Genomic DNA, 72,089 nt, shown 5'->3' with positions numbered 1-72,089 from the left:
TCATCGGTGTCCAGATCGACAGAGCTGCTGTCATCGCTGACGGCCTCTTGGGTGGGGGGTGTGGATAATTCTGGCCCCTCCGCCGCGGTGTGTTGACGGTCGGGTCCTGCAGGGGTATAGAGGTATGGTTATAGTTTCAATGTGTGGCATATGGGTGTATCTGTGGGTTCCCGTGTCCCCAAGTGCTGGCATTCGTGTGTGGGGGCTTTGGTGAGGGTGGCTTGTGGGGGGGATGTGTATATGCATTGGGCATGCTTTGGTGATGGGTGTCCATGCTTAGTGGACGCATGCAGGCCTAGGTTTTGGGATGTGTGGGTTGTGATGGTGAGACATTGGCGGGGAATAGGTGTGCTGGGGGTGGGGGTGAGGATGGTGGTGGGGGTGAGGATGGTGGTGGGGTGAGGGTGGGGGTGAGGATGGGGGTGGGGGTGAGGGTGGGGTTCGAGGATGGGGGTGAGGGTTGGGGTCTGATTTGGCATGCAGGTGGGGGGGAAGCAGTATTGAAGCTTCAACTTACCAGTATCCATTCCTCCGCCGACTCCTGCGAGGCCGTCAGGATGCAGGATGTTCAAGACTTCCTCCTCCCATGATGTGAATTGTGGGGGTTGAGGTGGGGGTCCTCCGCCAGTCTTCTGCACGGCGATGTTGTGCCTGGATACCATGGAACGCACCTTCCCCCGTAGGTCGTTCCATCGCTTCCTGATGTCTTCCCGATTTCTGGGGTGCTGTCCCACTGCGTTCACCCTGTCGACAATCCTCTGCCATAGCTCCGTCCTCCGGGCAATGCTGGTGTATTGGACCTGTGTGCCGAACAGCTGGGGCTCTACACGAACGATTTCCTCCACCATAACCCTGAGTTCTTCGTCTGTGAAGCGGGGTTGTCTTTGGGGTGCCATGGGGTGGTGTGTATGATGTGTGGGGTGGAGTATGTGTATTTAAGTGAGTTGAGTGTGGTGGTGTGTGTTGTTTTGTGTGTGGATAGTGTGTGGGTGATGGTGTTGAGTGGCTGTGGCTGTTATGTTTTGGATGCTGGTGTCTCGCTCTTGCCTTCTTTACGATTTTGTAAGCGTAGGGGTTTGTGGGTGATGTGGGTGGGTGTTTTATATTGTATTGTGTGTGTGGGAGTGGTGTGTGTATGTGTATCAGGTGTGTGGGATTCAAATCGTCCAATGTGGGTGAGTTTTGTTCGTTGGTGGGTATTCTGACCGCGCCGGTGTGTCCCGCCAATGGAATACCGCGTTTGAATGACCGCCGCGTGGATTCGTGGGTCGTAATGGGATGGGCGTATTTCTGTTGGCGTGGCGGTGGAGGTTTGGTCACCTCCACCTTTCCGCCGACCGCTGGTCTGGCGGTCTGTTGTGGCGGTCGGATTTTCGGAGGTTTGCCTTCTGCGGGTCAGAATGACCGTGGCGGGTTTCCGCGACCGCGGCGGGATTATGGAGGATTTCTGACCGGCGGTAGGCGCCTTTTACCGCCGAGGTCAGAATGACCCCCATAGCCTTTGCCTTTAGAGAAAGACCTGCTTCCAATGCAATACTGAAAACCTAAATACCTGATTGATGGTACTAGTCTTGGGTCGAATATCTCTGCATTAGTTGTCCAATTCAGCAATTTTTCAACCACCTGCCTAGCAAATGTTTTTTGAAGATTGTCCAGCAGGCTAATCGGGAGATAGTTATCAGGAAAGCTCGCTTCGCCTTTTTTAAACACAGGAATGATTTCAGGCCCATTCCACGTATCCGGCATTCTGCCTCCACTTGCTATTACATTGGAGAAAAGCTCTATATACTCAGCCCACACACGAGGTTCAGACTTGTACAGGTCACCAGGAATTCCATCCAATCCCAGAGCCTTGTGAGGTTTCAGGCTATCTATAGCTGCCAGTGTGTCTTCCATTGAGAAAAGAAATGAAGGGCTAACTGCCTCATCTGCCTCACCTCCAGCTAAGTCTGAATTCTATGTCCTTGCACCTATATTAGGATCTTCTAGGATGCTCTCAGTATTAGAGAATGAGCGTCCACCAATAGCCTCCCCCTCCCCATTTTCACTTGCTGAATATAGAGTGCCAAAGTGTTCCTCCCACTTATCTGTTGCAATATTACATCTCCTCAAAGTACCCCTTTTAGCTTCAATGCCATGAGTAGCTTTTACCAATTAGCTTCATCTCTCTCTTTCCTTGCTGCCTCTCGGGACTTTTTCTACTTCGTTTGTGCACACTTGATGGCTGCTCAGAAACATTCCCTTATAGCGGTTAATAGCGCCCGCTTAGACATCCTAGAATTCTGATTAAACCAGTGTGGATGTTTTACTCCTGACCCTTGGCTACCTCGGTGTTCGCTACTGAAAATCAATTTACGTTTAGCAAACAGTGAACTATGAGTTTGCAAAAAAAGATTGGGAACAACATTCTGGTCTTCATATTCCTCTAAAAGCTGTACAAACCACTGATAGATCTCAACATATGCTTCCCAATCAGCCAAGACTCTTGACCATGTTACTCGTCGCTGGTTGTTAGAAATACTAGTTTCTGGCAAGGCTGAAAGTCCCCAATTGGAAGACCTACCAAGATTCCCTCCGTTAAGTGTTACCGCTAATGGGCAATGGTCACTCTCAGTGGTGTCACATGCCTCCATATCTACCAGATCTGGCCATAATCGCACATCCAACAGAATATAAGCAATAACACTCCTCTGGTGCTCCCTTCTGAATGTAGGCACTCGTGCTTGGTCCGAGTTTGTTCTACCATTACAGGCACGCAGACCATGCGCCGCCACCATGGACACAATCTTTAGGGCCGTTTGAGAAAGATCACATGTTGGCCTACCTACTAACTGTGGGACACCCCACTTCTCGTCCTCTTCTCTAATTGCCATATTAAGAGAAAGGCATGGTTTGAAGGAAGTATTAAAATCACCAGCCACTTTTAATCTAGACTTTCTTTGTGAGTTTCCACTAACGACTCAAGCATGACCAAAACCAAGGACTCTCTACTAGCTGGTAATGAGCGTGCGTACACATTTATTATCACCAAGGATAATCCATTTGGGAATCGTAAACTGATACCCATTAAATCTAAAGAGTCTATCCTCAATATTTCGTGCCTGCAGGCTATGTCGTTTTTGACCAAAATCATAAGTCCCCCCATTGCCTGACCCATTTTCCTTGGTGGCAGGGCCTCCAGGCTATAAGTGGTAAATCTTCTAACGAAGACCTTGCTAACAGCTCACGTTTCTTGGAACACACAAACATCGTATTTCCCTCCAAAGGAATTCCACTCTTTATCAGCCACCTGTTAGGGTTCACTCCCGCCACATTCTAGGAGTTTAATGATATATTTCTCCTGTGTTCAATCACCATTTCCAGAGGGACTCCCAATTGTTCATGTCCCACCAGTATACTAGGAGTTTCCCCCACCCCCGGGTGGAACCACCAAAGTTTATTCTTTATCGGCTGGTCCAAGGGGTACGGAATTTCCCCTATCCATCAGTGGCCTTGATGGACCTAGTCAGTCTCACTTATCCAACGTTGATAGAGGGTAGTAACAATTCCAAATGGGTATCTTAAAGGTAGTGTGTTGCATACCTCGTGTTAGTGGAGCTCTATGTAGGTCAGACCAGGTGTTCCCATTACCTCTTACTACTGGGGGATAGAAAAAACACAGGGGTAGCACTCTAATACCCCCATTCACTTGACTTTTTGCACTAATCAAAATAAGCAGGGATTGAACACAACTAGATGACCTAAAGTTAACTCTTATACAGTCACCATGTGAAGCTTTTTGCATGTGACCCACCCAAGCTACCCTACGGGCAGTGATAATTTCTTCACAAAGGACCTGTGGCCAGCCTGACTGTTTCCGTAGCCAGGGAGCAACTTTATTTATTAATTAGTTATGCAACTCACTTGTTCCTTTAGGTAACCGTGAGACATTCTCTAGGATGATAATATATGGGGTGCATTCTGTAGGAATATTAGGGCGTATATCAGAGGTGTCATAATACAAACACACAGTCTCAGTTTCCTCTAACTGATCTCCTGTCCCTTTCACTTCACCCACAAAATATCCGCTATGTGGGCGTTGGGGGAGTCCCTTGGAGGTTTTGTTAATTGCAGGCGGTCCTCTTTCTTTACTAGTTGTTTTTTGGATCACCAATTCCTCCCCATTCCCTCTCGGTTGGGGTCTCTGGGTATCAAGGATTCACCAAACTCTTGAGTCCAGTCACCACATCACTCCCTAGAGTTGGTGGAGGGATCTCTATTATCACAGATAAACTCAAAGCGTTTAATCATAGCCTCTATCGAGTTGAGACGTTTGATTAGGGGCTGCAGTTTCAAATCAAGAATGCTACATAGTTTTTCTTCCACCTGTTCTAATATCACCCCCGGGGCCTGCTCGAGTCCCTGACGCATCCCATTACCTGCCTCCCTTTTTTTTGAATGAGTAGAATGTTGGGCAGCTGACTGATCATGACCTCTTCACTCTAGTTACCCGCTCTTCACCTGTGCTATATGTGGAGACTAAATCTAAGGCTCCAGAATCTAGGGGATCGTGCTCCTGCCTCAGAGCCTGGTCTAGCTCGCCCACTGCCCCTGGGTCCCAATTGCCAAGAGGTCATCAGAGGGCACCACCTCGCTTCTACCTCCCCTCCCAGCCTGCTCTTCATCATTTATAGTGCCTAATAAGGAGGCCCCCAGCTCCCCCAGGGGAGGAGAAGGTAGGATGATACGGAGAGCCAGCGTTCTGCCAACTCTATTTCCTTATCAATTATCCCCACAGCCCTTACTATGAACTTATCCATACTGGATTTGCAGGAGCCTGCTGGGCCTTTAGAATTCAAGGCCCCTAGGGCAGCCTCACTAGTTGTCATGCGAAATGATGTCTTGGCGCTTGCATGTTTCAAGAGTAAAATAAACGCCCCAAACACACTAACCAAGGGTTCAAACTCTTATCTCCCAGCAGTTCCCACTACTAATGTGAAAAATAAAGAAAAATGAAAAGTCAAATAAGTGGGCCCAGTCCGGTCTCTTCCGGGTGATGACAGGCGAAGATGGGCCCTGTCTTTGCCCTTTCTTGGCATGGTCTTCACCTCGGCGCACGCCCGGACGCGTCCTGTGCTGCGTGATACAAAGTTTGTTATGTGCACCCCCGGGCACCAGGAGAGGAATGTGCGGACTTCTCCTGCCTCCTGGTCTGCTGGGGAATGTAGTGCAGGCCTCAGTGAATCTGTCTAGATCACAATGCTGCGGGATGCAAAGTTTGTTATGTGCGCCTCCCGGCAATGGGAGAGGCGTGTGCGGCTTTCAGTGCAGCCTGTTTGCTGGGGATTGTAGTGCGGGCCCCCGTCGATCCCATCGTATTAAAACAAAAAAACCACCATGCTTTCAGAAGTTACCTCGGCCCCTAAGCATTGTACACCTTATTCTTATTATGATAGAAGATACTATGGCCAGATTTATACTCTGTTTGTGCTGAATTAGCATCATTTGTTTACACTAATTCAGCTCAAACCCAGCACCATATTTATATTTGGACGCCAGACTTGTCTAGCATCAAAATATTAGAGTTAAAGGCATTTTTTGCTAGTGGGAAATTACCTTGCATCAATGAGATGCAAGGTAGGTGTTCCTGGGAAAAAAATGACTTTAAGGCCCTAGCGCCTTATTTATCGTCCCATGCAAAAATGGTGCACGGGGTGGAGGTTGGCCTAAATAATGGTGCTAAGCTTGCTTAGCGCCATTATTTAACGCCTGGGTCAGGGAAGGCGTTAGGGGACCCGTGGGCCTATTTCTGTGATGGAATACCATGGAATAAGCCCACAGGTGCCCTCCCCATTCCCCAGGAACACCCCCACCCACACCAGAGGGACACCAGGGGATGGACGACCTCACCCGAGGTAAGTATAGGTAAGTAGAGGTAAGTATTTAGTTACATTTTTTAAAGTGCCATAGGGGGCCCTGAAATGGGCCCCCCTACATGGCACTGGGTATAATGCCCATGCCCAGGAGATCCTTGTCCACTGTGCTGGCCATTGGGGTGGTGGGCATGACTCCTGTCTTTTCTAAGACAGGAGTCATGTGGTATGGTAGGTTTTGCATTGTGAAATGACGCTAGGCTGGTTAGAGTCATTGTTTTTTACTCTATCCAGCCTAACATAATTATTCAGTGCAAAACCCCCTTGCCCCATACCACTACCCCCACTCTGCTAACATAATTTTCCTTGAAGTTAGCCCACCCTTAGATCCAGCTTGCACCATTCCGTAAATAAGGTGCCCGGTTGGCGCTTAGGAATGCCGCTAGCCGGTGGCAAACTTTTTCACACAAAAGTGAAAATGCTAACCCAGTTGTTTTTGTGCTTCACTCTTCTCATCACAATTTTAATACTGTCATGATGTGTTTTCCTGGTTATTGCAGCTCACGCTTTGCTATCTAAGATGCAGTTGTTTCATTAAACTCAAATTGTAACATATACTGCTTCTGATTGTCATTTATATATGAGACTAAGTTGTAAATGAGAGAACCGGGTGCGACCTGAGTGACCACGACTTCCCTGAGAAGCCTAGTATGTCATGCGCTCGGATGCCCAATCATCCCTATCCTTTGGAAGTGATGAGGCACTGCTAGTTAGCCGGAGCAAAACCCGGATTGAAGCAACAGGTGTCTCCTGCAGTGAATTGGACGTAGTCTCCCACATCGGGGGCGATTCTGCCACTCAAAATCTAGTAGTCTCATTAGAATAATGAGAGCCTACGTGACATGACGCCGCCAATGTTTGGTCAGGCTCTAATTTTCGGGTCCTCAGGAGTATCTCTCTCTCATTAAATATAATGACGCCTCAATACCGTATACGGAGACGTCTGTGGTACTGAGGATTACCACCCCAGCTGCGTAAGCTATCCTATTTGCAGCTGGAGGTTGTTCAAGCTTGAACTTTAAAAGGAAAGCCCTATTTGGTGTGCCTTCTCTGAACTTATAGTGTCACTACCATGGCGAATCCACAGCAGGTACAAATAGCGATTAATTTGAGACAACCTCTAACTGCACATTTATTAGCGAATGGCCTAACGGCCCAGGGGGGTCCAGTCACATTTGTGGTGGATGCCCATGCAGCTTATTGAACGGAACTTTTTTACTCTTGGGTCACATTTCCAGCAGTTGATGGGAATACAAATATATTTCACCAATATACACCTGCAAATGCGCCTGGACAATACAGAGCAGACGCATATTTAGAAATACCTATATCTTATCAAGAACATAATAATTGGCTTGATGGCGCCCTACCCCACACAATTTTTCCAGTAAGGTTAGGTCCTCTAAGTAATGAGTGTCATACCTGGCCTTTATTGGCCACCTATACACCACATCCTGCGGTTGCAAATTTAGTGGTAAATGAGGTTCGTCGTTTGAATACTGAATTAACAGTAATATATAGAGGATTAGTACAATTTGTAATGTAAACACTAAATACAAACCCAGCACGTGCTGCTCCAGCACATCCACATGCAGTAACACCAGGTATAAATCCTGCGACTGTACATTCGATTATGGGTAAAGTACCCGCAAAACGAGAGGAAACTCAGTTTTGGTTAGCACGAAAGAGTAATGCTCTGGAGGCAGTATTTCCCCATACGGGACCTCAGGATAAACATAGAATATTAACAATGTGCTTGCCCTTTGGGATGGTCCCTCCAGTAGATAACAGTAATACCTAGGGCATGGTATTTGCAGCACTCTATACAACCGCACACGGTACACTGACACTTGCCAATTTGCCAGAGGTCTTGAAACAAATTCAAGATGAATACGGGGCTGCCCGGGCCCTAGATTTGGGCATGCAATTGTTGGGAAATTTTGCCACAGTATCCTCAATCATTTTAAGTAATCTTAAAGAGGAAGCAGTAGCGCTTGCAGTGCGCATGTGGCTCCGTAACGTTCCTCAACAGGATCAGGAATGAGAGCGGCCCAAAATAATCACTGAAACTTATTCTAGCATTGGTCGAGACAGTTTAGGGGCCAGGCCATCTAAACCACAATTTCAGGGTAAATCGAGTAAAGATTCCCCCAAGCAAGCACCTGAGGGCAATAAGAAATGCTGAGATAAAAAACACCAAACTCCTAAAAAAGAGAAGGGAGAACCTCCACGTATGGGGACCCCGCAGAATAAATATGATCTCAGAAATAGAGATAATATTAAAACGCCTGATAGATATCAATATACTGATACACGCCAATCTCGTTCCTTTCAGGACTCATCGGAAAAATGAAATGAGAGAGGTGGGCGATCAGAGCGAAGGACAGAGTACGTGAAACCGAGACAGGAATCACAACGCTCTTCAGAGGTTTCTGTTAAAAAGGAAGAGAAACCTGCCCAACAAAAACCACAATTCAAAAAGAAAAAGGTGGCAGAAGTCGCATTACGACATGCCACTCAGGAAGAGGGTCCTCTTGAAGAACAAGAAATGTGCTCCAGCACTGCTAGACAGCGCGGCAGAGGTCACAATAGTTCACCATAATCTTCTAGAACATCTGGAGGTGAAAGCAACTGATGACTTTATACAAGTAGAAACTGCGGACATGCGTGTCTCCACGCCTAATAGGTTGTATGAAATAATGCTACAGTTAGAAGGAGACGTTGAACACATAATAGACTCAATCTTTTGGGATCGCAGGGTGAACATATATGATGTTTTGTTGGCCAAACAAGATTGGCCACCTGAATTTGCCCGTACCTGCCAATATGGAGAAGATGTCATTAAACCTTCCTTCTCGCCCCTTCTTCCAGAGGAAGTCGCCAAATCATATTCGATTGAATGGGCCTTGGCACAAGCACCTGCATTATACCGAAATCATGTAGGATGGGATAAAGAATCCCCCTACCATGTAATTCCAATTAAAAGTGAACCTCAACCGCGTAGTAATGTACCATCTTGCCTGGCATGTTACCCCATTTTTACTTGTCTGTCAGTTAGTTTTTTCCTGTGTCACTGGGATCCTGCTAGCCAGGACCCCAGTGCTCAAAATCTGTAGCCTATATATGTTCCCAGTGTGGTGCCTAACTGTATCACTGAGGCTCTGCTAACCAGAACCTCAGTGTTTATGCTCTCTCTGCTTTTAAAATTGTCACTGCAGGCTAGTGACTATTTTCACCAATTCTAATTGGCACACTGGAACAGCCTTATAATTCCCTAGTATATGGTACCCAGGTACCCAGGGTATTGGGGTTCCAAGAGATCCCTATGGGCTGCCGCATTTCTTTTGCCACCCATCGGGAGTTCAGACAATTCTTACACATGACATCTACGTTATTTCACAGCCATTTTACACCGCACTTAAGTAACTTATAAGTTACCTATATGTCTAATCTTCACTTGGTGAAGGTTAGGTGCAAAGTTACTAAGTGTGAGGGCACCCTGGCACTAGCCAAGGTGACCCCACATTGTTCAGGACAATTTCCTCAGACTTTGTGAGTGCGGGGACTCCATTACACGCGTGAACTACATATAGGTCAATACCTATGTGTAGCTTCACAATGGTAACTCCGAACATGGCCATGTAACATGTCTAAGATCATGGAATTGTCCCCCCAAGCCAAATCTGGTATTGGGGTGCCAATCCATGCATCCCCGGGGCTCCAGCATGGACCCCGGGTACTGCCAAACTAGCTCTCTGGGGTTTTCTCTGCAGCTACCGCTGCTGCCAACCCTCATACAGGTTTCTGCCCTCCTGGGGTCTGAGCAACCCAGGAAGGCAGAACAAAGGATTTCCTCTGGGAGAGGGTGTTACACCATCTCCCTTTGGAAATAGTTGTTAAGGGCTGGGGAGGAGTAGCCCCCCCCCAGCCTCTGTAAATGCTTTGAAGGGCACAGATGGTGCCCTCCTTGCACAAACCAGTCTACACTGGTTCAGAGAGCCCCCAGCCCCTGCTTTGGCGCGAAACTGGACAAAGGAAAGGGGAGTGACCACTCCCTTGTCCATCACCACCCCAGGGGTGGTGCCCAGAGCTCCCCCAGTGTGTCCCAGACCTCTGCCATCTTGAACGCAGAGGTGTGAAGCCACAATGGATACCTCTGAGTGGCCAGTGCCAGCAGGTGACATCAGAGACCCCTCCTGATAGGCTCTTACCTGGTTAGGTAGCCAATCCTCCTCTGAGAGCTATTTAGGGTCTCTCCTGTGGACTTCCCTTCAGATAACGTATGCAAGAGCTCATCAGAGTTCCTCTGCATCTCTCTCTTTGACATCTGCCAAGGATCGACCACTGACTGCTCCAGGACGGCTGCAAAAGCGCAACAAAGTAGCAAGAAGACTACCAGCAACATTGTAGCACCTAATCCTTTTGGCTTTCTCAACTGTTTTATGGTGGTGCATGCTCTGAGGCCTGTGTGCCTTCACCCTGCACTGGAAGCCAAGAAGAAATCTCCCAAGGGTTGACGGAATCTTCCCCCTGATAACGCAGGCACCAAACTTCTGGATCACTGGTCCTCTGGGCCCCCTCTCATCTTGACGAGCGTGGTCCCTGGAACACAGGAGCTAGTTCCAAGTGACCCCGACAGTCTAGTGGTCCTTCTGTCCAAATTTGGTGGAGGTAAGTCCTTGCCTTACCACACCAGATAGTAATCCTGTGTACTGCGTGCTCTGCAGCTACTAGGGCTTCTGTGCACTTTTTCAAGGATTTCTTCATGAACAGCACAGCCCAGTCCGCCAACACCCCGTCCTGCATTGCTCAACTCGCTGAGTTGACCACCGGCTTCGTGGGATCCTCTTTTGTTGTGTTGAGATGACCGCCGTACTCATATTTCTTGAATGCCTGCTCAAGTGCTTCTGCATGTGCTGCCTGCTTCTGCTTGGGCTCTCTCTGTTGCTGAGCACCCACTCTGTCTCCTCCTCCAAGGGACGACCTCCTGGTCCATCCTGGGCCCAGGCAGCATCCATTATCTTCAACTGCAACTCTTGCAGGTAGCAAGGCTTGTTTGCGGTCTTTCTGCATGGAAATAACTCTGCAACCTCCAGCACGCCGTGGTACATCTTCTGACCAAAGGAGAAGTTCCTGGCACCTTCCGTCATTGCAGAATCTTTGGCTTCTTCCACCCGGAGGCAGCCCTATTGCACCTTCATCCAGGGTTTAGTGGGCTCCTGCCCTTCCGGGACACTTGCATGACTCTTGGACCTGGTCCCCTTCCTTTGCAGGTCCTCAGGTCCAGGACTCCATCTTCAGTGCTTTGCAGTCAGTTGTTGCCTTTGCAGAATCCCATATCTCGACTTTACTTTCTTTCTGGGGTAGTAGGGTAACTTTACTCCTACTTTTCAGGGTCTTGGGGTAGGGTATCTTGGACACCCTTAGTGTTTTCTTACACTTCCAGTGACCCTCTACACACTACACTACGTGTGGGGTCCATTCATGGTTTGCATTCCAGTTTTGGAGTATATGGTTTGTGTTGCCCCTAGGCCTAATGTCTCCTATTGCATTCTATTGTGTTCTACAGTGCTTGCACTACGTTTCTAAGGGTTTTACTTACCTGATTTTGGTTTGTGTGTATATTTTGTGTATTTTACTTACCTCCTAAGCGAGTATATCCTCTGAGATACTTTTGGCATATTGTCACTAAAATAAAGTACCTTTTTTTTAGTAACTCTGAGTATTGTGTTTTTTTATGACATAGTGCTATATGATATAAGTGGTAAAGTAGGAGCTTTGCATGTCTCCTAGTTCAGCCTAAGCTGCTGTGCTATAGCTACCTCTATCAGCCTGAGCTGCTAGAACACTACTAGTCTACTAATAGGGGATAAGTGGACCTGGCACAAAGTGTAAGTACCATCAGGTACCCACTATAAGCCAGGCCAGCCTCCTACAAACTGCAACCGCAGTATCCCATAAAACATGAAGCAAAAGCACTGGTGAGAGAAATACTCATGCAATTAGAGTTCAGGGTGTAATTGAACCCTTTGTCTCGCCAATGAATTATACATTATTCCCAGTAGCCAAGCCAGACCATTCATATAGAATAGTCTTAGACTACAGACATTTAAATAGTCATACACGCACTTATGCTATACCAAATTCACATAGCACAGCACTAATGAACAATATAGTGCGAAAAAAATACAAAACAACACTGGACACTTCCAGTGTTTTTTTCTGGCAGAATATAGCGCCTGAGAGTAGAGACTTAACAAGTTTCAGTGCACTAGGCTCCCAGAAAAAAATCTGTTGTTTACCTCAGGGGTATAAGGACAGCCCAGGACTGTTCCCAGCTTGTGTTATGGCAATTTTGCACAAGATTGACCCTGAAGCATTGTCCTATGTAGATGATATTTATGTTACGGATGATGACTTGCTACAACATTTAAGACGGGTAACCCGCATTGTTGTTGGATTTGCTGAATTTGGCTACAAATTCAACTTTAAAAAAAACAAAAATCGTCTTCTTCAGCATCCTGTTCCTGGAATATGAGCTGTCAAGTGAAGGAAAGAGCCTAGCGCCACAATTCTTAGAGAAATGCGCACAGTTACAACCACCAAATACGATTAGAAAACTCCAGTCTCTTTTGGGTTTCCTAAATTTTGACAGAATTTACATTCCAGATTATGCTACATGCATAAAACCTTTATATGATCTAATACGTCCCGATTTTTCAAGTAAATTCTGGACAATTGAACATACACGCATTCTTAAAGAGTTGCATACAGACATGCTTGCAGCACAACACTTACACATGAGGGACAGCAAAACACATTTGGTCATCAGAGTAATAGCTGGGGCCATCGGTTTCACCTATGTGACATTCAATGAAGGTGAGACAGTCCCGATTGCATACAAATCACACTTATATTCAGCGGCAGAACAACATTTTGCTCCCGCTGAGAAAATTTAAACTGCTGAATAGATGGTTGTCATTAAAGAAAGACCTCTTGCCCAAGGAAAATGCATTATTGTAATTTCACCGATCCCAGCCCTAGAGGTTGTTACAAAAGCCTGTGTTCCAACCGCAAAAGCATTACAGCCACGTTGGATACAATGGGCTACGTCTCTGACAGCCACTGATGTAGACTACATTTTTGACCCAAAGATACAAACTCAAGAATTTTTACAATACAAAATAGAATACCATATTCCAGCAAATACATTGCCCATTGAATAATATCATAGAGTCCTCTGCACAACCTGCAGTTGGTACTAGACACCATTAATTCTGCTGCTTGCGCAGTTGTAAGTAGCTACATGGAGGGCGATAAATTGTGTCCGCTACATACCTTTACGCAAACCCTAGGGGATTGCACAGCACAGTTGGCAGAACTAAAAGCTCTGCTGATGGCACTGGAACACACGGATCCTGCAAAGCCTACGCTGATTGTTTGTGATTCATATTATTGTGTCCAGTCCTTTAATGAATACCTGCATTATTGGCGCCAAAATGGGTTCAGAGATTCCAAAGGCAACACCATCAAACACAGACTTCTGTGGGGGAAAGTAGCAGATCTGAAGGAGACGCTACCAAATGTCCATGTTGTACATATATTTGGACACCAGCACATTGGGATACACGTTGCTGGAAATACATTGACTGATGAAGCCGCAAAGACAGCAGTGGCTGTGGCCGCTGTAGCTGCAGTGACTCGTTTGAGTTCCAAACCGGACACAGATATTTGGGCTGCCGTGACAACTACGGCTGATGGTACGCCCTATCCTAAAGGATTTCATAACAAGTATATCTATCGAATGGGAGGTATGCTGAACGCTGAGGTTAAGATACCAGGCGTAGGTGTACGAGACATTTCAAACAGAGACATAAGATCACAATTGATTAAAGCAGCGCATGAGGGGGTGGCATCTGCCCATGCTGGTGTGGCGGCTACAATTTCAATCTTGCAGGCCCATTATTGGTTGCCAGGTCTCTACAAAGAGACCAAGTAGTATGTCCTTTGTTCTGACATCTGTCAACAAATTAAAGTTTCCACTGCCAAGCGCCCGCCGCAGACACCCCTCCTAATTTCAAACAAACCGTTACAATGTGTGTACTTGGACGACTGTGGTCCCCTAAAGCCAGATAGTGCATACAAGTATATTTTAGTTGCTGTTGATTCATGCTCCAGTTTTTTATGGGTGTGGCCACAACGCTCAGCTGGTGCTCGGACTGTTATTAAAGATTTGCGAGTCTTTATCAGTACATATGCGGTTGTGGGTTTCCATTCGGACCAGGGCCCTGCTTTCGCCTCAAGGGCATTCAGGGATGCCATGGCTTCATTGGGGGTCCAACTGCAGTACTCGTCTCCATTTCATCCTGAGGGAAATAGTGTTGTGGAGAGATTAAACCGTAATTTAAAGCAATCCTTAACAGCCAGAGTCTTAGGTGCGGTTCGTAGTTGGCTTAACCACCTATATGGAGTCCAGAGAGCGCTAAATAATCTGCCTAGAAGGTCCCTGGGGAATCTTACTTCATATGAGTGCCTATTCGGAACTCAAATGTATGTTCCAGATCTTGATGGTCCTGGCAGCAGAAACACCGTTGACATAAATGAACGTGTCACTGTCTTACAGGAATTGCAACAGTTCAGTGATAACAATTCTTCCAACAGTGCCGCCTCCACATGAATCAAGGATGTGCCTGTAACATCTACCGGTTGGATTCCCAAAGTTGGGGATATTGTATGTGAAAAAGTTGCTGTCAAAAGGAAATTGGCCCTTCCTATCGAGCATCAGTCCCAGTACTAGGGATACAAGGTACCAGAACTGTAATTCTACCACCGTTAGCAGGTGCCAAAGAAAATCGTTTTGTCTCCATCAACAATGTCAAACTACACCATGTGGCTGATCCTACACAGCTGGCCAAGGGGAACATACAGTACCTCCCGAATCCCTCTCACTAGTGGCAAAAAAGTTCCTCTACAAGTTGGTCATACCAACACCGAAACCTCTCGAAGCTTGGGGAGGGTTGAAGATGATCTTGCATTGGTTCCACTAACATCTTAGAAATATTTGACAAAGTGGACTCAACTCCAACACAGACGGATGGTGCTGTCTATAGTGTGCCACCACAGGAAACACAAACTCCACTCCATTTGCGCGAACTGCCTCTGGATATTTTGCCGATTTCAACGATGACTTTTCAGACTCATTCGCCTCTTCGACAGCTGACCTGTCAAGTGCACGTAAGCTAAAGAATTGGCTTGAAGAAACTTTTTTTATTTTTCCATGGAACTATCTATGGCTCTCTTTGACTCTCCTAGCCCTTTTTCTTTGGATTGGTTTTGTCATTACCTTTTTCTTACTAATAAATGGTCACTTTCTTCCTGAAAAATCAACAGTTGAACTGGTAGAGGATGGTTTTGAAGCCACATTTCTCATCACATAAGGTCCGCAGAGACTTGTCATTTGTGAACATTTCCGCAGTGCCAATTCCTACAAGCTACTTATGAGTTGCCCTTCCTGGAGGACGTTGTTTACGACTCATCACCGGGCACACCACGGGATGCCGCCTTGGTTGAAACTGAGGCTATGGAACACATCTGCTCCTTGATCCTTCGTGGTGAGAGCTTTCCGATTTTAACTTCGGCCGAAGTGGAAGATCTCCTATTCTCCATGACTCAGAATTAGATTGGAACTTTTCTAAATTGACATGTCCTTCAAATGTGTTTTTATGCCACATGCTCATATTTTAAATTGTCATGTAAGTGTCCCTTCAACTTGTCCGAATTGACTTTTCTTTTATATATATCTTAGGTTGAGCTTTTTAGCAATAATATTTTAGCTTTGGCTTTGAACCACTTTCAACCGACAAGGGGCGGGTGTTGTGCAGCCATTTTAGTTATAGCTCCATGCATGTTGTTTTAACACACTAGGCCGCTGTGCACTTTAACCTAGATATATTTTATTCAGCTTCGCTTTATTATTATTAAAATAACCATTTATTCGGTCTTGTTTTATTTTTATCTATCTAACTGTTTTTGCCTAAGCCAGCACTCTGTTCTCAAACAAGATATTCTTGATCACTCTGTGCATCATTCAAGGCTGCAGTTCGGTACATTGCTGTTGAGCTTGGTAGAAGTTTAGTCTCCGACATTCATAGAAAATACACATCCTTACGTAGGGACATTTTCTCAGATCATCAGCTGTGTTATTATATAAACACTTCCTTGTCCTTTACACGTTAGAGGGAGATTCCAGCCATGGAACCACAACTGTATGCTGATTGCTGAATGCTTCGCTACAGATACTAACGCAGACCACAGGCCTTTGCTCAGGTATGGGGGTTTATGTCTTCCCGGGGGAACCTGAAAGGCAGAATTAGAGCTTAACATGCTTTGCTCAAATTACAACCTAGATAGCAAATATTCCATTGATCATAGTGACAATATGATAGCGTTGTTTTTGTGCTTCACTCTTCTCGTCACAATTTTAAATCTGTCATGAAGTGTTGTCCTGGTTATTGCAGCTCACGCTTTGCTATCTAAGATGCAGTCATTTTTATTAAAGTCATTATTGAAACATATACTGCTTCTGATTGTCATTTATATATGAGACTAAGTTGTAAATGAGAGAACCGGATGCGACCTGAGTGACCACGACTTCCCTGAGAAGCCTATTATGTCATGCGCTCTGCTGCCCAATCATCACTATCCTTTGGTAGGGATGAGGCACTGCTAGTTAGCCGGAGCAAAACCCGGATTGGAGCGACAGGTGGGTTGGACTTAGTCTCCTACACCTCAGGCGATTCTGCCACTCAAAATCCAGTAGTCTATTTAGAATAATGAGAACCTACACGACAATGTCACTTTTGTGGCTCAGCCCGACCCAAAATCATTTTTGGTATTTACTAAACCATGCGAAACTACTTGGCATGGTTTAGTGAAACAAAGTAATGCAGCGTAGTGTATAGTGCTGCCTTATGTTACCTTGCCTACGGAAGTCATTCCATGGGTTTAGCATGGGGCTTCCTATGAATTCACCTATGGACTTTTGCACATAACCATGTATGCTACAGCTTGTAATCCTGGGGATGTGGGAAAAGGGTATACCTCCCTGATGCAGGTGTGATGAGGAGACATATCTTTATTTCTTCAGCACACATATAAATGAGAATATGCCTTCCACCATTATTTTTGCGCACAAAAACAATTCTGCCTGTAACACAGATATCCTGCAAGTGTTCACATGGTGTGCCAGCACAAGGAGACAACAAAAATGCACCGTATCTGAATAGATACAGTAAGGCAACTCAGCAACCTTTCTGTTCCCTGTGCTGCGTAAAATATAAATAAATATTTCCTCAAATAATTACTGGGGAAGGATCTTAGCAAATTTTGTGCACTGAATGGCAAGTCAGAGCCTTGTGATTCTTGATCCATTTCAAGTGGAGCTGATGCAAAAGCAAGAATGTTCATGGTGATATCAGAAGGTGTTAAGGCGTTTGCCTGAGAAAGGAACCTAGGTCAACAAGAAAAGAGAATATGATTTGACTCTTGATGTAAAGTTTGTAGCTCTATTTTGTGAGTTTCACAAGTAAGGCTGAAAATTGTATTGAAGATTGTATTGTATTGTACAAATTAACCACAAGGAGAATGCATGAAAGAAGAGAAGTAAGAAAACCCATTCACACTGGATGCCTAAACTGATGTGCAGGAATGATATAAGTTTGTAAATTTAGGCCATTTAAAAAAAAAAATCCATCAAGTCAAAAAAATACACATCCACCTAAATGTTCTAAATAGCCATTATACAGGTGTTAGAAGGGAGTGCAGTAAAATGATATGTCTTGTAATTTTGCGCTATGTGTTAAAATCCTTTTTTGGCCTGTAATCATTACATTATCATTCGGAACACTTGCACATACAGGTTGACTGTTATCACCGTACATTACATTTTTCACAGTGCTGCTGACAGACTGGACTTTTTTTATAATTGCATAGACTTACTTGCATAATTCCATAGTAACTGTTCTGTAAGATTTGCACTTTCAATGTAAGATTCCCAATTCTGTATCCCTTTCATAGGATATGCTACAGGCCATGTAGTATTTTCGTTCATGAGTGCATATGGCCACCACTGGGAGTCGAAGAGAAATTCCTAATTCACAAATGGTTCAATGACCCAGGATAGTAAAGCTATACTGAAAAAGAATGATAATTATCCACCAAAGTAAATGCCTTCAGGCCAGTGGTTTCCTTTCCTTCTCTTTAAAAAAGTAACTCAGTTTGAAAGAAATGTCATTTCTCATGTTTTACTATTCACTTGAAATTAATTCCATGTGTGCTATTAATTAGTTATTTTATTCTTTTGTTTCCAATTTGGAAATTAGGTCCCCCTATGCACTCAACCGATAGTACATTATCTGAAAACGTTTTGCATATAGCAAAGACTAACACACGGCTTAATAGCATACTCTGTTCTGACTTTCAACTTTTTGTTGAAAATATTTTTGAAGAAAATAAGTAGTTCATTTTTTCTTAAGTGTCTGGTGTCAGTTAAATATATATCTTATACATTTCCATCACAGTTCTGACTGGATAATACTGAATATAAATAAAATTAAGAAAGTTGGAAACATGCAATACTTGTTCTCTACTTAATATAGTACAGTGTTTACATCTTACATTGGCTTTTGTACTATTTTGTAGAGAAAATGTATTTCCATCAAAATATTGCATGGCTTTTGATAAATGACATGTGAATTCATTTATAACTATCATAAGATAAATCATTTCATTTCCAGTAAATCACCTAACCATATATCAAGCAAGGAGAAGAAGCATGGAGAAATGTGGTTTAGAACGAGGTATATTTAACACAGAAATATACATTAGAGAAACAAGAGTTAACGCTTGACAGAGCCCTCTGTCTGTCAAACTCTCTTTCTGAACTGCCCCTTTAGAGTCAGGCAGACCATTAATATTCGATAGGTGAAGTGGCAACTTGCCCATTGGTCCTGGAGGGGGTTCCTTGTACAACATTCCTTGAAGGGTGGCCTGCATGCCCTCTGCTGGAGGTGAGGGCTGGTGTGTCTCAGCTGGAGGTGAGGGCTCCTTGCCCACTGCTGGTGGAGGTGTTACCCTGCCTGCCTCAGCTGGAGGTGAGGGGTCCTTGCCCACTGCTGGTGGAGGGGGCCTCTTGCCACTTTTTGCTTGTGAAGTGGGATCCTTCCCTTTTTTGGCAGGTGGTGTGGAATCCTTCCCTTTCTTGGCAGGTGGTGTGGGATCCTTCCCTTTTTTGCATTGTGGTGTGGGATCCTTCCCTCTCTTGGCCGGTGGAGTGGGAACCTTCCCATTCCTGCGTCCACGACTAGGAGATGCCTCCACTGTCCCCATCTTATTTCCCTTGGGTTTCACCTCCCTAGTCCTCCCTTTATGAGGCAGAGTTGTGCCCACAGAAGGAGTGGCAGCTGTCACACTCTGGGGCCCCTTTGTGCCAGCAGCTGTTGATATGATGTGAGCAGTGGCAGACTGTTTGGCTGAGGTGCTGGGCTGGGTTGTTGGGACCCTGCTCTTATGGGCAGGACAGGGGTGGAGAGGCAGGAAAGAGGTCGAGTTGGGCAAGGAAAAGCTTCTAAGGGACAGTGGGGCGGGATGAGGGAGATGGAATGGGAGTGGAGGTTGAAGGAGTGGTTGTTGGAGGTGTACATTTGCTGGGCTTGGCTGCAGGTGGATGGGCAGTGTTCTGATGTAAGGTAGATGGCTGTTGGTAGTCTAAGTGCATGCGTTTGTGTCTCTTAGGAGGGGCAGACAGGGTGGGAGAGGACACAGGGGACGTGTGGATGGATGTTGTGGAGCTGTCTACAAGTGAGGTGTGTGTGCTGCTTGGTGTGGTGATGGTGGTGGTTGCTGTTGATGCAGTGCATGCAGGTGTTAGTGCGGATGTGTTGGAAAAAGGGTTATTGGTAAGGGCAAGTAAGTACCTTCACTTAGCAATAGGCCACTAACCTCCATTTAGGTCCAGGTAGGTCCAGTTAGAGCTCAATAAATTAAACCCAGCTCAACCCTTGGTAGCTTGGCAATGAGTGACAAGACTTAACTTGGGAGACAACTGTGTAAAGCATTTAAAAATCACAAAACAGTAAATATGTAAAACACAAAACACAATAAAAATTTATAAAAATAGATTATATTTTTATCTTTCAAATGCCACCAAAACAATTAAAATCAGATAAGGAGAACCAGAGATATGAATTTTTAAAGAATTAATGCTTTTTAGCGCTTAGAAATGATTACCGCCAATCTAGTCATCTGATCGCACCTCGACTGGGGCAAAATCAAAGTTTGAGGCTGACCACGATGGAGACCCTGCTCGGCTACAGCTCGTGGGAGGCCTCAGTCAAAAGTTTACCTTCAGACTTCGTCATTTTCTTGAAGATTTTCATTAGCGGGACCAAGTCGCCAGTCCAATCTGACCTCCTGGAACTCTTCCTCGGATACGAGTGGCAGTAGCCCTCGGTGGAGATTTTTACCTTCAGACTTAGTCATTTTTTTAGATGAAAATCCTTTGACCGGGGAAAACCTGAATCTTGATCAGACATCCCTGGAGCCCTCTTCAGGTATGCTGCCTAGGAGGTCCCGGGCAACTTCCTACATTCGGGCTTAGTCACTTTTTCTGAGCTTTTCTTCACAGGCATGAACCTGCAAGTCAGGCCAGGTCGCGATGGAGGCAAGCCAGCTAGAGCTGCTGCAGTGAGTCGGTCCCCTTATGGAGCTTTTTCCAAAAGTTCTCCAAACTTCTCCAAACTTCTGGATCTTCTTCCAGATGTTCCTTTAAGGTTCTTTTGAGGCCCACATCTCACCCAAGGTTCCAGAAGCTCTGAGATGCTCCTTGAGGGTGCGAACTACAATTCCCAGAATGCAGCTGATGCAAACTCCTTTTTGGCCACTGGACAGTGGTTAGCTGGTCAGTTTCTCCAGGAGTTGGTGCAGGGGACTCTGGTTAGCAAGTTTTCACCTGTAGGAAACAGGGAGTCCCTCCTTGAACCAGATGAAGCCAGGCAAAGTCCTTCTGGTGGTGAAGCACAAGTGTGCAGCTGATGCAGTCCTCCAGAGTGCAGTGTCCAGGTGCAGGTCAGGGGTCCAGAAGGGCAGTCGTTCTTCTTATTTAGCTCTTCTTTGTTGGAATCTGGTAGGGATCTGAGGTGGGGGTGCAGGTCTGCCAGTTTTGTCCTTGCTTCTGGGTGAAAAACAGGGGGGTCCTGGTTCTCCAATCAGGTACAGGGTCCTTCTCCCTGTGATGACCACTTCCTGGGAAGTGTGGCAAAAATCGATCCCAGGGAGCAACATTCCTCTAAAATCCATCATGGCTGGAAATTATTTTGGAGGTTACATCTGGCTGAGCCCACCCACTGGTGTGGCTAAAAATCCTAAACACACCCCTCTCCTATTATCTACTAATCAGGGGGGCACCTAATTGTTTGGGTTTGCAGGATGTGAGGGAGGTGCTGGGTTACTCCAAATGTACTTCCCTGCCTTTCAAGACCCATTTGGCAGCCCTCCCCCCTTTCTGCTTCCCCATCTGCTGAGGGAATATCTCCTCCCCAGGCACATCGCTTTGTGTTGAGCCAGGCCACTTCACACCTCATCAAGGCAGCATGGCCAGGCTGCCAGAGGCTGGCCAATCAGAGCAAAACAGCAAAACACTGTAGGGCTCAAGTTGGCAACTTTCAGGTAAAGTTTAAAACTTTTTACCTGAACAAGTTATATTAAATCTACCAATTAAAAGTTGTGGGATTTATTATAACAATTATTTGAATCCAAACTTAAGGTATCTGATACTTAAGGGGACTTCAGAAATTAAAATAAAGTATCCCCATTCAAGCCTATGGAGGCCATTCACTACAATGAGGAAAAAACTAATTTGGCTGTTTTACCTCCCCAGGGCTTATAAAGCTATTTTTTATAAGGTCCCCGCTTATAGTTACATGGCACTCAGCCCTAGAGGCACATAGGGCACACCTTAGGGGTAACATATATGTAAAAATAAGTAGTTTAAGACTTTGGAACTACTTCTAATTCCAAAGTCGAATTTGCATGTAACTAATTTAAAAGCAGCCAGCAAGGCAGTCCTGCCTTTAAAATGACACTGGGCACCTCAGCAGTGCACCTATGGGGGCACCACCTATGCTGGGGTCCCTAAACCTACATGCCCTTCCATATATTAGGGACTTATAGGTAGGTTGACTTAGCCATTTGTAATTAGCCTAATTTGCATACTCATTTTATATACAGCACAGGCCCTGGGACTTGTGAGCAGTACCCAGGGCACCATCAGAGTCAGGAAAACACCAGCAGAAAGGGAAAAATGGGGGCAAAAAATCAGAGGGCCTCTGCCATCAGCCTGTTTTCTCAAAGGATGTGACTGTGAGGGAGGAGGAGGAGCAGGAGGGGGAGACAGTGGAGGCAGTGAATGTTGCTGTGTGTGCAACTGTCTGGTGTTTGTGTGAGTGCCTGTCGCCTGAAGTGTGCTGCCTGTGTTTGTCTGTGCCACTCTTGTGTGATGCCTTGTTTGTATGCTTGGCTGTATCTGTGCATCTGAAGGGTTGGGCTTGAGTTGACTTAAATGGGGAAATGGTACTTGGATGGGGGACGGTAGGAACAGGGACTCTGGCTGCCATCAGAGAGGAGGCCAGAGCCTGAAACAATCTCTGTTGTGCCACCAATACACCGTGGATACCCTCCAGAAATTAATTGCATTGCTGCATCTGGGATGCCAGCCCCTGGATGGCATTCACAATGGTTGGCTGCCCTACATAAATGGATCTCAGGAGGTCAATAGCCTCCTCACTGAAGGCAGTGGGGCTGAATGGGGCAGAGCCTGAGGTGCCTGGGGCGAAGGAGATTCCTACCCTCCTGAGTGAGAGGGCACAGGCAACTCAGTGGGGGGCTACTGGGAGGGCGGTGCTGGTACAGGGGTGGCACTGTACCTGTAGCTGGGGTGGTCCCAGAGGTGTCTGCCACCACCAGGGAGCTTCCATCGGAGGAGGAATCAGAGTCAGTGTTGTCACCTCCTGTCTCTGCCGAGGTGCTCCTCTCACCCTCCGTCCCACTGGTTCCCATGGCGTCAGTAGACTCTGCCTCCTGGGTCCTGGAGGATGCAGCTCCTTCTTTCGCTGCTGCCACTGATCCTCCACCAGATGATGCTAATGCACACATAGACAGGATGACAGAAGAAAAAAGGGGAGGAGAGAGAAAGGGAGCACTGGGTCTATTACAGCACCAACACCACAGTTGGCATACACATTACCATCACACACAGGGATCAGGATTGTGCACTATGCACCGCACTGGCATCCAATTGGCTAGGTGCCACAGCAAGATGCGAGCAAACCCCCGCCAACTGCACCCCTCCTGGGACCCATTAAGCCCTGACTGACATGGAATGCAACCTAGTAAGGTTACCTGATTTTGCAATATACCCTTTTCTCTTGAGCTGGATCACACTGCAATGTCTGAACTGGCATTAAGGGGCTCCCTCTAACTGAAACCCACCACCAGGATCCCATGCCACCTACCAATAATTGTTGTTACACCTTGTGGCTGAAGTGAAATGCCCATCCAGCTCTGAGTAGGTCAGTGCCAGTATGCTGGCCATCAGGGTGGTCAGGTTCTGACGGGCTCCCCACCATCGTTGGGAGGCCATCTCCAGCTGGGCCTCTGTGGTCTTACAGGCCCAGAGTCTCAGGTCCTCCCACCTTTTCCTACAATGGGAGCACTGCCTGCTGTAGACCCCCAGGGTCCGCATGTACTTGGTGATGGCATGCCAACATCCCTTTTCTGATTGGCGCTGACCTGCAGAGGAAATACAGAGAGGAGGACACCATTACACATACATTCCAGCTTGTCACACATACGCCCCATAAATCCCATTTCCATCTCCATTGGCACACACATCACCCGGCGCACACTCTACTATCAGACATACCACACCCACAGATGTCATGATGCTTGCACAAACATCTCCATGAAACTTTGTCACATGCATCATGCCCAGGGGGTGTACTCACCTGTTGGTCTGGAGGCCCATACAGCTGTCCATACTGGGGTAGGACCCCATCCACCAAGCGCTCCAACTCCTCCGAAGTGAAGGCAGGGGCCCTTTCCCTGGCAGGATCCAGACACGGGCCACAGCAGCACACGCAAAGTAGGTGTTGTCCTGTGGAAAGTCAGGAATCAAGTTAGGTTATAGACAGTCATGTCCGCGGCGGTGTACACTGTTACCGCCGCCGGCGATCCCCATTGGTCACTGTACTCCATAGAGCCCCATATTAGCTAATGAGGATTAGCACAGCGGTGCAAGCCATCCTTCTGCCATGATGCTCAACGCCGGCGAAGTTACCTCACTTCCACCTGTCCCTACATACAGGACAGGCGGTCACCATTTTAATGTGGTGGACAACATTCCTATAATACAAAGCTGTGTCATTGCTATAAATTGCACATACATTGCCATTCCCATTGTCCCTACACATTAATGCTCTATGTACACCGAGGTGGTGGTTCCATTGTACAAATTGTGACACCCTTCTCACTCTTGTGTCCCTTAGATACGTACCACTGTGGATGAATAGGAGGAGGAGACAAGACCCTGTGTACAGACCCCTTGTGGACTTGGCTACACTGGAGGAGAGTCACATAATACTCACCTATAGACTGGACAGAGCCACTGACATAGAGTTGTGTGCTCAATTGGAGCCTGAACTGATTTCAGCTAACCGTCATCCCACTGGGATTCCCCCCTCTTGTGCAAGTTCTATCAGTGATCCATTTCCTGCAAATGGTTCATTCAAAGTGACAGTGGGCTTGGCAGCAGGTAGGTCACAGCCAATGTTCTCAATAGTGCTGGCAAGGATTGTATCTGCCTTGCTCAAACACATGTGCAGCTACATTACTTCCCCAGGTTGAAGATTTGGCCACTGTGAAGGCAGGATTCTATGCAATGGGATACATATCCAACATTATTGGGGCGACTGACGGAACACATATTGCATTTGTACCCCCGTCACAATGAACAGGTGTTCAGTAATTAGAATAGTTTTCACTCACTCAATGTGTAAGTGGTGTGCCTGGCTGACCATTACATCTCCCATGTCACTACCAAATATCCTGGGTCAGTGCATGACGTGTTCGTCCTGAGGAATAGCAGCATCCCAAATTTGGTGGCACAACTACAGAGCCCCCACACAATGTATGTCAATGTATGCCTTCAGGGTTATCCACATACCATTGTGTAAGGCTAATGTTTGTCCCTCAATACTTGCAGGTGACTCTGGCTACTCAAACTTATTGTGGCTCATGACCCCTGTGAGAAATGCCATAACAGGGGCTGAGAATAGGTATAATGATGCACATGAGTGAACTAGTCAGGTCAACGAACGTACCTTCGGCCTCCTAAAGGCCAGGCTCAGGTGCCTCCATCTGACAGGTGTATCCATGTGCTACTCACAGGAGAAGGTCTGCCAGATGCTGCATGTTTCACAACCTGGCCCTTAGATGACATGCCTTATCTGCAGGAGGAGGAGAGTGGAAATGCCCCTGTGGCAGCAGTGAACTCTGAGGACAGTGAGGATGAGGATGTGGACAACAGAACATCAATATATGTCAATACTTCCAATGACACACAGATGAGACAATAGATGTTTTTAGTGTGGCTGTAGCAGGATGGCATTCACTTCCTTTGCATCTCAACTTACTATCATCTATGCCTTCTCATATTGCAGATGTTGGTGTTATGACAACTATGTACTGATGTGATGACTACAGACTGCTACAGGTCATTATGTGTACGCTATCACAGTGTTCAGATCATTTGCACAAGATGTGACTGTTTCCATAATTGCACATCTTCATCACATGAAACACTATCACTCAAGTTGTGTTCAAGGGTGTTTATTTTAGTGCAAATAATAGAACGAATAGTGCAATGGAATGGGGTGATGGTAGAGGTAAGTCCGGGGTATTGTTCCAGTCTGTATGTAGCACAGGTCCAGTGCCCAAGGGGCCATAGGAAGGGGAGCAAAGGCAGTTCAGAGTGGACAAGGCAACAGGGTGGGACACAAGGGGGACATTCAGGAGGGTCTCATTTCCTGGTGGTAGTTTTGGTCTTGGGAAGTCTCTCTGGCTTCTGTCTGTGTCGCAGGGACTGTTTGCGGGGTGGTTCACCTTCTGCAAGGATGGCCTGTGGGTCCTGTGACAAGGCCTCCTGCCCACTAGCTGCGGCAGATGCGGAGTGCTGGTCAGTACACTGGCTAGCGGTAGGAGCCCTGTGGTCTGGTGTCAATTCCCTCATTATGTTGGCCATATCAGCCAGCACCCTTGCTATAGAGACCATGGTGGTGTTGAGGAAGTGCAAATCATCCCGGATCTCCAGATGGTGTACCACCTGCAGCCTCTTGTTCTCCCGCATGTTGGTAAGGATCTGGCCCATCTTGTCCTGGGATTGTTGGTAAGCCCCCAGGACATTAGTGAGTGCCTCCTAGAGCGTCAGTTCCCTGGGCCTGTCCTCCCCCTGGCACACAGCTGTCCTCAGAGTGTACCTGACACCCTGTGCATCTGTCCCCTGAATAGTGTGTCCACTTACATTGACCCCAGGACCCTGATTGTCTTGGATGTGAGGTGTGGACTGGGGTCTCTGTACAGGTGGGCACACTGCTAATTGACGTGTCCTGGGGACAGAGTTGTGGGAATGTTGGGTCAGTACTGTAGTGTTGGATACTGAGGGGGGAGGCTCTGTGGTGGACTGGGAGTAGGCTCAGCATGCCGACAGACCAGTGGTCACTGATGGGACAGGAAGTTCATCCAGATCCTGAAGTCCAGAGTTAATGTCATCACTGGGGGCATTTATTGTTGGGGGACTCGAGAGTCGTGGCATCTCCTCACCACTGGCATTGGCTGGGGCACCTGTGGAGATGTAAGTGATGTATTATGCTTCATGTCAGTGTCATATTGTACGTCCCTAACTTCCCCTCTTTTGTTGCTGTTGTCCTTCCACCTTTGTTTGTGCATGGTGAGTTATTGTGTGATTGTTAGTACTCCATGCTGTGCATGCTTTGGTGATGTGTGCACATGCAGGACTGGGAGGGATGTCCATGCATTGGTATGGCATGCAGGGCTTGGCATTGGGGTTGGTCACATGTGTCAAGCACTGTGTGGGACGGAGTGGAGTGATGTGAGTCACGGTAAGGGGGTGAGATGGCTGCAGGTATGGGGGAGTGATTAGTAGTAAGTATTCACTCACCAGTGTCCATTCCTCACGCTACTCCAGTGGGTCCCTCAGGATGCAGTATTGCCAAGACTTGCTCCTCCCATGCTGTGAGCTGTTGGGGAGGAGGTGGGGTCCACCGCCAGTCCTCTGGATGGTGAGCTGGTGCCCTGCTGCCACGGAACGTACCTTCCCCCGTAGGTCGTTCCACCTCTTCCTGATGTTGTCCCTTGTTCCCTTGTTCTTGGATGCTGTCCCACAGCATTCACCCTGTCCACGATCCTCTGCCATAGCTCCATCTTCCTGGCAATTAGTGCCTGTGCTCCAAACAGATGTGGCTCTACCCTGACTATTTTCTCCACCATGACCCGCAACTCCTCATCAGTGAAACAGGGGTACCTTCATGGGGTCATGGGTGTTTTGTGGTGTGTGTGTTGTGCAGAGGGTGTAGAGTTATGTGGTGGGGTGGGGCATGTGGGGTGCTTGATAGATGAGTGGGTGTTTGTGGTATGTGTGTGCAGTGGTCTATGTGGCAATTTTGGTGTTTATAAAGGATTGTGGGTAATGTGGGTGTGTGTATTATAGTGTGTGGGTGGGTGGGTGTGGAGTGTGTATCAGTGTCAGGTGTGTGCTTTTGGTAGTAGCCAATGTTATGTTGGTTTGTATTTGGGTGGCCATTGAGACCTCACCAGTGTGTTCTGCAATTTGGTTTACTGCCGTTGAATGTCCACCGTGGTGATTCATAGGTTATAATGTGGTGGGCATTGTTTTGTTGGCGTAAAGGTATGGGTGGTAGTACTGACACTGACCTTTGGTCTTGCGGATATGTGTTTGTGGCAGTATTCTCTCAGTTTGGTGTGTGTGTCCTAATATGACGCACGGATGTTCTCCTCCGCGATGGTATGTTGGCGGACGTCAATGCGGCGGTAAGCGGGATTTACCACCAATGCCATAATGAGGGCCATAATTTCCTCCACCACCATGACTGAATGACTACCACCCACCAAACTCGAAATCAGACCCCACATAATTATGTCTAATAAAGTTGACAATGCTGAGGTAAAGGTATTTCATTTCCCATGTTGGGTCTATTACCTCAACAATATAAGACATGTTGATGACTTGAAACACACTCATGTGAAAGGAGTGTACGAATTTTCCTGAGGAGAGAATTTTAAACCTCTGAATCTTTTTTATGGCATGAACCAGCACCTCCACTACTTCCTTTACAGCAAGTGTCATTTACCAATTCATGACAAAAATGTACAGCAACTCCATGTCTCAATGCTATAAGACATTTAACATTCTGGAGAATTAGATTCAGATGATCAGCCAACGCCTTCCTGTTGTTTGTAAACCTAGTGGTCACCAACAGAATCATCACCACGGAAATGAAGTGCTCACAGTGGAAAAAAAAACGACATCTGCCTCTGATTGTTACTTTTAAAGTTGTTGCAGTGACCATTGTTGTATACAAAGTGTAGCTTTTTCTCATCCTAAATCCCTGTTTGTGGATAATGCAAGTCACTACTGCAGCTGCTAAAGGTGTTTGATCTCCATCTGATATACCAATGTTCTATATCTTTCATACAGTAGCTATCTTTTTGTCAGTCAAACCGTGAGAGCAAATGTAATTCAGAAACAAAATATAAGCTGTTTATTAAAAATATGCAATATCTTACATTTAAATAGCATGTATGCTAAATGCAAATTATGTTGTAGTTAATCAACTGAATGCAGATGTTGTACTTTTCCAAAAGTCTTCTGTTAATTAGTGAATAGGCATTTGTTTTGTATTGGTCAACTAATAGTGAGGTTCTCACCAGGAGGAGAAGAGACAACAAGAAGAATGTCTCATGAGAAGAACATTCTGGACCACAGGATGCGACAATTTATTTTTGCAGGATTAGCATCTATGGTCTATTGTACAGTTGTGAGAAGATAGGGAATTACCTATTCCCAGGAGTTTACTTCAGTCCTGTTGGATGATGTAGAAGATGAAAAGATATGTGTTTTCATTTAGAATATTGTGTTTTTATAATTTATATCGGTGTGTGTTTCTAGACCAAGGAAGGACTTTCCTCTGAGGAATTTCCTTGAGATTTGTTCCATTTGAACTTCTCTCACTCACACTGGCTGGGGACTCATCTCTGAATTTCTTATATCTCTCTTAATAGTTGATATGGCCTATTTCTTTAATGCCTCTTATAGTTGAGAATAATTTTTCAGCTTGACATCTTAAAGCTATGCTTTGATTCCATCGTCAGAACTCTTTATTGAGTATCTGAACGAGCACCTTATTCTAATTTATTTAGATAAGGGAACTTCCTTATGGTAAACACCTGCTGTATTATTACAATACGCATTCTCATCCTGATTACCTTTCTGTTTTACCTTATATTGAAAGACTTTATTCAGTATGAAATAATTCAACCCTTAAATTGAAATATCCCTAGTTGAATAATGTTCACTTTTAATGCTTATGCCTAAAGACTAGGCATTGGTTGTATTTTACTTTCTTGCAATCAGTACCGCTCAACTCCCGCCTACATGAACAGTAAGAACTGTTTGCTGTTTTGCCCAAGTTTTGAACAAATTATGCTTTGCTATCATTGTTTTCTGTTTTGTTTGGCCCTTACATTTCTCATGAATTAATTAGGTTTTATTAACTACACAATCTCTCTATAATAGTGGCAAATGTGCAAAATACCTTCTTTTCTAATGTACTTGTATTTTTTTAATTTCAACAGCCATCAACTATGTCCTTTTATTTGATATCTCCTGACATTTCATCAACATTTGTTGCATAGTGAGTCATTTCCTACTAACTAAATTTGGTCATTTCTGGTCTACTGATCATGGTCCTAAAACCCATGAGAAAATGCTTTGAAGAATTTGAAATGGATCAAAGTGAAATTGGTTGTGTAGCACTGAAAGTCATAAATACACTTCTGTTGTGCTATTTTGTTATATTTTGCATTCATATAGCCTTTCTGTATAAAAACATTTTTATCGAAGAGACAAGTCATGAATTAGTGAAGTTTCGAATTGGCACTTGTGTAATACTAAGTTATGCAAAGATATAGAAAGATAAACAAATAGCATCAATTAATTCTCAAAGACAAAAAATGGTCTGTTTTCAAATAACGTGCTCCCTTAATATAGAACTAAAGTCTGATCAGGGGATTTAAAAGATATTTTACGTGATGAGAGCTGTGGAACTATCCACAGGAGCCTACATAAATCCATACTTATACAACCCAGCATCGCATGGAATGCTAGTTGTGAGAAAGTATCTCTTTTTATATAGTCACATCCATTTTTGGGACTATGCCACTGTTTTTTTAAATATAAATCTTAATAATTTCACATTCTCTCATTGGATTTTAGCCATTTTTGTGTCATTTTTAATACAATTTTAGCTATTTTTAGACATTGATTGTGTCTGCAAGCTAGTTCTGCTTCCTCTATGCCACATACATAGACCAGGTATGTTTATAAATACTTGGGTTGGACTCACATCCAGGCCTCGATGAAATTTTAATTATGGCAATATATTTTGCATAAATTCAGAAATCTTGTCTTATGCTTGTAATGCAACATTTTTCATAATTCAGATATTACCTAACCATGTGCAATTCATAGTAAACACTGATCCAAAGGGCACAGTTTGAGCTAAAATATAGCACAAAAACACAAATTTGCATTTTGTGTTATTATGAGTAATTTTGTGCAATTGTGCAGTACTTTTGAGTAACTGAGCACAAGCAAACTCTGAAAATTTTGCACACCCCTCCCCAAATGTTCTTACACCAGGGACAAATAAAAAAGACTTACAAATGTTGGACAAACATTGAGATTGGGCAAAGTGAGGATTTTTAATGCATAAACAATGTAGCAATCATAAATAGCACACAGTTTATGCAACTTACACTTGGGCATGCTCTTCATACAGACAATTGTACTCACAGGTATGAATTGAGCCCAAATGTGATACACAATACTGACCAATAACTTTTCACCTTGATGCAACACTGAATTAAATATTAAGTTATTTGCACTGTCACACTTAGGTCCACAGTTTTAATGGGTGGAGATCCTTGAGCCTGATGTTTTTGGGGCATTGATTTTTCTGGAGAGAAAAGACAGGCACTGCCAGACCCACAAACAGACACACATTTGTACACAGTAGCAATCACCATTGTGTAGATAGTTAGAACCTAGTTATCATTGTAAATTGATTTGTTTAGTTTTTAATAACATTGGCGATGTTCGACAAACCTTCACCAAACTTTCCCAAAATGATCATCCACCTTAGCTCCCTGCTAGAACATTTTAAGTTGATCCATCAAGTGGAAGCCTAAAAAAGGAGAGGTCCCAAAATGCAAATTTCCCATGCAATTTCCAAAAGAAATTTTAGACACCACCACCGCCAAAATGGCTGAACGTAATTACACCAAATTGGCCAGTAAGCTAGATTTTTACCCAGAAAAAGTACTTATTTGTGATTTGATGTAAAACGGTTGAGTAATATTTTGAGAAATTAAGCTTCCAAATGCACAGAAATTGGTACAAATTGGTTTGCAGATATTCAGCGGAGTCCCACATGCAGACAACTTAAAAAAAAGTAGAGTGAAATGATTGGCGGATGGGGCTTTTTTCCCTTGTTCCGAGGAGAGCTCCCTCATTTCACACAGTCTCCCTCATTTCACATATTTCACACAGTCACACAGGAGCTCACACCTTAATTGAGTGTGTGTATCATAAAGAGAAATGTTGCAGCTGCCATTACCGGACATGGAGGCTTGGTGCTCGTATCCTGGAAGAAAAAAAAGGTATACGGAGGCAGTTTAGACATACCCTGTCCCCATAGACCTTGCAGGAGCATCTTTGAAGAACCCCCCATCCCAAGTTAAAAAAATGCTTGTTTTTGGTTTGCCATGATCCAGCAGGACTCTCGTGCTAGGCAGTCCTATGCCCTTCCTCCCATTTAAGTCCTCAGCATGAAAAAAAACATTAAAAAAAAACACAAACATGTGAGGTGTGTGTCCCTTGGACCAAGCCCTGTGGCCAGCATTATGCCTAGTATGGCTAAAAGCTGTGTGCGGAAGGCAGCTGGGTGGCAGCAGGGATTATGTGGCATGCATGGCTAATGGCCTCTTTTGACCCACATATTACACTAGTCACAACATGTTCTAGAACCTTATTGAGAACATCACTAATGACATCTGAAATACAATTTGAAATGACATCCCTGTGCTTGGTGATAGTGCAAGTTATAATTACTTCAGTTACATGTAACAGGTGAATTTCAGCATTTTTTATAGTTTAAAATGTCACATTTAACTGACATTTTCACCTAACTATAACATCAATGTAGCCTTTGTTTTCTTCAGTGAATTTCTGAGGCTTTTTTTTAAAGTAAAGTAAGCAATTGTTACAATACCTAACTATAACAGCACATTAACCTTTCTTTTTTCCAATAACTATATATTAATTATACATATGAAAAAGGAAGCAAAAAACATAATTATAATTTATAATATACAGCATAAAAAAACAACAAACAAATACAGTTTCAACCAATTAAATCTAAATAAAAAAAGGATCAAAGCTTTGCTGTACAACAAACATCACTGCTGGAAAACATAACTCAGTCCAACAGAAGCTAAATGGAACACACTGAAGAAAAAAAAGCTCCAACAATGACTAAGTAGGAATTTAAAAAATCGAAAATATAACCGAAAGTAAAAACAGAAAAAAACAGGGTCACATGTTTATTATGATGTATTTCCAAAATACAAATTCCCATAACACAAAAGACCACATCTAACATTGATAAAAACAGTCATAGCCAAAAATAAAAATTCCAAGTACAACAAAGTAATAACCAAAATATACATATAATTAAAAAGCAGTGGCAAAACCAATGGGTCTCGGAAATGGGCACCCTATTGAAAGGCACAAACAGTGGGCAAGAAATAAGCAGCGAGGCACAAACAGAGTGCAGGAAATGAGCAGGAAGACACAAACAGAGGGCAAGAAGCGGGCAGAAAGGCACAAACAGAGGGGAAGAAACTAACAGAAAGGCACAAACAGAGGGCAAAAAACAAGCAGAAAACATGCAAAGAGGCACAAACAGAGGGCAAGAAACGTGCGGAGGGGCACAAACAGAGGGAAGAAACAAGCAGAAAATGGGCAAAGGGGTGCAAACAGAGGACAAAAAAACAAGCAGAAATACACAACCAGAGGGAAAGAAGCAGGCAATGAGACACAAACAGAGGGCAAGAATTGAGCAGAAAATGGGCAGAGTGGTACAAACAGAGGGCAGAAAATGGGCAGAGAGGCATAAACAGACTGCAATAAAAGGAAAACAGGCAGAGAGGTACAACACAAAGGGCAAGAAACTAGCAGAAAGGAATGGACAGAGGGCAGGAAATGGGCATAGAGGAAGAAACAGAGGACAAGAAACGAACAGAAAATTATTGAAAGGCACAGAGGGCAAGATACAAGCAGAAACAGGGGGCAAGAAACTAGCAGAAAGTCACAAAGGGCAAGAAACATGCAGAAAATGGGTAGAGAGACCCAAACAGAGTGCAGACTCAGTGGCGCAGCTCATAATACATAAACTTCAATGTTAAACATCCAAACCTACAGGGAACAGAAAGCAGCCATATGAAGAAAAACGAGCGGCAGGAACAATAGCTCAGAACTTTCCTTTAGCAAACACTGTCGCTTTAAAATGTTTCCAATCTCACAGACTCAGTGGCACAGTTCATAAAACACTAACATCAATGTTAAACATCGAAACATACAGGGAAAAGAAATCAGACATGCGAAGCAAACCGAGCAACATGTACAACACTGCTCCTAGTGTATAATGGAATTGGTTGCCCATTGAAAACAAAATAAAAAAGTAGTCATAAACCAATGCCTAAAAAATGTCCACTGCCAGTGCTCTCGGGGGGGTTTAAACACTGGAAAAGGCATAATGTATGCATGCGCTTGATGAATGGGGATACTGCAAAATGAAGTGACAATGGTTCCAGAATATAGGAAGGCTAAGAGGGGGCTGAAGTCCACAATGTAGATACAGCATGTCTTGGTTAAAGACAGCAAGTTCCCCCTGTATGGAACTGTGACCTAATAAAAACTCATATATCAAATTACTTCAAAAAACACCAAGCATTTCTCTAAATTAACAACATAACCGTATATATCGAAATACAACATAGAAATAAATTAAACCACAATAATAGAAACAAATGTCCTTCTCAACAATAAAACTGTAAAAAGAATAATAAAAATGAGGAAGAGCAAACAGAAATGTCACTAATACAAAAAGAAAAACAAAACAATGCTAGCGATGTAATTTAGGATAAGTTTGAAAAATGTCTTAACATACATAATTAGTAAACAATCTAGACATATAGGCCCTCATTACAACCCTGGCATTCGGTGTTAAAGTGGCAGTAATACCGCCAACAGGCCGGCGGTAAAAAAAATGGGATCACGACCATGGCGGAAACCGCCAACAAAGACAGCCACTTTAACAATCCGACCGCCCCGGCGGTAGCAACAAACACCACAGGGGTCACCGCCAACAGACAGGCGGAAGACAATGTACCCACCCCATCACAACCCGCCTATCCGCCAGCCTTTCCGGGGCGGAACAAATGGTATCAAAATCATGACGGAAAAAGAACTTGGAAGGGAAAACACTCACCTCTCGACACTCAACGTAAAACCAGGACGCCATGGAGCCCGAGCTACAGGTCCTGCCCATGCTGGTCTACCTCCTCATCTACTAGGAATACGAAAGGCGGCGGCGACGACCACGGTAAGTACTGCACCTAGTACACAGGGGAGGGGGAGGAAAAAGAGTGTGAAGCACACACGTAACACGCAACACCCCCACCTCCACCTCACCCACAACACCATACACACAAACACATGCATCAACATTACATTTACACCTCGTAACCCCCTGGAAGAATGCAAGGACAAAGGGAATAGAGGTAAATCAGTGATATTTTAGACATAGGCAGATATACGTAATATATAGAAAAACAGTATTTACAGAAATATACAATATGTACAAATGGCGGTACATTGTCCATTCAAAATATCCGTGGGCCACTGGGCCAAAAATCATGGGCCAAGCCACAATCAATCAATCAATTAATCTAAAACTTTTTATAGAGCGCGCTACTCACCTGTGAGGGTCTCAAGGCACTGGGGGGGGGGGGGGAATCAAGGGGAGGAGGCATGGAGGGTCACTGATCGAACAACCAAGCCACATGCAACAACATTACAGATACACCCCATAACCCTCAGGAATAATGCAAGGACAAAAGAAATTGATTAAATTGAGTGTAATAGTACAATATTAGATAAATACATCCTGAAAGCAATAAACAGTATGTACAATATATACAAATGGAGGGACAATGCCCACTCCAAAATGTCTGTGGCCCCCAGGGCCATTACAAATAGGCCGAGTACACACTTGACTCCTGACTCAGTACAGAGAGAACACTGCAGGGGCATCAGGTCGAAAACACACTGGCACTTCAGGGGGACGGGGAAGGGGGGGCATCCCAGCCAGAAGATGGAATAACGCCACTGCTCCTGGAGGGGGCTCCATGCCCACGGACATGTCCTGGGGAATGCAAGGCCACAGTCTCTCAAGTGGGTGCTCTGCTCACTGCTTGGTCCTGGGGAGTGCAAAGCCACAGTCTCTCAAGTGGGTGTTCTGCCCACTGCTTGGCCCTGGAGAGTGCAAAGCCACAGTCTCTCAAGTGGGTGGTTTGCCCACTGCTTGTTCCTGGGAAGTGCAAGGCCACAGTCTCTCAAGTGGGTGGTTTGCCTACTACTTGGTCCTGGGGAGTGCAAAACCACAGTCTCTCAAGTCTCTCAAGTGGGCGCTCTTCCCACTGCTTGGTCCTGGGGAGTGCAAAGCCACAGTCTCTCAAGTGGGTGGTTGTGCCAACTGCTTGTTCCTGGAGAGTGTAAAACCACAGTCTCTCAAGTCTCTCACGTGGGTGGTCTGCCCACTGCTTGGTCCTGGGGAGTGCAAAACCAAGGCCATAGTCTCTCTATTGGATGGCTTCTTCACTGGTTCTGGAAGGGGCCTTGTGCCCAGTGTGCTTCATCCTGCCAAGGATAGGGTGAGTGGATGCATATCTTCACTTATTTTGGAGGGGGCCTTGAGCCCAGTGTGCTTCATCCTGCCAAGGATAGGGTGAGTGGATGCCTTCTTCCACTGGTTCTGGAGGGGGCTTTGTGCCCAGTGTGCTTCATCCTGCCAAGGATAGGGTGAGTGGATTCATATCTCCACTGGTTCTGGAGGTGGCCTTGTGCCTAGTGTGCTTCATCCTGCCAAGAATAGGGTGAGTGGATGCCTTCTTCCACTGGTTCTGAAGAGGGCTTTGTGCCCAGTGTGCTTCATCCTGCCAAGGATAGTGTGAGTGGATGCACATCTACACTGGTTCTACAATGTTACTAAGATAGTCACCAGCCCATGGGGTACAATGCCTTCCGCCATTAGCTGCACACCTGAAACCCACAGGACCCTGCCAAGTAGTAGATGCCCACTAACATTATTGGGGTAGGAGTGCTTCAGAGCCTGCCCAACATGGGACCTGCCCTGTCATCTTCGCCCTGGCCTAGGGGCACTCATAGCCTACATTCCCCACCCAGGTAACTCTTAACACGCGCAAAGTCAGGATTCAGAATCTGTACTCACCCCCCTGTGGCTGCTGTGATGCCTTCAAGTGCCAATCCAACTCTGGATAGGCCACAACCAGGATGCAGAACATCAGGGGGGTCAAGGTGCGGTGGGCACCCCTTCCTTGTTGGGAGGCCAGCCTCAGCTTGGCCTCCGCCGTCTTCTTTGCCCAGCGGTGCAGGTCCTCCCACCTTTTGCAGCAGTGGGTGCTCCGTCTGTCAAAGACCCCCAGGATCCACACCTCCTTGGCGATGGTACACCAAATACCCTTTTTCTGATGGGCGCTGACCTACATGGAAAAGACAGCAGGAAAGGGAATTAGTCAACCGTCCGGACCGTCACACTCATGGCCCACCAGATCCCTCCCGTCCCCTGATGCACATATATTGACCACCTTACATGCAGCACTCTGGCCAGGATGCCTCTGCCCCCCCTACATGTGGCTTACACACACAGCACTTTATACATTCATGGCCCACACATCATGCTCACAGTGTACTCACCCGTTTGTCTGGAGGACCGTAGAGTAACGTGTACTGGGGTAGGTCCCCATCCACCATTTTTTCCAACTCCTTCGCAGTGAAAGCAGTGGTCTTTTCCCAAGACACATGAGCCATTGTCGCCTCCAGACACAAGTCACAGTAGCACTTGCAGTGTAGGTCCTTTCCTGTTGAAGGTCAGGTAGCAAGCATAGAAAATAACAGTCACGTGTGTTCCATCACCGCCGGCGTACATCGCCATTGGCTCCTGGAACCCATACGGCCCAATGATAACCAATGCGAAGTTGCGCGGTGGTCTTCGACCACCTACCGCCACGGCACACAACGCCAGCAAAATTACCTCATTTCCACTTGTCCCTCCTCACAGGTCAGGCAGCCGCCATTTCAGGGGGGCACAGGCCATGGCACCTAACTGCATCACAGCAGACACTGGCACAGCAACTGATTGTCGGATTCACATGCTGTTTCTGTAAAGGAAAGAATCATCATTAGTGCAATAGATGTGTGAATATGACCCTCTGCTCACTGTTTTCTGCCATAGCCTTCAACGGCTGAGGTTGAATATGAGATGGCGGCATCCTCCGGTGTTCAAACCCCTGATGGACCTTGCGACAATGGAGGACAAACACATTATCATAAACTACAGACTTGATCGTGCCATAATCCATGAAGTGTGTACCCAATTGGAGCCAGACCTAATGTAAGCTATCCACCAGCCCACAGGAATCCCCCCTTTAGTGCAGGTCCTGTCAGTGTTCCATTTCCTGGCAATTGATTCCTTCCAAACAACAGTGGCCATGGCATCAGGGATGTCCCAGCCAATGTTCTCGAACGTGTTGACCAGAGTGTTGTCAGCCCTGCTGAAACACATGCTCAGCTACATCGTATTCCCCCAGGTGGAGGATTTGGCCACAGTGAAAGCTGACTTTTATGCCCTGGGACATATCCCCAAAATCACTGGTGCCATTGATGGTACACATGTGGCATTTGTCCACCCTGAAGTTTTCAGGAATAGAAAAAGCTATCACTCTATGAATGTGCAGATGGTGTGTCTGGCAGACAAGTACATCTCCCACGTGAATGCCAAATATCATGGCTCTGTGCATGATGCCTTTATCTTGAGGAATAACAGCATCCCACATGTGATGGGCCAACTCCAGAGGCACTGGGTGTGGCTAATAGGTGAGCCCAAGGTCCCCACACAGTATAAGTAGGTGTCTGAGTATGGGGTTGTCCCTAAGGGTTAGTGTGTGTCTAACAGTTTGTCCCTCGATATTTGCAGGTGACTCTGGTTACCCCAACCTCTCATGGCTACTAACCCCAGTGAAGAATCCCAGGACAAGGGCAGAGGAATGTTACAATAAGGCACATAAGGAGGATTATTGAAAGGACCTTTGGCCTCCTGAAGGCCAGATTCTGGTGCTGCCATCTGACAGGTGGATCCCTGTACTACTCACCCAAGAAGGAGTGCCAGATCATCGTTGCATGTTGCATGTCACACAACCTGGTCTTGAGACGACAGGTGCCTTTTCTGGAGGAGGATGCGCTGGAGATGCTCTTGTGGCAGCGGTGGAGCCTATGGTCAGTGAGGAAGAGGAGGTAGGGGAAGAAGATGTTGACAACAGAAGCAATATAATATAGCTGTACTTACCGAAGGGTGACAATCAGGAGAGTCTTATTTCCTGGTGGAGGTCTTGGCAATGTTCTCTGGTTTCTGCCTGGAATGCAGGGACCATTTGCGGGGTGGTTCTCCTTCTGCAGGGGGTGGGGTGCTGGTGGCCTGTTGTTCCTGTGGCGGGGCCTCCTGTCCACTAGCACCGGCAGAGGTAGAAGGCTGTTCATCGGTTTGGCTAGTGTCAGGGGCCCGGTGGTGTGCCACTGCCTCCCTCAATGTGTTGGCCATGTCAGCCAGCACCCCTGCAATGGTGACGAGGATAGTGTAGATGTGTTTGAGGTCCTCCCTGAACCCCAGGTACTGTCCATCCTGCAGCCGCTGGGTCTCCTGAAACTTGGCCAGTATTTGGCCCATGGTCTCCTGGGAATGGTGGTATGCTCCCAGGATGTTGGTGTGTGCGCATGGAGAATGGGTTCCCTGGGCCTGTCTTCCCCCTGTCGCACAGCAGTCCTTCCAGCTTCCCTGTTGTCCTGTGCCTCTGTCCCCTGAACCATGTGCCCATTGCCACTGACCCCAGGTCCCTGTACGTCCTGTGTTTGTGGGGTTTCCTGGGGTCCCTGTAGTGGTGGACACACTGCTGATTGGCGTGTCCTAGGGACAGTGGCATGGGCCCGCTGGGTGGTTGCTGTGGTGGTGTTTCCTGAGGGGGGATGATCTGTGGTGGTTTGGGACTGTGGGAGGGTAACTGACTCTCCAGAGGTCCCTGATGGACCAGGTTGGTCATCCTGATCCAGGTGTGCAGAGCTGCTGTCGTCACTGTGGGCCTCTTCTGGGGGGAACTGGATGTAGCTGGCATCCCCTCACTGGTGACATTGAGTATGGGTCCTGTTGGAATGCAAATGCAGTGTTAGTGTATCTGCGTGTGCCATCTTGTGCATGGGTGTGTTTCCCTGTATGATTGTGATTTCCCTGTCAGCTTTGCCTTATGAGCATTGTGATTTTGTGGTCTGGGAGAGTCTCTCTACTGGGCATGCTGTGGTGATGTGTCTCCATGCAGGTCTGTGATGGGGGTCCATGCGGTGGTGTTACATGCAGGGCTTGGTATTGGGATGGGTGGGTTGTGATAGTGGGGTATGTGTGAGGTGGTGGAGTGATGGGGTGAAAGTAGGTGTAGGAGTTTGTGATGGCATGGAGGTAGGGTGGGGGGATCAAGTAGTAAATATGTGATTTACCAGAGTCCAGTCCTCCTGCTACTCCTGTGAGGCCCTCAGGATGCATTATTGCCAAGACTTGCTCCTTCCATGTTGTTAGTTGTGGGGGAGGAAGCGGGGGTCCACCACCAGTACGGCTACCTGGTGTCTTGCAACCATGGAATGCATCTTCCCCCGTAGGTTGTTCCACCTCTTCCTGATGTCATCCCTAGTTCCTGGGTGCTGTCCCATGGCGTTGACCCTGTCCACGATCCTCTGCCGTAGCTCCATCTTCCTTTCAATGGACGTCTGCTGCACCTGTGATCCGAATAACTGTGGCTCTACCCGGATGATTTCCTCCACATGACCCTTAGCTCCTCCTCTGAAAACCTGGGGTGTCTTTGGGGTGCGATGGATGTGGTGTGAGTGGTATGTGTGAGGATGTGTGGGGTGATGTGTGGGGTGTTGTGTTGTGAGGTGCATGGATGGAGTATGGGTGATGATGTATTGTGCCTCTGATCGATTACATGCTCCTGACTTGTCTCTCTCCGCTTCCTATCTTTTTTTTGTTTTTGCTGCAAGGGGTCATGGGTAATGTGGGTGGGTGTTTTATAGTGGTGTGGGTGTGTGGGTGTGCTGTGTGTATTTCAAATTGTCCAATGTGGTGTAGTTTTGTAAGTGTGTGTGTATTTTGAAAGCAGCAGTGTGTACCGCCAATGGTTGACCGCAGTTAAAAGACCGCTGCAGTGACTCGTGGCTCGTGATACTGTGTGTATTCCTGTTGGCGTAACAGTGTGGTGCTATCACCAGTTTATCACTGACCTTTGGTCTGGCGGACTTGTGTGGGTGTCTGTATAGTGGTGGATTTCTTGGAGTGGGTCATAATACCCGTAGCAGAATACCGCCGCGGTCAGGGTATGTTGCCGGCTGTCAGCACAGCCTTTTAAAGATTAAAATCAAATTTGTTACAAAATTCAAAACAGATTTTTCGACATCTTTCCATATGATAAAGTCAATATATCTTAGCCAAAGAATGACCTTAATGACTGTTGTCTTATGTGTTACTCATGAAGCCCATGTTCCTTAAAGCAGCCCATATCGAAATAAGCATATCTGGAGGTAAAGCAGTTGCCTATTGCTGCACCCCATGTCTGTATAGTGGTGGATTTCTTGGTGTGGGTCATAATACCCATAGCGGAATACCGCCGCGGTCAGGGTATGTTGCCGGCTGTCAGCACGGCGGTAGGCGGCATTTACCGCCACGGTTGTAATAAGGGCCATATTCCTATAAACCTGAAATCCAAAGGTATGATATCAGAAATCTCAACACCTGTTACTTCACAAAAAGGAAAGCCTCTATTAAACAAGAAATGCTTTCATCATCATCATATTTCCTATGACAGGGTCTGTAGTCGATAAGGTCAACATCTGTTTTCAATCTTCCACACTGGATTCTGTTGTTTACTATACATTGTAATTAGTCATTTTGATGTAGCCTCTCATTTCTTTGTTTACTAACACCAATTGGTCTCTGTTTCTGTGTTTAACTCTTTCTCTACTTTTTAACTGTTTGGTTTTTTATAAAGTATTCCACTGTGCTGCAATTCATTTTGTTGCTTAACAACTCTTTGTATAGAAAATGTTATTTAATGGGTTATGTGTGAAAGCTCCTCACATTGCAACATTGTGGTCACCCTGAATAGCGATGGCTGTAGTGTACTCCCCAGCCAATGTACTTGTAAAGTACTATGCAACACACAGACCTTGGTCTTACACATCTTTATTGCTCTGCGTGTGACTGCGAACTCAACATTTTAAACATGAAATCTATTCACCATATCTAAACACCTAGGTCAGGAAACAAAAGGGTCCCGTCATGGCTAACTCACAAGTCACTACAAGAGCTACATCCTATTAGTACGCACTTTACACTTCACAAATACATGTTCAGTTTACTGGCCTTTTAAAGATTAAAATCAAATTTGTTACAAAATTCAAAACAGATTTTTTGACATCTTTCCATATGATAAAGTCAATATATCTTAGCCAAAGAATGACCTTAAGTACTGTTGTCTTATGTGTTACTCATAAAGCCCATGTTCCTTAAAGCAGCCCATATCGAAATAAGCATATCTGGAGGTAAAGCAGTTGCCTATTGCTGCACCCCATAGCTGTTTATAAAGTCAATTATTAAACATAAGTTGGCTATAAAGTAAATTATTAAACATAAATATCATAAGGCACATTTGTGGAATTTTCTGTAGCATCCTTGTCTTTTCACATCAATGGTCTAGAACCATTGGAAATTGTTTTAGGTATTTAAACCAACTTGATGTCTTATATTGGTATCTAGTGAGGAACCATTCAACATTACACATAGGTAACCTTCCTTCTACCTTACATCAGTATTCCACAGAAGAAGTAAGTAGTATCTTTTATGTATGAATTAATTTGTTGAACTAGTAGCATTAAGCACAGTCAATATAAACCAAGGTTTTGTCAAACTGCCTTGGGGTGAAATATTGGGCCTTTCTTTAGGTTCTGTTTTATCCCTATATATTTTAGGTAGCAGACACAACACAAGATTGGCTGGATGGCCATTTCCCAAAAAAGGATATTCATCTTGTTTAAAAAGACCCTGTGGTGATCAATTATTCAATGCTGCTTTCCCCATTCAGTGCTTAATCAATATCACAAAATTACTGCCACACAATATCACTGGCGAATGATGCACTGTAGGGCAGTTAAAACAAATTCATGTATTATGCCATGTGTACCTTGCATGCCTTTTGAGCTAAGCATTTACCACATAAACTGTATATTCTGACTGCTTTTCTTAACACTTTTCTGAGAGGATACAGATTACCTCTAACAATGAAAACTAGTCTGCAAGTAGACCCTGCTCAGAGCTTCCGTATTTTTGTAAGCCACAATTAAGTAATTTCCTTTTGAGGACTGCCGGGGGTACTACAGAAAACTACCTTACTATTAGCAAACACTAACTTTACCTAAAAGCTACACATGGGAGCTTTCTCAGTGTCTGTTTTGATCTTTCAAAGACAAGATTTTAGTCATATTGATGTATATATGGAGATAAAAGGAGCAAAGGTTAGTACAATACATGCCATTTAAAATCACCACAAAGGAGTTTCAAGCCATTAGCAGGGGACTTTGCATCTATTGATGCAGATAAGTCCAAATTAAAAATGATGAAGGAGGAGATGGAAATCCTCACAGCAGAGATCACTAATAAGACCATATTTGTCAGCATTGTGGAATCCAAATCTAGACAGGTCAAGGTGGTGGAATCAACTTGCAAGAAATGGAAGAGTTGCAAATATTTATGTATTTATATTTATATGAACTAGAATACTGAAGACACTATGGGGGTCATTCTGACCCTGGCGGTAAAAACCGCCAGGGCCAACGACCGCGGGAGCACCGCCAACAGGCTGGCGGTGCTCCCATGGGCATTCTGACCGCGGCGGTACAGCCGCGGTCAGAAACGGAAAACCGGCGGTGTACCGCCGGTTTCCCGCTGCCCTGGGGAATCCTCCATGGCGGCGCAGCTTGCTGCGCCGCCATGGGGATTCCGAGCCCCATACCGCCATCCTGTTCCTGGCGGTTTTGGCCGCCAGGAAGAGAATGGCGGTATGGGGTGTCGTGGGGCCCCTGGCATGGCATGGGCACTGCAGGGGCCCCCGTAACAGGGCCCCACCAAGATTTTCAGTGTCTGCCATGCAGACACTGAAAATTGCGACGGGTGCAACTGCACCCGTCGCACCCCTTCCACTCCGCCGGCTCCATTCGGAGCCGGCATCCTCATGGAAGGGTGTTTCCCGCTGGGCTGGCGGGCGGCCTTCTGGCGGGCCCCGCCAGGCCGGCGGCTACCGCCGCCGGCCAGGGTCGGAATGAGGCCCTATATAGCAACATTTCTTAGGTACAGGGTACCAATATGGGCTTGAGAGAGAGTTGAGGATTTAGATAGGTTCAGGGGGAACTGTAGGGAAGAATGCAGATCCACACATATGAGTATGAGAGAGGTGGTGCTATCCTAGGCTTGCAGATCAGGCGACAGAAGGTGGTTTTATTAAAAAGTGAGTATAATGAGTGGATGAGGTCACATTAGGAGATACCAAAAGAAGGATGGCAATTCATAGGGCCTGTAGCATTCTTTGTGAGAGGTACAAGAGGAGGTGACCACTTCACATGATCATTGACCTAGATCTGATAACTACACTTAAGCAATGTGTCACATCACACCATATAACGAAGATTGTTTATAAGCAATGCATACTGCTGAATGTATGTAGTCCCTTACATAGTAAACATGTATCAATTCAAAGCTGGTTAGGATGTAGGAGCTATGTCTTAAACCCATTGCATCTTTCCTTATGCATGTGACTTAAGACATATGTTTGCATTTAGTTATCACTCCAATGAAATTCATGCCTCTGCCCTTGTTACATACACAAATGAACATGGATGTCTGTCAATGAAGGTACAGTTCAAAAATGGGTCACATAACGATGAGACCAATGACAAATCAGCCACAAAACTGTAACTTTACTTAGTACAAAAGAATAACTTTAGCAACTCATGGAATTCTCTGCTGTAAATGATAAAGTACTATCTTTGACATGGACACTATAGAATAGACCTTTCATGCAATCAGCACTGCTACAATCCCTTCTCTATCCTACCCTCCAAAGACAAGTGCCATGCTGTAAAATTCTTCTGTGGTGAAAATTTGGAGAAGACCGAAAAGTGCATCAAAAACATCATGATCATGGTCATTGTAAGTAATTGGGTTACTAGTTGAGGCTGGTTGTAAGCCCATTCACACAACAACCACAATACTTGTCAGTTTGAACCGCAAAAGCCACTAAATTCACCTGTGCTTAACCCACTGTATCTTTGCACAAAAAGCAGTCCGGCATACTTAGAGACATATGTAAAGTATGTATGCAGTACACCAACAGTAATAAAGTGAAAACACAAGAAAAATCCCAAATGGAGTGTTCCAATTTCAAAGTTTTAATTGAAAATAGCACCTAAAAGCACAGAGCATAAAGCACAACTCACACTAAACGGGGGGTGGAATCAATAACTCATTCTGACTGTGATGGAATGCGTGTTGGATGCAGGGACTAGGTTAGTCCCACTGAAAAGTTACCTTCACAATCAGGTGATATCAACTCCATTTGTGTTAGAGGATGCTATGAGAAGGAGGCTGAGCATCATGGCTGGTTGTTGCTGTAGCATGTAGAGCAGGGTGGGTATTGTTGCTGTAGTGCGTAAAGCTGGTCAAGCATTGTGCATTGTTGCTGCTGCAGCTTCGCATTGGCGGTCATCACAGACTGTCATTGCTGTAGAGCAAAGTGCATGCCTCATGCCACAAAACCTGAACTTTGCAGGTGGCAGTCACTTTTGTCACTTTGTTAGTGGAGATCATCACTGGTGGTCACTGTAAACTTGAAGATCAGGACTCTATGGAGCTTTGTGATGGTGGTGATTGCAAACAGCAGAGTTTTGGTACAAACAGGCCAGTTTGAATCACGAGAAGCCCAAACCTCAGGATTTTCTCCTTTTCTGGATCTGGGGGAAGCTCTGCTGAGTGATAAACTGAGAGAAATGAAGTGCCCCAGTTGTGTGATCAAAAGCTGGAATATTATATTAGGTTATATTGATGTGTGTTTTAATGTTTTAACATTATATTAAACAGACTGAATACTAATAAGTCCTCCTGGGGCACATATGGGTCCAGGGTCATGATTGGCAACAGCATACATCATAATTTTCAGTCCACAGCACGAGGAAGACCACAGCATGAGAAAGACAGCAGGATACAGTCACAGTCCCCTTATTTCGTGCATCCCACCAGGTTTACATGGGAAGAGCAGGGATACTTACTTCAGCACGCATGTCAGTTCATGTGGTGTTCTTCCAGGTCAAGGGTGAGCACAGAAAGTATTCACCTTTAGGATCCTCTGCACAGCATGTAAGACTAAAATAAGGACATGGTGAAATATCTATTTCAGCGCTTGAGTGAGCTTCTGTAAGGATAGCACGCTCTTCTAGGCTGTTCCCTCTTCCATCTTCATCTCTGGGCACAGATCCTTCTGCCGAGGTGCCATCTGCTCCCCTCTCTTAACATGCCAGATTCACTTCTCTAGAATGCAGTTACAAACTTTTAGGTGATGTCCCTTTATCTCTTGGTAACAACAGCCCAGGATCTTTAGAAAAAGTAGTATATAAATAAAACTGAAAAAATATATCACAGTTATTTTTATATTTTTTTTTCTGCTACAATATTCTTTTTATTGTATAAGACATGATAACTACCAAATTAAATAATTTATTCTCGACAATCTTTATTCTCTGTCAGATAATGAGATTTGAAAAGCCAACAAATCCCCCTTAAACCAAGCAGAGTTCTTCTCTCCCCTCCACCTACATGGCTCTACCTCTATGACGACATTTTCCTGTATCTTGACAATGTCAACAGTCCAGCAGAAATTCTCTTCTCCTGCCCACGACATTAAAAGTCTGTCCCACTACTGAACTAAAAATGTTCCCTTTCTACTGGTACCCTAGCCAGCTTCCTTAGCTCGCTAACATTGCCTCTGAGTTATCTGGTTGTGTTTCCTTGTCCACTACAAGGAACAGACATCAAACCTCATCACTGGGTACTACCTGACTATCTACTACCAACTAAGACTGCCCCTTTAACCTTTTTGCTGCTGCCCCCCCCGTGATGAACCCTTTTTTGGCTATTTTAGTAGTTTGTGCTTAGGCCTTTATCACTGTTTGTCCAAATAAGCTATCCATAAGCTATCCATAAGCTATCCATGCCAAATTTGCATCCTTTGTTTCCAACATCCTGGGGATACCAAAGGCACACAGAGATTTTGGGTTGACCTGGAGGAGACCAAGAAAATAGCCAAAATAAAGCTAAAATTCAGTTTTTTTCAGAAAAAAGGGCTACAGAAGAAAGCATGTGTTTTTTCCCTAACAATGGCATCAACAAAGGGTTTGCGGTGCTAATAATCACCATCTTCCCAGATTTCAGGAACAGGCACACTTGAATCGGAAAACCAAATTTTTCTAAACAATATTGGCATTTTACTGCGACATACCCCATTTTTTTGTGCTTTGAGCCTCCTTCCAGTTAGTGACAGAAATGGGTATGAAACCAATGCTGGATCCCAGACAGCTAAACATTTCTTAAAAGTAGACAACATTCTGATTGCAAAAAGCAGTCATTGTGTAGATCCTTCAAGGTTTTTCTACAGGAAGTAACAGCTGAAATAAAAAGAAATATTGAAATTGAGGTGAAAAAAGAGCCATTTCTGTTCATGCTTTCCTCTATAACGTTTTCCAGCTATGGCAGATTTTTGAAAGTAATATACCATTACATCTGCTGGACTCTTCTGTTTGAGGGGATATATAGGCCTTGTAGGTTGATCAAGGAACCTACGTACCAAGAGCCAATAAATGAGCTGCACCTTGCAATGAGTTTTCATTGTATACAAGGTATACAGCAATTCATTTGGTGAAATCTAGAGTGAAAAATAGGTATCAAGGAAACCTTCATATTTTGAAAATGGGCATAAAATAAGGTGTTGAAAAGCAGTGGTTATTGCCACATCTCTGCATTCCGGGGTCCCATATTAGCATGTGAATTACACAGCTTTCTCAAATAAACGCACTGTTTTACATTTCAAAGGAAAAGATGTAGAGAAAGACAAGGGGCAATAGCACTTGTTCTTCTATTCTGTGTTCCCCCAAGTCTCCTGATAAAAACTTGTGGGTAGACCTAGTCCCAACAGGAAATGCAACATGGGCACCTCACATATTTACATTGAAATCTGACGTGTTCTTTAGAAAGTGCCTAGCTGTGGATTTTGGCCTCTTACTCAGCTGGTACCTAGGGCAACATAGAAAACCTGTGCATTTTTTAAAACTAGACAGATAGGGTAATCAAGGATGGGTTGACTTGTGGGGTTCTCACCAGGTTCTATTACACAGAATCCTTTGCAAACCTCAAAATTTGGAAAACAAAACACTTTCTACTCACATTTCGGTGATGGAAAGTTCTGGAATCTGAGAGAAGCCACAAACTTCATTCCACCCAGCATTCCCCCAGTCTCCCGATACAAATGGTACTTCACTTGTGATGGTAGGCCTAGTACACGCAACAGGAAATGCCCCAAAATACAACATGAACACATTGGATTTTGGTCTGTAGCTCAGATGTCACCTAGTGAAACATAGCAAACCTATACATGTTTTGAAACTAGACACCTGGGGGAATCCAGGAGTTTGTGACTTGTGAGTCTCACATTGGGCTCTGTCACCCAGAATCCTTTGCAAACCTCAAAATAAAAAATAAAAAAACAACACTATTTCCTCGCATTTTGGTGATGGAAAGTCCTGGAATCTGAGGGAAGCCCCAAACGTCCTTCCCCAGCATTCCTCCAAGTCTCCCCATAAAAATCGTACCTCACTTGTGTGGGCAAGCTGGTGCCCACAACAGGAATGGATCACTTAAGGGTCACTGTTAACCCTGGAGTGATCCATTCCTGACGCGGGCAATAGGCACATGCCCACAAGTGGGGTTGTGTTTTTATCAGGACAAGTGGGGAAACACTCGTGGTAGGAATTTTGTGGATCCCTGCAAATTCCTGTAGTTTCTGTGATGAAAAAAGCAATGAAAAAAGTGTTTCTTATCAATGTTATACTTTCACAGGGTATTTGTGAAATCCAAACACGCCATACTTCAGTGACTGCCCCGGGTGTCTAGTTTTCAGAAATGTCTGGGTTTGGTGGGTTTCCCTATATGGCCACTGAGCCCAGGACCAAATACTCAGGTAACTGTCTTACAAAACCAGGCTGTTTTTTGGTAGGTAATTTTGATGTCTCCACAATCCGTTTTGAGTACTTCCCTGTTGCGGTCACTTGCCCACCCACTAATGTGAGGCAATTTTCTTCTCTGGAGGCTTAGTGAAACATTGGGTGGTACAAAATTTGTGGTTGCCTGCAGATTCCAGGACTTCCCCTCACTGAAATGCAAGGCAAAAGTGTTTTTTAAACAACATTTGTGATTTCAAGGGAATTCTGGGTGAAGGAAAACTGGTGAGAGCCATGCAAGTTCTGCACCCTTGGACTCCTTGGGTACTAGTATGGTGAAGTTAATCCACCACTCACACTACTTGGTTTTAGCACCTCCAGAAATTATGGTTTCAAAGCATGAAAAATTATGAAAATATCTGAATATTGAAATCAAGCCTTCTGAAGGTAGGCCATAAGGCCTCGCCCAGGCACCAACCTCTTTATGGTCCATTCACACATCAATCAGGCACAACAAACAACCCTTTCATACTGCTGGCCCCAGGCCCAATGCAACCAATCACTGCACTCCCATTAAAGTTCAGCTGCCATAAAAGGGCCCATCACATTCATACACTACATGATGGAATAAGTTTGACTACATTTGCCAACTGTCAAGTAATCGCCTCCTTCTTCCTGAACATTACAGGGGGCATGCGTAATGAACCTTTACTAATGAATCCCATGATAGTCACCTGCGGCTCAGAAAGACATGTTTTTCATGTGCCTTCAGCGCACTTACTTTGCTAAATCCAACTCCTTCCAGTTTGTGGATGCAAGTTGGGGGTGTCCAAGTATGGCGTGTGTAGAGATTTCTCGAACTGAGCGAGCATATCTACCTTTGAAACTAAGGCAGACATGCTGGGGAATTTTCACGATGTTCCCTGAAGAGAAAGTCATAGGATTTGAAAAAGGGTAATGTTTGGCACAAATGGTAGTCTGTGAGATTGTAGCATATGTCCCAGCCAACATTATATGCAGTGCTGTGACTGAAATGCACTTATTATACAGCAAATTGAACATCTACTAAGTTCTGATGGAGTTCTGTGTTGGCCTAAACCATTGTTGTCCAGCTGAACAGACTGTGCTTGCGAAGGGACAGCACGACTGTTCTCATTGTCTCCCTCAGAATCACTGGAAGAGGTGTCATTGGATGGGACTCGACCAACTGAAAAATTACTCCCAGATTCTGCCCCATTGTCCTCTCCCTCAGATGATGTCTCAGTCTGTGATCCAGCCTCAGAGCTATCCTCCATAACCTGAGGTAGCACTTGAGCAAGGAGAGGCCATCTCTACTACTGGCTAAATTGTCCCTCTAAGGTACTAGCCTACATAGAATGCAGATAGAGCAACAAAATTGCTCGTGGGTGAGTGTGATGTGTCCATTAGTAAATATTGCCATCCTACCTTTGTTTCTTCTCTGATTCAGCTGGTTCTCTGAAGACACTGAAAAAAACAAGAAAGAAACGCTATCATTGTCATTATGAGCATGGAGATAAACACCATACCACCGGCGGTGGAGGTAACTACTGCCAATAGGCTGGCGGTCGGACCGGACTGCCAAATAATGAAGCACATGAGAAACAGGCAGTGGGCCATCCACCCACCGCTATATTCGTAGTCCCGCTGACGAAAGGGGAGGCCACCTTCAGCCCGGAGAAAAGGCTCTACCCGCCCATTAAATTATGAAACACCACATTGCCATCAGTTCGAGGGCGGGAACCACTGCCATGCAAAGCATGGCGGAAATGACCCATGTAAAGGGAAACACTCACCGGAGGCCCATAGAACACGCTAACACCAACATGGAGCAAGAGTTGGAAATAATCCCAGTGCTTCTCCTTGCTGACCGTGACTGACGATGGTAAGTACCGCAGCCTAGTACACATGGGAGGAAAGGGCAGAGTTACACAAACACCCAACCCACCTACACCACAATGCACTCCCAACCCCTCCCACCATCCCAAGCCATACATACCACAACAAGATGTACTTACCAGACACTAGGCAAAAAATAAATACCTGCACCAATGCACCCCGACCACACCCCCACAGTGAAACGCTGCACAACGTGTCAATATTGTGCCAACAGGACTGCTGGGCACTACAATTTACTATAATTTGTATAAAAACAAATGTACAAACAAGGCCATAGGCCAGTCCATATGTACAAGTTCTGGAAGGGAAAATAAAGGCTACACTTGACTCCTACGATGTCAAAGGAAACTCCACTGAGAAGGGGCATCTATGGGCAGCCAGGCACCTCATGGACAGGGGAAGAGGGTGGTGGGGATGGTGGGTCAGGTTTTGAAGGGGGAGTCTTAGGCTTAGGTTTAGGAGGTGGAGATAGAGAGGGTTTGGGCTTGCCCTTGGAAGGAGAGGGAGTGGACCTGGACCAGGGGGTAGCAGAGGGACCCTAGGCAACACGGGGCTTCTTCCTCTCTGGGGAAGGGGCACAGGAATGGGAAGGGAGGACTTTTTTTTTTTTTTTTTAATTCTTTGTTGAGAAATCATGAAAATATATAGCAGAGCCATACTTCAAGATATACATTCCCAACCACAAATGAGGAGGAAAAAATGTCCCCCAGATCAGACAATCGTACAACAATAACATCATACAGTGCTGAATAAGACCCTAGTTACAATCTAACAGATATAGCGGCAAGACCCATCTGGAAGTAGATATCTGTAAACTCAACCATATCCCTAACAAATAGGTGTAAAAAGTGTCTAGGGGAGGGGAAAGCCTAGAAATAGAGCAGTGTATAAACTCTGACCGCTGCACTGTCTATGTATTGAGACCTGCAATAATATGGCAGGGAAGGTTGAAAAGAGGTTAGATAGATATTAGCTAGATATATGGCCAGTCAATGATGATGGGACTCCAGTCCTTGAAGTACAGTGTGAGAAGGGCCATATGGATGGCAGGAATATGGGTAAATGGGTATCCTTAGTGTGGGAACTGGACAGAAGGCAGGCAATAATGGGCGTGGTGGTACAGATCAGGCTGAAAGGACTTGAAGCCATTGTTAGTAAGAGAGAAAAGGCAGCATATGGGAAAAAGGGTGGGGGAAAGACAGAAAGAGAAAGCGGAAGAAGGGAAAAGAAAAGGGGTACCTAAGAAGGACAGAAAGAGAATAAAGAAAGGGGGGAGAAGATCAAGAGATCAAGAGATGGGTTCGTAAGACTGGGAAAGAGGTTGATGATAACCAGTATAACACAACCCATCAAAACAATAGAAGGAATATCATAAATAACAGTAACACAAGCACTGACCAAGGGGGGAGGGGAAGGAAGGAAAGAGAATGGAAGGGGAGAGGAGTGAGCGGTACGTCTCGGATATAAGAACAGTATAAAGGTGGGTGAGGAGAGGGGAGGGTAGGGGGCACTTTCAGTGGGTAGGGGGGAGGGGAGAAATCAGCGCATTCTGAGTTGGAGGTTGTGTCCATACCCCCAGGTGGATGGTCACACGGACAGGTCGCCGTCTGTGGCTTTCAAAAAGGGGGCCGTTGCTGTCTGTGGCTTTCAAAAAGGGGGCCCAGGTCTGCCTTTTCTTGTAAATTGTAGATAAGTCGCTCGTGGGAGGTGGCTTGGTAAATAGCTGCCAGCCATTCCTCATGGGAGGCGGGCTGTTGTAGCGCGCCAGAGTCTAAGGATGCAAAGATTTGCTGTTGTTTGCGCAATGTGCAGGAGACGTGATTGCGGGCGGGAAAGACCTTGTAGCTCACCTGCGTCATGTAAAAGGAGGAGGAGATGTGTAAGGGACGGTGGTAGGGGCATAACTTCCCTTAGTGTGCTTCCCACTGCATTCCAGTAAGGTTGGATGATTGGGCAGTCAATAAGTATATGTATCAGGTTGCATCGGGGTGCAGGTAACGCCAACAGATCGCATGGGGTAGGAGCCCTGCAGCTTTACGTTTCTGGGGAGACCAGTACCAGTCATGCAATGTTTTAAAGAGACAGAACTTCAGGCATGCCTCACGGGCATCATGGTCTCTTGCCTCTAGTAGGTCAGCCCAATCATTTAATTCATAATCTTGTTGCAGATATGCTTGCCATTTGTTTTTGAGCGTTTCCATTAGGGGCAAGGAGAACCGATGACGGTTTATCATGTTATGCATGACCGATACTACACTTGAAAGGAGCCCGAGGTTTTAAGGTAGTGAAGTACTGGAGAGCAGTGAAGCAACCACGGGTGAGCTCCTATGCGGCGGCGGAGACAGTGTTGGAGCTGAAGAAAGCACCATGCATGATGGACGGGCGGTGCAAACTCTTTGCGGAGGGTTGCAAATGGTTTCAAATTTCCATTGGCCATTAGTTGATTAACATGTAGGAGGTCTGTGCTCCACCAAGCTTCCCAGTTGATTGTTTTTCCCCCTATTAGTAGGCCTGCATTATCCCAGATGAGGGCATGATCATGAATCCTCTGATCCACTCCTAACAAGCAGTGTGCTCTTCTCCAGGAATTTAGCATGGCTTGGAGCATGTGGTTAGTAGATCTGGGCAGGGTAGCACCCGCACTGTAGAGCATATTGAGGCCAAGCAGGGAGTGTGAGATCGTACGTTCTGCTATGACGCACAACGGTGGGTTGGTGACATCTGGAAGCAGGGAGATAAGTTGTGATAGCTGTAACGCTAGAGCATAATGTTCTATCGATGGTAGGCCCATCCGTCCGCACTCACAATGTGCTAAGAGTGTAGCCTTAGATAACCCTTGGGGACATCAACCCCCATACAAAGGCCCGTATTCATCTAGCCACCTCATGGAGCAGAGGCAGAGGGATGAGAAATGGAAGCATTCCAAGAGCATACAGAAACCGTGGTAGGATCACCATGCGGACTGTCTGCACCTTCCCCCATAGAGAGAGGCTTAAGTGGGTCCATTTTCAAAGTCCCTCTTCATGTTGAGAAGTAGTGGGTGTAGGTTGTCTGCCACAATGCTTTCCAGGCCCCTTATTAATAAATATACCGAGGTTAAGACGTGACTGTTTTCACTGAACCGAGAAGTTCTGCATTGCTAAGCAGAATATCACATGAGACATAGGGAGCACCTCGCTTTTATCCCAATTTATTTTGTACCCTGATAGTGCTTCAAATTTGACTAGGATTGGCAGGAGCGATGGAAGCGAGCGTGTGAGCTCTGTGAGCATCAATAATATGTCATTGGTATGTAGGTAAATGGTGGAGAAATTGCCAGGGATGGCTACGACAGAGATGAGGTTAGATCTACGGATGAGAGCGGCTAATGGTTCCACAGCTAAGAGAAAGAGCAATTGGGACAAAGGGCAGTGCTCTTGGGTACCTCTTCTAACTGGGAAAACATCAGAAAGGAATCCTCCACAATTTACTTGTGCTGTCAGTATGTCCTATAGCAAGGGACTTTGTTGATGAATTCAGTCACTAACCCAAACTGTTTCATGGTTTTGAAGAGATACCACCATTCTGTCCTATGGAATGCCTTCTTGGCACTGGGAGGACTTCAAAGAGGAAGGAGTGGACTGGGCTAGGGCATGGGAATGTTTAGAGACAAGATGGGGAGGCCAGTGGGTTCAAACAGGTCAACACAGGAGAGGAAAAACTTCTTAGGTGCAGTTGGAGGGGATTTGCAGCCAGGTCTGGGAGTGGTAGAGGAAGTGGTGGTAGAGGTGTAGGTGTGGTGGACGCGGATGCAGGTGCCTGTTTAGTCTGCTTATGGATGTGTGTGGTGTGGCTGAGTGTGAGCATTTGAGTGTTGTGGGAGGAGGGGGTGGACACAGAAGGAGAAGACAGGCTGCCAGTGTATGTGGATGTTGTATGGGTGTCAGCAGGTCTGGTGAGTGTGCCCCAACTGTCTGTAAATGTAGTTGTGGTGAGTGCAGGTGTGGTGTTTGGGGTGCATGACTGGATGTTAGCTGTTGTGGTGACTGCAAGAATGGGGGCAGCAGCAGTGACTAATGGTTCAGTGCGTGTGGATGTGCATGGTGAGGTGACAGGAAGGAGGGGGAGGTTAACACATTGGGGGAGGCGGATATTGTTGTGTGTGCTTTGGTATGTTGGGTATGTGTCCACCTGTGGTGGGAAGTGTGGTGATTTTGTTTCTCTATGTGCTTCTTGTGTGTTGATCTGTGTTCATGGCCGTCTGTATGTGTGCTGTGGATGGGTAAAGGGAGTGGGGTGCTGGAAGGTGTAGAGGTCGTGAGAGGGGGGACGGAAAAACCAGGGACACTGGCTGCTGTCAAAGAGGAGGTCAGAGCCTGAAAAGATGACTGTAGGCCAGACATGGCACTGTGAATGCCTTCCAGGTATGGATTGCATTGCTGCATCTGGGATGATAGCCCCTGGATGGCATTCACAATGGTTGCCTGCCCTACAGAGATGGTTCTCAGGAGGTCAATAGCCTCCTCTGTGTGGGCAGCAGAGCTGACTGGGGCAGGGGATGAGGTGCCTGGGGCAAAGGAGACGCCGACCCTCCTCGGTGAGCGGGCATGGGCAACTCAGTGGGGGAGCTACTGGGAGGGCAGTGATGGTATGGGGGTAGCAGAAGATGTCAAAGAATGGGTGGGCCCAGTAGGGTCAGCCACCACCAAGGAGCTGCCATCGGAGGAGGTATCTGACTCACTTCCTCCACTGGTAGTTGCCTCCCCCGTGGTACTCCCCTCGCCCTCCAACCCACTGGTCCCCTTGGCATTGGTGTTCACATGGGTCCAATGGGCTGCAGCATCCCCACTTTCCGGTGCCTCTGGTCCCTCACCAGATGATGCTAATGTGCACAGGGACACAAGAGCACGGGGGAACAAAACAAGAAAGAAGTATGTAAATTCCAAGAAATATGTACATGTTGAGACACATATACTCCTACCCAGCTCAGGCGCAAACCCTCAGCAGACACAACACATGTTATGAACATGCCCCTGACTGGTAGGCATGACCCTACAGTACACTACATTCCCATCCTGTCCCTCTACTCTGATACACTTTGTTAAGTCACCCAATGAAAGATGATGCCAAGTCATCACATCTGCAGGTCCATGAGGCCACATTGAATACAATGGGCCAAACAGAGGACCCCCTCACAGGCCTACAGACCCAGCCAAAACTGCCTAGGAATCTAACAAATGGACTTGGAGGGGGCAGGACTCCAGGGACACACCTGTCTATGTGTCTGGCACTACTATGCATGCACCCCTTAGCATCTAACTACACTCATCATAGTAGTATTACAACAATGTTGGTACTCACCCCCTTGTGGCTGCTGTGTTGCCTTCAAGCGCCCATGCAAATCCAGGTAGGCCACAACCAGAATGTGGGCCGTTAGGTGGGTCAGAGTCCGACTGGCACCCCTCTCTCACTGGGAGGCCTACCCCAGCTGGGCCCCACTTTTCTTCCTGGCCCAGTGTCTCAGGTCCTTCCACCACTTCCTGCAGTGGGAGCTCCACCAGTTGTAGACCCAGAGGATCCGTACTTCCTTGATGATGGCTTGCCACATTCTCCTCTTCTGATATGTGCTGACCTGCATGGGACACACAGTGTAAAGAAACAGATGTCAGTGTGGGTTCCCCATACACAAATGCAATAACCGTTCAAACTGATATGGCCCATGGAGACATAGATATGGACACTTTTAAAGCCAAAAACTGCCAGACACCCTATGGGTGAGCATTCACACAGCAAACAAAAATGCATACAGGCATCCACCACATTCACACATATCTAAGGAGGCCAAATAGCAACTCACCTGCTCCTCTGGTAGGCCATACAGCTTGGCATACAGGGGTAGGACACATGCCATCTCAGGGACCAGAGTCAGGACACAGCAGCACACGCAGTGGAGTTCTTCCCTTCTCGTAGTGCAGGAGTCAAGTGTCAAGGGCCTGTCAAAATGGCAGAAGATACAACGGCGGTGTGCATCGTCACCGATGGTGGGGATCATGATTGGCTTAGGTTCCCCATTGACAACCATGTTATCCAATGCTCAAGTGAACCACAGTGAACACCTACCGCCACGACGAGTTATGCCAGCGGAATGAAGTCACTTCCACACTACACTACCTGTATGGCAGAAGGCTGCCATTTTACATCCACCATGCCTCCATTGCCTGGTTGAGAGGCTCATCCATGGCTTAATTCCCTCTCCCCTTTGTTGAGTACTGACATGAGTACTGGTCCCCCACCTGTAATCATGGTGGGAAGTGTGTCTACAATGTGATGCCATTATGACTGAGACACCTCACCACACATTATCCTGACAGGATTACCTCCTCTTTTGTCTATGTGCATTACATATGTGTCACATGTAGAACTTGAATTCTGTCACCATGTGATGCAAGTGTATGTCCCAACTCAATGTGTCTTCGTTCCTCCACCATAGATAAAGATCCATGTGGCGAGGGAGAGCCCCATCTATTTACAGACCCCTCGTAGATCTGGCCACCATGGAGGAACGTCACATCATCATAACTTACTGACTGAATCAAGCTACAATCCTTGACCTCTGTGCAGAAATAGAGCCTGTTCTTAAGCTGGCTAATAGGAATCACCATGCCATACCTAGAACTGTGCAGGTACTATCTGTGGTACATTTTTTGGCCACAGGCTCATGCCAAGTGACAATGGGCATGGCTGCAGGGGTATCTCTGCCAAAGTTCAGCCACATCCTGTCCAATTTCCTGAATGCATTTGTTCAACACCTGCAAAGTTATGTCCAGTTTCCCCAAAGGGCTAATCTCACTTCCATCTAAGCAGGATTCTATGCCTTTGCAAATATCCTGCATGTGATAGGTGCCATTGATGGTGCCCACATAGCCCTCATACCCCTAAGACTATATGAACATGTGTTCCAGAATTGTAAAAACTATCACTCCATGAATGTCCAATTGGTGTGTACTACTGATCATTACATTCCACATGTCAATGCAAGGTTCCCAGGATCAGTCCATGATTCATTTGTCCTGAGAAACAGCAGTGTACCACACATGATGGGACAACTACAGGGGGAAGTGAGTGTGTATGCTACTGGATCAGTTACATAGCTGACAGACAGCCTGTATGCAAGTAGATTGTGTGTGTTTCAACCCTCTTTTGCCCAATTTTGCAGGGGATTCTGGCTACCCCAACATGCAATGGCTCATGACACCTGTGAGGAATCACAGGACAGATGCAGAAAGGAATTATAATGAGGCACATGGTTGTACTAGGAGGGTGATTAAAGGGACCATAGGCAATATTGTGTTGCCTTCATCTCTCTGGAGGATCCCTGATCTATGTCCCTGACAAGGTGTGTGAGATAGTGGTGGCCTGCTGCATGCTACACAACTTGGCTGTGAGGAAAGCTATCACACTTCTGGAAGAGGAGGATGCTGTCCAGCCAGCCCTGCCATCTCAGAGGAGGGATGAGAGTGATGGTAAAGAAGAAGGGGGAGACATCAACTCCAGGACCCAGCTAATCCAGGTATACTTCGAGTGACTCTCAGGTACATTTACTATGATGATGATGGCTTCACTGCATTGTTTCAGGGTGACTCAGGCAGAAAGTGCTGTGGTGTCCTTTACCAGTGATTTAGCAAAATCATGACTGAAGTGTCAGATGCTAGTTAATGCTATGGAATGTACAGTGTGACATACTTCACACTACAGTCTGTTAGATCCCCTCCTGCAATTAAAGCGGCATTTTGATGGTAACTGGCTAATGCATTCACATTCACAATTTATTGCTCATTTTGACTGAGGACAGAGATTTTAAGTGCACAAGTGTATTTATTCCAAGTCAAAACATCCATGAGTGTTGGGACAGTGGAAGGAAGTGGGAACATGGTGAACAACATACTCAGGTACATATGCTCAGCTGTTGGTAGCACAGGGGTATAGTCCATGGGGCCATTGGATGATGGCAGTGGCATGTCAACAAGGTAGTTCAGTGGCACACAAGAGAGACAGTTCAGGGCAGAGTCACTTCCTGGCGCTGGACTTGATCTTGGCTGGTCTTGGCTGGTGTTTCAGTGGGATGTCTGGGTCTGGGGGAACGTTTGCGAGGGTGAAGCTGTGCTGCAGGGGTAGGGGTGCTGGTGTCCTGTGAGTCCTCTGGCAGTGCCACCAGTCCAGTAGCTGCTGCAGATGTCGATGGCAGGGCAGTATCTGGACTAGTATTAGGGGCCTGCAGGTGGGTGGAAGACTCAGGCCAGATGTTTGTCTGGTGCTGCACCACGCCTGCAATGGAGGCCATGGTAGCATTGAGCTGTTTCCATTGCTCCATGGCCTCCTGGTGGAAGCTCCCTGCAGCCTCTGATTCTGCTCCAACAAGGCCAGGATCTGGCCCATCCTGTCCTGGGAATGGTGATATGTCCCCAGGACCTCAACAATGACCTCCTGGGCTGTAGCATCCCTCCTTGGGCCACCCCTTGGGCCACTGTTACCCTCCCACTGGCCCTAGCCTCCTGTGCCTATGTCCCCTGCACAGGTCTGCCTGTCCCAATTGCAGTAGGTCCTTCATCATTCTACCTGGTGGTGGGTGGGGACTCGGCCCTCTGTACATGTGGGCATCCAGTCCATGGCCTGGAGACACTGGTGTGGGGTTGTTTGGCCAGAGCTGAAGGTGGTGCCTGAGTGGTAGGGGTATCAGTGGTGTCCTGGGTGGTCTTCTGGAGTGTGACTGTCCAGGGGTGTATGATGGGCCATGGATTTCCTTTGTGTCCAGTCATTCGTCTGCACTCTCATGATTGGGGCCTTCGTCTTCAGGTGGAGGACTGGCACTCCTTGACCTCTCCGTCCAGGTGGTATGGGCGGTGCAGCCTGTGTGTGAGAGAATAGAGATGTGCGTGTCCTGCAATTACTTGTGAATTGCAGCACTGGTCAGCAGTAATTGGTGGTTGAATTCCCATGTAGTGGCATGGAGTGTCCTTTCATGTTGATTTTGATGCATTTTTGTGAGGGGGGATTGTGGTGCATTGTTGGTGTTGTAGTGCTCCTGAGATTACATGCATGGGTTGGTGACTGTGCACAGGGGGCTGGATGGTGATTTGTAAGCTGGATTGTGGGCATGCAAGTGACTTGGATATGAGTGTGTAGGTGTTGTGGGCTGGTTAGGGGATGGGGCATGTTGATACATGTATTACAGGTGTGGTGACTGTTAGGGTATTGTAGTTGACTTACCCGAGCCCAGTCCTCCAGTGGGTCCAGTGAGGCCCTCCGGGTGCAGGATAGCCAGGACCTTCTCCTCCCAGTTGGTGTATTCGGGGGGGAGGTGGTAGACCACCACAATCTTCTGTACGGTGATGTTGTGCCTGGATGCCATGGAATGCACCTTCACCCGCAGGTCATTCCATCTCTTTCTGATGTCATCCCTTGTGTGTGGATGGTTTCCCACTGCATCGACCTTGTTGACTATCCTCTGCCATAGCTCCATCTTCCTGGCCAAGGGTGTCTGCTCCACCTGTCCCCGAATAGGTGTGGCTCGACCCTGAGTATTTCGTCCACATGGTCCTTAGCTCCCTGTCTGTGAAGCAGGGGTGTTTAGGGGGTGACATGGTGTGTGTTGTGAGTGGCGTGTTGTAGGTGTGGGTGCTGTTGTGTGGTTGGGTGTGTCACTTGTGGTGGTGGGTGTGCTAAGTATGAGGTTTGGTGGTGTTTTTGTTTGTGTGACTTGTGTGATTGTTAGTTCAGTGTATATGTGTTGTGGTGTCAATATCTGTCATGCTATTGGCTTTTCAAAGGATTGTGGGGTATGTATGTGTGTTTTAAAGTGTTGTGGATGTGTGTCATGTGTGTGCTTTTCGAACTTGCCAATGTGTGCATTTGTTGTTGGCGGGTCCCATTGCTGGCCGTGATGGTCCGTACCGCCAATGGTCGTTCAACATTCACTGTCCGCTGAGCTGATTTGTGCATCATCATTTGGTGGTCGGGGAATTTGTCTGCATGGTGGTGGTGGAGTGAGGTGTACTGCCTTTTTCGCCATCGTTGGCCCTGGCAGTGGTTGGAAGTTGCAAGATTTTTGGAGGTTTGTCTTTTTGGCATCATTATACGGTGGTACGCAGTTCACCGCCACTGGCGGTCTTTTGTTCATCATCAGCACGGCGGTCAGTGGTGATTGCTGTCAACTTCATAATGAGGACCTAAAACTTCACCTTACCACATACCCATCATCACAGTCTTTAGCACTGGTGGCACCCAGTGCGACAGTCATTTTTGGTGCTCTGTCTCCCATGACCCCCTCTTCTAATTCCCTCAGTACCACCAGGCAAAAGTGCCACTCATAGCTCCATCATCCCCCTCTACATACATTTCATTTGGTTTAAAGAACGGGTAATGCCTGGCTTTACTAATCCACTCAGCTAAATACATGTATATCCCTCGCAGTAGGCATATAAACCATCTGCGCTACTTTATAGCGACAAAACTTCCAGTAGACAAAAGACAGATCTGTTTCTATAAAGAGAGAATCTAGCTCTCTCTACTCTCTCTCTCTCTCTCTCGCTCTCTCTCTCTATATATATATATATATATATATATATATATATATGTATATGTGTGTGTGTGTGTGTGTGTGTGTGTATATATAGCACTTTAATATATGTGTGGTTTCCCTGGGGGCTGATCATGGCAAAAAAAATGATAAATATATATATATATATATATATATATATACACACATACATATATATACATATATATACATACATACCTACCTATAGAAAGATTTGCCTCTTGTTACATATATATATCTCACAATATATATATATATATATATATATATATATATATATATATATATATATATATATTTATGTATATATTATATATATACATATATATATCCACAAACACGTTGTAAAAAAAAAAAACACGAGAAGCCTCGGAGTTAAGGAAACAGCGTACTGTGAATTTTCAACAGAAAGTCCTGACGTGTTTCGGAGCCTTCGCACCTTGCTCACAGGTCAAACACATACTCTATTTCGGGAATGGTTTAATATCTACTCATTTCTAACTCCACAAACTAAACATAGGCATTATGAAATGTAGCAAAGTGGATATGATGTATCTTGCTTGGTAATAGCCCTCATATGTTCAAGCACTCGTTTCTTCGCTTTTTGGATTGTGCTGCCAATATAGCATTTATTACATGCAGAACACAAGGCATAAACACAATGGCCCTCATTACAACATTGGCGGTAAATCCCGCTTATCGCCGTGCAGAAGACTGCCAACACACCGCTGTGGCCGTGGAAATCCGCTACAGCTATTATGACCCACAGGCCGGAATCTGCCAAAATCTAGACACCCACACAAGTCCACCACACCAAAGGTCAGTGATAAACTGGCGATAACAAAACCTCCACCGTCACTCCAACAGAAATACGCCCACACTATCACGACCCACGAATCCACGCGGCAGTCTTTCAACCGCAGTATTTCATTGGCTGTACACACCGCTGCGCTCAAAATACACACACATTTACAAAACACAACCACATTGGACAAATCGAAATACACAGACCTGATACACATACACACACCCCCCCAACACACCCAAACCAATATATAACACACACCCACATCACCCACAAACCCCTATGACAAAATTGAGAAAGAAGCACAGAGAGAGACACGACCATCAATAAACTATCACTCACACAACATCCACACACCTCAAACAACACACACAAACACATCCCCTCACACATCACAACACATACCACCTCACACATCACCCACACCACACCATGGCACCGCAAAGACACCCCAGGCTCTCTGAGGAGGAGCTCAGGGTCATGGTGGAGGAAATCGCCGGGTAGAGCCACAGCTATTTGGATCACAGGTGCAGCACACCTCCATTGCTAGGAAGATGGAGCTAGGGCGCAGAATCGTAGACAGGTTCAATGCAGTGGGACAGCATCCAAGAACACGGGATGACATCAGGAAGAGGTGGAACGACCTACGGGGGAAGGCGCGTTCTGTGGTCTCAAGATACCAGGTTGCAGTTCAGAGGACTGGCGGCGGACCCCCACCTCCTCCCCCACAACTAACAACATGGGAGGACCAGGTCTTGGCTTAACTGCATCCTGAGGGCCTCGCAGGAGTAGCAGGAGGAATGGACTCTGGTAGGTCAAATCTTAACTATTACATCTCCCACCCTACCTGCATGCTATCACATACCCCCACCCTCACCCCATCACTCCAACACCTCACATATGTCCCACTATCACAAACCACCCATCCCAACACCAAGCCCTGCATGCAACACCAAAGCATTGACACCCATCACCAAAGCATGTCCACTACAGATACCCACACAGATCCCCAAACCAAATATCACCCAAGCTCGTAGACAAGAATATAAGCACTGGGGTACAGGGTCACCCACCCATTGCACACAATGGCACACACAGATGCAATAATCATGCCTTTACACCCCTGCAGGACCTCTAACCAACGTCACCGGGCAGGAGGTTCCAGACATGTCCACCCCACCCACAGAAGAGGCCCACAGTGATGACAGCAGCTCTGTCCAACTGGATCTAGATGACCAGCCCGGCCCATCTGGGACCTCGGGACATTCGGTTCCCCACACACTGGCACATGCCACCGCAAAGCCTCCCCCCTCAGGAAACACCAGCACAGCACCCACCCAGCGGGCCCATCCCTCTGTCCCCAGGACACGTCAAGCAGCAGTGTGTCCACCCCTTCAGGGAACCCAGCCAAACCCACAAACCCAAGAACATCAGGGACCTGGGGGCAGTGGCAGTGGGCACACGGTTCAGGGGACGGAGGAACAGGAAAACAGGGGAACTGGGAGGACTGCTGTGCGGCAGGGGGAGGACAGGCCCAGGGAACCCACTCTCCTCTCCAACATCATAGGAGCATACCATCATTCCCAGGAGACGATGGCAACGATACTGGCTGCAGGAGGAACAGTATTGGGGGAGCAGGGAGGAACTCAAGTCCATCAACACCACCCTGGTCACCATTGTAGGGGTGCTGAAGGACCTTGTGAACACCAGGAGAGACACTGGCACAACAAGGGGCCCCTGACACTAGCCTTGATGATGAACAGCCCATCACCTTTGCCGGCACTAGTGGACAGGAGGCACCGCCACAGGACCACAACACCAGCACCCCAACCCCTGCAGATGGAGAACCACCCCGCAAAAGGTCCCTGAGATCCAGGACAAAGACAGAGAACAATACCAAGACCCCTGCCATGACATGAGACCACCCTGAATGTCATCCATCTGTCCCACTTCGTCACCCTGTCCATGCTTAAACTACCCTAGCTCCACTTCCTATGCCCCTTTGGACAATGCACCTGTGAGACAAATAACTGGACTCTGCCATGGACATTCCTCCACCATCACCCCTGACCATTTTCCAACCCCCTCCACTAATTTGCACATAAATAAACACCCTTGAATCACAAAACAATCTGGAGACAGTCTGTGCTATGTGCTATCACAAATGTGTATTTGCTATAACTAAGGAAAATAGCAATGTCCATTGTATTGCCAACATACCTATGTCACACAGCTCTAGTCCATGAGGTAATATAGCAGAGGTCACACAGTGGGACCCACATCTGTGAAATAGAAAGGCAAAGTGACAAGTCAGGGTCCATACACAGGGTGAAAGTGACAGACATATGATAGGTCTAACAATTGTAGGAGGCACTGATGTCTTCTTACCTGTGTCTCACTGGAAGTATTGCTGGATCACGTTGTTTCTGTTGTCGATATCCTCTTCTTCTGACTCCTCTTCTTCACTGTCCACAGGCTCCACAGCTGCCACAAGACCTTCTGGACCATCCTCCTGCAGAAAAGGCACCTGTTGTTGCAAAGCCAGGTTGTGCAGCATACAGCAGGCCACGATGATCTGTCACACCTTCTTTGGTGAGTAGTAGAGAGAACCACCTGTCATATGGAGGCACCAGAACCTGGCCTTCAGGAGGCCGAAGGTCCTTTCGATCACTCTCCTAGTTTGCCCATGTGCCTCATTGTAGCAGTCCTATGCCCTTGTCCTGGGATTTCTCACTGGGGTCAGTAGCCATGACAGGTTGGGGTACCCAGAGTCACCTGCAAATGTCGAGGGACAACTGTTAGACACACACTAACCCTTAGGGACAACCCTAGACCCAGACAATCATTCACACAGTATAGGGTCCTTGTCCGCACCGATTAGCCACACACAGTGCCTCTGGAGTTTCCCCATCACATAAGGGATGCTGCTATTCCTCAAACTGTAAGCATCATGCACTGAGCCTGGAAACTTGGCATTCACATGGGAGATGTACTGGTCGACCAAACACACCATCTGCACATTTATCGAATGGTAGCTCTTACTGTTTCTGTACACCTGTTCACTCCTGCGGGTGCGTACCAAGGCCACATGTGTCCCATAAATGGCACCTATGATGTTGGGGATATGTCCCAGGGCATAGAAGTCACCTTTCACTGTGGGCAAATCCTCCACCTGAGGGAAAATGATGTAGCTGCGCATGTGTTTCAGCAGGACAGACAACACTCTGGACAACACGTTTGAGAACATAGGCTGGGACATCCCTGATGCAATGGTCACTGTTGTTTGAAAAGACCCACTTGCCAGGAAATGGAGTACTGACAGGACCTGCACTAGAGGGGGGATTCCTGTGGGATGGTGGATAGCTGAAATCAGGTCTGGCTCCAACTGGGCACACAGTTCCTGGATTGTGGCACGATCAAGTCTGTAAGTGATAATGATGTGTCTCTCTTCTATTGTCGACAGGTCCACCAGTGGTCTATTCACCGGAGGATGCCGCCATCTCCTCACCTGCCCCAGTGGACGTGCCCTATGGACGAGAACAGCGAGTACAGAGTCAGCCAACACTGAGGTAGTAAAAAAAGAATTTATTGCACACATTTGTCAATGCGCAATGTGCCTGTCACTGTGTGTATGCAAGGCCTAGATAGGTGTGACACATTTAAAAATATTGCCATGTGGCCACCTGAAATGGCGGCTGCCTGACCTGTAATGTGGGACAAGGGGATATGAGGTAACTGCCCTGGTGTTGTACACAGTCGTGGTAGGCAGTCGAAGACAGCAGCGCAATCCTTCATTGGTTAACATTGGGCCCTATGGGTCCCAGGAGCCAATGACGATGTACGCCGGCGGTGACGGTACAAACTGCCTCGGACTTGACCGCCATTTTCTCTCTGTTCACTCACTTGATACCTGACCTTCGGCAGGAGAGGACCTACACTGCAAGTGCTACTGTAACCTCAGTCTGGAAGCGACAATGGCTCATGTGTCTGGCCCCTGCCTTCACTTCGGAGGAGTTGGAGAAGTTAGTGGATGGGGTCCTCCCCCAGTACACGCTACTCTACGGTCCTCCAGACAAACAGGTGAGTACACTGTGAGCATGCTGTATGGGCAATGCCTGTTTGGAGTGGTGTGGATGGAAGATACGGGGGGGACTGAGGCCTGCATGAGCGGACAGTGAGTGTATGTGCATCAGGGCAAGGGTGGGAACGTGGGCCAATGACTGTGACGGTATGGATGGTTAAAGCTAATCCTTTTCCCCTGTACTATTCCTCTAGGTCAGCGTCCACAAGAAGAAGGATATTTGGCGTGCCATCACCAAGGACTTCCGGACCCTGGAGGTCCACCACAGACAGAGCACCCACTGCCGGAAAAGATGGGAGGACATTCGCCGCTGGAGCAAGAAGATGGCGGAGGCCCAGCTGGGGTTGGCCTCCCAACGTGGGAGGGGTGTCCGTCGCACCATGACGCCCCTGATGTTCCGGATCCTGGCGGTGGTATATCCGGAGTTGGATGGGCGCTTGAGGGCATCAAAGCAGCCACAAGGGGGTGAGTACTGTCACATCCATCTGACTCTGCACGCATTACGAGGTGTCTGGGTGGGGGAGGTTGGCAGTGGGTTACCCTAGGTCAGGGCGAGCTTTGTAGGCAAGGACCCTTTTGTGAGCAGGCTATGTGGCACCCGAACCCCACCAGTGGTAAGAGCCAGCTACACCTAGTCATCCAGGCTCCTGTGACTTCCATGTGTGAAGCATTCGGGCATAGGCCTTGTACCCCGTGTTGCTGTGATTAATAGAGAACTCTAAGTGCATGGCGTAGTACAGAGGGCTGCTGTGTCTGTAGTGTCCACCAACGGTAGCGGTATTGCATGCACTTAACATGTCTTTCTTCTTTCTTCCTCCCCCTTTTTGTGGTCTCCCTGTTCTTGTGTGCATTAGCATCATCAGTCGGAGGAGCAGTGCCACTGGAGCAGGAGGGAGCTGCATTCCACATGGCCCTGGAGGGCGAGACAACAGAGTCTGAAGTCACCAGTGGGACGGAGGGCGAGGGGAGATCCACAGCGGAGACAGGAGCAGAGACCAGCGACACCGACTCCTCCTCTGTTGGGAGCTCCCTTGCGGTGGTGGGCCCCTCTGTGCCCACCACATCTACAGGTACAGCCGCCACCCCCCCTACCAGCACCGCCCTCCCAGCAGCCTCTCAGCATGTGTCCCGTGGCCGCTCACCCAGGAGCGTGGGCATTTCCTTTGCCCCAGGCACCTCAGGCCCTGCCCCAGTCAGCCATGCTGCCCTCAGTGAGGAGGCTATTGACCTCCTGTGATACCTCACTGTTGGGCAGTCTACCATTCTGAATGCCATCCAAGGTGTAGAGAGGCAGTTGCAACAAACAAATGCATACCTGGAGGGCATTCATTCTGGCCAGGCAGCCCAACAGCGAGCATTTCAGGCTCTGGCCTCTGCACTGATGACAGCCTTTGTCCCTGTGTCCAGCCTCCCCTCTCCAACCTCCTCCACCCAGACCCAATCCCCTGTACCTCAGCCTATCCCAAGCACACCGTCAGACCAGCATGCACACAACTCAACACACAAGAGTGGCTCAGGCAAAGATAAGCACCACACATTCCACAGGCACTCACACAAGCATCATACCCATGCAGACATACCAACATCCACTGCCTCCACTGTGTCCCCCTCCTCCACGTCTCCCTCCTCCCTCCTTGTCTCATCTCCACTCACACCTGCATGCACTACATCTTCAGCAACTACCTCCATCACCAGCACGCCCATCACCACACACCGCTCACGTGCACTCACCACCCCCACTACCAGTCACACATCCCCTGTGTCCTCTCCCAGTGTGTCAGTGAGCCCTCCTCCCAAAGTACACAAACGCAGTCACACACCCACTCAACAGCAATCCACCTCACAACAGCCTCCACTACCACTTCCTCCACTCCCAAACCCCCTCCATCTACTGGTCCCCGTGTGTCTAAAAAGCTTTTCCTATCAAATGTTGACCTCTTCCCTACACCTCCCCCCCTGTCCGTCCCCTAGGGTCCGCATTTCCAGGTCCCAACCCAGCACCTCAGCCACCACATCACCGGGCACAGTGGTGCCAGCAATAGCGGGATTTTGGAGTGCACCAAGCAACAGGGCTGCCAGTGTCCCAAGGAGCGAGGGCAAGGATATTCCCCCACCTCCAAAAATGAAAAAGTTGCCCACATCCCGGAGGGAGAAGGCGAAAACACCTGCCACCAAGGGCTCAGGCAAAACAAAAGTGGAAAGTGGCAAGACAGCTCTGCCACCATCCAATGTGGGGAAGGGACAGAAAATCAAAAGCAGGTCCACGTTGACGCCAACCTGCACGGCGGACAAGACCACCACCAGCACCGCCACCTGCACCGCCGCCACAGACACCGCCGCCAGCACCACAGGCACTGAACCCGCCACCAGCACCGCAGACACTGAGCTCGCCTCCAGCACTGCCGCCACAAAGACTGCCTCCAGCACCGCAGTCAGTGAGCCCGCCACCAGCACCGCAGTCAGTGAGCCCGCCACCAGCACGCCGCCACAAAGTCCGCCGCCAGCACCGTTTCCACAGAGCGCGCCGCCAGCACCGTTTCCACAGAGCCCGCCACCAGCACCGATGCCACAGAGTCCGCCACAAGCACCGATGCCACGGAATCTGCCGCAAGCACCGATGCCACAGAGTCCGCCACAAGCACTGCCGCTACTGACACCACCGCCAGCACCGCCAGCGGCCCGGCGACATCCTGAGCCAGTGGCACCACCGCAGATATGGCTGCCATCCCCAGTGGTCAGTCATATAAGTCTGGTGGTCAGTTCCAGGAACCTGGCCAGCTTGCATGTTGCACCAGTGGAGTGTCACATCCACTACCTCAGTCCTTGGCAGGATGAAGCACTTTGGGCACAAAGCCCCCTCCAGAACCTGTGGAGAAAGACATCCACTACCTCAGTCCTTGGCAGGATGAAGCACTCTGGGCACAAAGCCCCCTCCAGAACCAGTGGAGAAAGGCATCCACTTGAGAGACTGTGGCTTTGCACTCCCAGGATAAAGCAGTGGACAACCCACCCACTGGAGAGACTTGAGAGACTGTGGCTTTGTACTCCCCAGGATAAAGCAGTAGGCAAACCACCCACTGAAAAGACTTGAGAGACTGTGGCTTTGCACTCCCCAGGATAAAGCAGTGGGTAAACCACCCACTAGAGAGGCTTGAGAGACTGTGGCTTTGCACTCCCCACGATACATCAATGGGCATGAAGCCCCCTCATGGAGCTGGTGTCGTGCACTCATCCAGCTGAGGTGCTTCCCCTTCCCTTCCCCCTGAGGTGCTTCTTTCATTTCTATCTGATGCCCCAGCAGTGTTCTCTCCGTTTGGAGTCTGGTATCGAGTGTGGGCCTCGCCCATGCGTTTTGGGCCCAGTGGGCTACGGACTATGAATGATGCACTATCCGGACTTGTATAGTTGGTGTACATAATTGTTTATACTGTATTTCAAGTTTTGACTAATGGATTTTTACTGATTACAATCATTACAATCATATCCTTTTGTCATTGCGTTCTTCCAGCGGGGATTGGGGGGTGTAAAACTAATGTTGCAGTATGTATTGGTATGTGTGTTGTTGTGGGTAGGGGTGGGGGTGTTGCGTGTTGTGTGTGTGTGTCACTCTCTTTTCCCTCCACCCTCCCCTGTGTTGTAGGTGCAGTACTCACCGTCGCCGCCGTCTTTCGTGCTCCTGGTAGAGGAGCAGCAAAACTATTGCACGGAAGATTTGGAGTTCTTGCTCCATGGTGTCCTGCTTCCTCGTGGGTTGTGTAGAGGTGAGTGTTTCCCCTTCCAAGTCCTGTTTCCGCCGTGTTTTTGTTTGCATTGGTTCCGCCCTGGAAAAGGTGGCGGATTGGCCTTTCATAATAGTGTGGGCGGTACATTGTCTTCCGTCTGTCTGTTGGCAGTGACCGCCATGCTGTTTGTTTGTACCGCGATGGCTGTAGGAGTGTTAAAGTAGCTGTCTATGTTGGCGGTTTCCACCATGGTCGTGATTCCATTTTTGTTACCGCCGGCCTGTTGGCGGTCTTACTGCCGCTTTAACACCGACCGCCAGGGTTGTAATGAGGGCCAATATTCCGTGTTGCAATTTAAGTGCTTTTTGATGATAAAGGGACATGTATGTTGTGATAACTGAGTCTCCCAACAGTTTTTATTGCCCTTACACGTTTTGCACTTTCCACAAATGAAAAAACCCTGAATAGGAAGTTCTCTACGCTGTTGTGTGGGCTGAATCAAACTTTTACATAATTTGTCTTTTAAAGAGGGACATCTCCTAAAAGTGACTGAGGTTTTAGTCCAATCCAAACTACTAGATATTAATCTATCTTTGGTATATCCCAATATTTATTCAAAATCCATTTCACCTCCCATGCCTGAGTATTAAAAGTAGTAATGAATCTAATGGTTTGATCATTCTTAACATTATCAAGATTTTTTTTAAAGATTTTGGGGAACCAATAATTTTTCACTGTCTAATGATAATACCTTCTCATAATTGTGATCTATAAGACTGTGGGAATACCCTCTCTCCAGAAATCTATTCCTCATAATTTCTACTTCCAAAAGAAAGTCAATGTTGTTACTACAATTCCTTCTAGCTCTCAATAATTCCCCATAGGGGATGCTACGAAATAATTTTTTGGGGTGACCACTCTTCGCATGAAGAAGGCTATTACCTGCAGCTTTTTTGCGAAACAGAGTACTTGTTAATCTTGGACCTCTGACCTGTAACTTCAGGTTTAAACCTGTAGTGACAGCACCTATCATCCTGAAACTAAGCAGGAATATTATCAAAAACTGTGGAGACAATCCTCAGTGTCCAAATGGGCACACTTATTACACATATGGTTTAGAGGGGCACTAAACCTTTTCACATACCTTAGTAAATTAGCCTGATACTATGGTTCTGGAGGCTCATTTTGGGTCTAGTGCCCTACAGCACAAGATACGCCAAAGTTTTGTTTCCTCTTCACGAAGAAGCTTGTTGTTAGACAGCATGTTAATGCATTATTTTAAAATGTAATATTAAGGAAAACATTCACTTGTATCAAAACAATTGGTCTGATCAAGATCCTGGGAGTTTCCACAACGCTTGGACTTGAGCAAATGGTTTTATTATTTATGATTGAAAATTGAGCATGTGAAGATAACTGAGGTCATCTTTTTTTAATATTTAGGTACCACTGTGTTTATCTAAACTAGGTCCTAACTATAACTACCTACTGGCGACTGTCAGTAGGTAACATATATATCTAAATATATATATATATATATATATATATATATATATATATATCCTTCTTCACTCCTTTAACATAACAGGAGAACCAGGACACCTCCGATATAAGGAAATCAATTTATTAAAGCAAAAGGTCCAACGCGTTTCGGCACGCGTTGGATCTTTTGCTGTAATAAATTGATTTCCTTATATCGGAGATGTCCTGGTTCTCCTGTTATGTTAAAGGAGTGAAGAAGGATATTTAGGGTGCCTCAGAGCCTATCCAGGACCGCTGTGCTGTGCTCCCACATTCCGGGACTAGTGTTGTGTGATATATATATATATATATATATACAGTATATATATTTGTGATATTTTTAGCTTCAATATTTTATCAGACAACTGTTTTTCATAACATAGGGGGTCATTCTGACCCTGGCGGTCAGTGTTA

The sequence above is a fragment of the Pleurodeles waltl genome, chromosome 9 (genome assembly GCF_031143425.1).
Source record: "Pleurodeles waltl isolate 20211129_DDA chromosome 9, aPleWal1.hap1.20221129, whole genome shotgun sequence".
Classification (NCBI taxonomy): domain Eukaryota; kingdom Metazoa; phylum Chordata; class Amphibia; order Caudata; family Salamandridae; genus Pleurodeles; species Pleurodeles waltl.
Note: the sequence above shows the minus strand (reverse complement) of the source record.